The 72,089-nt window shown below is 40.2% G+C and overlaps 3 protein-coding genes across 8 annotated transcripts; all 3 read right to left on the bottom strand.

The window, feature by feature from the left end:
- Window positions 1–18,531: 18,531 nt before the first annotated feature.
- ctdspl2b (CTD (carboxy-terminal domain, RNA polymerase II, polypeptide A) small phosphatase like 2b) lies at window positions 18,532–30,707 on the bottom strand. Of its 2 annotated transcripts, none has more exons than XM_041039326.1 (13): window positions 30,549–30,707; window positions 26,903–27,113; window positions 25,783–25,921; window positions 25,536–25,685; window positions 24,890–25,138; window positions 24,624–24,720; window positions 23,665–23,776; window positions 23,447–23,533; window positions 23,112–23,174; window positions 22,943–23,022; window positions 22,583–22,709; window positions 21,912–22,007; window positions 18,532–21,772 (listed from the first exon to the last, which is right to left on the bottom strand). In XM_041039326.1, exons 2-13 carry the CDS (start codon window positions 27,068–27,070, stop codon window positions 21,707–21,709), a joined length of 1,434 nt encoding a protein of 477 aa, XP_040895260.1. In that variant the 5' UTR covers window positions 27,071–27,113; window positions 30,549–30,707; the 3' UTR covers window positions 18,532–21,706. The 2 variants fall into 2 exon arrangements, with proteins under 2 accessions (XP_040895260.1, XP_040895251.1); XM_041039317.1 differs by having other exon boundaries at window positions 30,553–30,707.
- A 399-nt stretch (window positions 30,708–31,106) lies between these two features.
- Window positions 31,107–41,751, bottom strand: golm2 (golgi membrane protein 2). 5 transcript variants are annotated; one of them, XM_041038359.1, is made up of 10 exons: window positions 40,634–41,751; window positions 38,245–38,299; window positions 37,927–38,029; window positions 37,473–37,563; window positions 37,059–37,182; window positions 36,691–36,771; window positions 35,966–36,244; window positions 35,417–35,548; window positions 33,375–33,542; window positions 31,107–32,161 (listed from the first exon to the last, which is right to left on the bottom strand). In XM_041038359.1, the coding sequence occupies exons 1-10, from the start codon at window positions 40,958–40,960 to the stop codon at window positions 32,085–32,087; spliced, it is 1,437 nt and encodes a 478-aa protein (XP_040894293.1). In that variant the 5' UTR covers window positions 40,961–41,751; the 3' UTR covers window positions 31,107–32,084. The 5 variants fall into 5 exon arrangements, with proteins under 5 accessions (XP_040894293.1, XP_040894285.1, XP_040894303.1 ...); XM_041038351.1 differs by having other exon boundaries at window positions 36,691–36,774; window positions 40,634–41,750; XM_041038369.1 differs by having other exon boundaries at window positions 33,456–33,542; window positions 36,691–36,774; window positions 40,634–41,750.
- A 1,113-nt stretch (window positions 41,752–42,864) lies between these two features.
- fam189a1 (family with sequence similarity 189 member A1) lies at window positions 42,865–59,862 on the bottom strand. Its single transcript, XM_041039072.1, has 10 exons — window positions 59,752–59,862; window positions 57,512–57,643; window positions 51,758–51,865; window positions 49,687–49,847; window positions 47,559–47,694; window positions 46,410–46,488; window positions 45,530–46,306; window positions 45,100–45,171; window positions 44,242–44,564; window positions 42,865–43,644 (listed from the first exon to the last, which is right to left on the bottom strand). The coding sequence occupies exons 1-10, from the start codon at window positions 59,848–59,850 to the stop codon at window positions 43,441–43,443; spliced, it is 2,091 nt and encodes a 696-aa protein (XP_040895006.1). The 5' UTR covers window positions 59,851–59,862; the 3' UTR covers window positions 42,865–43,440.
- Between the last annotated feature and the right edge of the window lie 12,227 nt (window positions 59,863–72,089).

Genomic DNA, 72,089 nt, shown 5'->3' with positions numbered 1-72,089 from the left:
TTCTGCTGCTTATCTGGGTCATGTTGATTTCATTAATTATATCCTTAGGAATAATTGTTATATACTTCTGGGAAGTACTGAAACTATGTTATATAATAATAAATAATTCTAGGTCATATTGTCCCTAATGGTTTTCCATTCTTTGGCCTGTTTGACTAGGTATTAAACTAGGTATTAAATTTAATTCTGTGTGGTGTTAAAGGTCTACTTGGCGAATATTGCAGAAACATTAACATAGATCGAAATATCATGAACCCCAGAGGTGAAGCTCTGAAATCCTCTTAAATCATAAAAGCTATGAATGCTTTGAATGCTGTGAATATTGAATATTGTTTTGTTGTTTTATTAAATCACGACTTACATAAAACCGTTCTGGTGGTATCATCGAGATAGCCGTAGGTGTGATTCCTTCTATTTGCTCTTTCACCAACGCTGACATGGCGAAGTCCGGGAGACCAGCTGTAAGAAGTGGGAAATGTTTCAGAGAGAGTGGAAAGGTCGCTCGAGTCAAAAACACTGGGATCCAACCAGAAGAGCGAAACACAATACATTTAGTGGGTGCTAAGAAAAAAAAAAAAATGTGAATGCCTTTAATTTGAGGTTGTGAGCACACACTGAAGCTGAGCTATATTAGGCGAAGACAGTGCATGAGCCATACCTGCCAGAACTCCGATCTCAATGAAGACATCAGTTCTCCAGGAACTTATGGGTCCAAAAGCAAGGCTGTGGGTTAGCAACCCAACAAGGGCATCCAGCTGGGCCTCTGAGCAGGACAGTGCCAGCTGACCCAGCCAGAGCACCGCCTTACTGCAGCCACCAGGGGGAGACACAGCACCAGAAGAGAGTAAATTCAGATGTCAAACATCAGTGCTCAAAAAAGGGGTCAAGAAACATATTTTTAAGTGTCTGTTGTTATTTGCACACCTGAACTCTACGGCATTAAAAGAGTTCATCTCTGTGGTTTTAGCTCCGCACACAATGTATCCCATTGCCACCAGTGTGCTGGAGTCAAGCTGGCTCGGACTCTGTTTGGTGGAGTTTAACACAGTGGCAAAAAGCGCAGCCAGCTAGGATGAAAACAAGAGTTATGGTGAAAACATGCTCCTTTAACATACACAGTTTATTAGCTACACCAAGCTAGAACTAATGTCTAATACAACAGCCCTGCAAAATGCCCTAGCTTTTCAGAGAGGGGCTGATTCCACTTTATGTTCATTTTGAAAGATCAAGTTTATTGTGCTGTTGAATTATACAGGGTTATATTAAGAGGTGTTAGAGGTCTAATATTTTGTCTGCTCTCACTGATCGAAATAGGACAAACAAAACATCAGAAAAGAAGTTTCCCTCCCTCCTGGTTGTTTTTTGCCTTCTTGTCATCCATGACATTTGTGGAACATCAGTAGTTGGGTGTTATCCCACTTGTACCATGGTCACATGTCCAAAAACAGCCACATTCAATCAAATCAAAAGTATCAGTCGTTCATTTATGTATAGGATAGACTTCTGTTAATATCAAACTGGTTAGAAATTAAATTTTGTATGGCTCACCTAGCAGCTATAAGCCTAAAGCTGAATACTGGTGCATTCATTTAGAAGGGCAAACACCTTTGAAGTAAGTTTATGTAATATGTTAAGTGCTGTGGCCAAAGCAGCTACCTGTCTGTTGTTCCAGGCACTGACAGCACCCAGAGAAGCGATGCTCCTCCGCTCAGTCAATCGGAGGCTGCTCAGCTCGTCTACTGTCAATTCCATCGCTAGCACACCCAGCTGAGAGATCACGGACGGGGAGAAGGAGGAGGCTGGGCCGTATATCTTCATGTGCAAGTCCCAGCAAAGACAGAGCAGACACAAAGTGTTAAGACCTGGACTGAGGAGGGGAAGCAAACCAGTACAGCCTTAGATTAAACACATCTGAGAGGTTGTTAAATGGACTGAAGTACACTACAAATGAATCTCACCTGTTTGACCCTCTTGAGCACCTGGCTACGCTGGTAGGATGCAAGGAACTGGTCATGACCCATCAGCTCCAGACAGTTGGAGAAGGCAGATGAGGACATGCTCGTCAGACTGCTGGAGGTCCAGGCGGCGGGGGTTATTGTATGCAGAATCTCACAGGTAGGAACCATTGGAGTCGCTGGGAAAGGACACAGACACAAATCTGATCAGAAGATGCTTCTCCCCCAACACACAACATGCAGTTTCTACACCTCAGTTTTTGTGCGGATTAAAAAAACAATTATACCATGTGATATCAAACTATTCTTTTAGAGAGAACCACTGCGGTTATTGTAGAGGTTTAAGGAACCAAAGTGATGCTCACGTGATAGAGGATTTATTTTGAGGAAGCCCAGAAAAAACTGAAGAACAAATTGCTGCTTTTGAAAAAATTCCATCCTCTCATCCTTGTTCAAACAGTAGCTCCCCACATTCCCACGTTCCCACTGACGCTGGTGCATGAACAGCTTCTCTATATGCCCCACTGTCATCAACGCCTGTGGGAACACAAACAACAACAGATGTGTGCGCATCACAAGTAGAGACACAGATACACACTGATGGTTTATGGGAAAACAGGAGCTTCACCACCTGATCCTGACACCTGCTGGAGATGTGACACCTGAGGGATTTATTTACATGCCTTTACTGGCTTGGCCTGGAATCAAGTAACAATCCCAACGCCTCACTGTAGATTTCTGGACATTGAATGAATCAGTTTTCCTCAATCAGAGTATCAAACTGTTTGGTTTCAGGAGCAATTGATCAAAATGCAACACTCAACTCACCAGGGAAATCTCCTGCAGAGTGCTGTCAGGCAGGAAGAAGAGAAAGCGGTCCACCTGAGTGAGTGTTGTTTGGTTCCAGTTCTTGACTGGGCTGAGAGGAGATAAAAGATAAACGGTAAAATATATTATACATACACCTAAATTCACAACAGAAAAAACCCACATATTTTTAATGTTTTGTATAAAAACAAAAAAACATTTAATATAAACAGAAAACCAATTATGTTATTTTCATCGACCCTATATAATTTGATTATTTGTAATATGTGCCTTTATTTGTTCTATTTAATTTTCTTGTTTGATATTTTTTAACTATGCTTTTTATCATTCAGACAGATGCTTAGGATATGTAATGACATGGTTATACTGCTTTGTTTTTTGTAACTTCATTGTTCAATAAAACACACACACAAAAAATTGCCCTTTGCTGTCCCAACAGTTAAAGCTTTCAGCTCGGGGTGACAACCTTACCCAAAGGTGGCAGGTTCTTGCAGGATACGAGCTACAATGTCCATCTTGCTCCTGCTGTAGCAGAGCCCCAGAAGAAAATCCAGGTTGTCAACGAAGAAGCTGCGGTCCACCTGAACGAAAACCTCATCCACCACAAACGGTGCCATGATGCCTAGTAAACGAAACTCTTCCTCAGTGAACACCCCTGTGTACATGCCCTGTAGAGAAAAAGTTCACAAATCACAGATCTTCTTATTGTTTCTTTTGTTTTTATTGTCTCTTATTGTTTCTTTGCCTTTCAACATTTTTAAAATAGGAGAGCGATCCATATAGCAACACAGTGTAGCTCTATTCACCATCCTCTGCACTATTTTGTCCACCAGCAGCTCCTGTTTCGTTCTAGGCAGCAAGAGAAAGTGATGAGGGTCTTCAATAATCATCTTCCTTAGAGTGTCCATCATCGATGTAGAAAACTTCTTAATAGTGCTCACCCTGCAAGTAACCAAACACACATGAACAGAATAATAAAGAATGTTTTTCATTATATAGTCAATAAAGCTATTAGTCACTATTCACTAACTGCTGCTAAAACCTCTTTAAATTATGTTGTATGTATGGCCAAATTTTGTCTTTGGACAATGAGTTAATAAATCCTTTTGCCAAGTTTGACTAATACATGTTTTATTTCCACATGGAGAAAGTGGCCCTTTTACTGATAATATATTTTTTCTTGGCAAACAGAGCGGGAGAAGGACTGTTTGGATCTTACCACTAAACCATCCCTGGGTGATTTTCTTTTTTAATAGATCAAACATGATAAGTACACAATGGTTTCTTGCCAAAGAAGTTCACACAGAGATTTTCCAGTGAACAGGTTTTGACATATAATTCTTATCTGCTCATAATGAGATGACCGTATCCCAGCAATCATTTTGAATTATCTGAAAGTTATGTGAACACGTTAACAGTGTCGTGATTAATGCTAATTTGTGACTTACGGCATGGACAGGGCAATCTCAGTGCCAAAATCTTTAAGCAGTTCGGAGAAGAACTCCAACTGATACAGCTCCTCAATCACACACTTTTTCTGTCCAGAAGAACAAAGACACACAACAATGGACATTTAGATACAGAGATATAGATATATATCACATGCATTTTACAGACATGGCTAAAAGTGTTGGAACCTTCAAAAAACACATTTTTCTCAGAAATAAGTTCAAACTGACGACCACTATTTTCTTTCCCATGTTTAACAGAGCAGAAACATTGTTTTTGACTTTTGATGTAAATCATTATTTCAAATAATACAACAAATGAAAATGGCATGTACAAAAAAATCCATCCATCCATTAGCTGTGCCACAGACACAAGACCTCCTGCACCAGATGCAGCAAAGCCATAACTGAGCCTCCTCCATGTTTCACAGTGGGTATGATGGTTGTTTATTTGAAAGCTTTTTTTTCCTTTCAAAAAGCTTGTTTTTTTTTCATCTGTCCATAGGAAATTCCCCCAGAAGCAACATGGATTTTAGTAAACTCCAGCTGGCCTTTTTTATGTTTCTTTTCCAAATGTAGGGTCTTCCTGGGTCTTCTCGAACAGGTCTAATGGTACCAACATTTTTGGGCACATCTGTAAAAAGAAAAACTGTTTCATGAAGTCAGATATCTTAAAGACAGTAGAGTGGTAAGTTTACCAGTGAGGTGTGAAGAGGACCAGGCTGCTGCCTGAGGAACGCCAGGATACTTATCACGGCAGAGGATGAGGAATTATCCTGAAAACGTTCATTTAAGATCTTGCAGGTCACACCTTGACCCAGTGATCCCAGACTCCTGATTACATAAAGAGATGAGTGTTAATTGAGTGCTAGCACATATACTGGAAAGCTGCAAAATAATGAATCAACACATTTAAAAGAGAAGGAGAAAATATAATCACCTGCCGCCAACAGTATTCAGACATTTTTTGGATACAGGAAAGGAATGAGCACATTTATCAGAGAAATTAATTGTACTTACAGAAATTTTTGTTTAATTAGGTTTGGTTTTGTATTAAGCAGCTCTCTGAAAATTGCTTTAGCCTGGGGAAGAAAACAGAAAAAAATGTTATGTAATTGCTATAACAGTTGTTGTAATCTGCTGTTTTATGCAGATTCTGAGCTGCTTTCATTCCCAGTTTTGACGATCAGAGACAAGGGCAGTCTGATATTAGGACTGCTTTTGCCCAGGTTGTTTATTCATAGGCAAGTCCATTCACAGTGTCAGTGCTGATGACGTCTTTGCTTTTGCTTCTCTACTTAATAATTTAGCAGTTAATCAAGATACTGTCATACGCACGCAGAGGAAGCACAAATTGATCATAACACAAAGTAAAAGTCACAGGGCCAGGTTTTGATCCTTTCACACTATATGCAAGTGTCTGTGAACTGACTAAAGCTGAAGGGGCAAAACATTTGTACATGTTTATTTTCTTCCTTGTTAAATACTGAACTCTTTTTAGCCCGTGAACCTGTGAAAATGACTCCTTAGATGAGCTGTTTACCACTCTGTGTGTGTGCATGTATGTGTGCTGATGCAAGATGGGGTGTGCAATACCTGCTGTGTGTTCCAGGGTTTTGTGGATGCTGTGGTGATGTTGTTCACAAGCAGAGCAGTCCTGGGCAGGACACTAAGCAGGGGTGTGCAATAGAGCAAAGGCTCCACATCATCCAACCAACTGACCACTTCCGGGAAGCCCTGGTCAGAACAGATGAAAAATAACACAAGGAACAGTGTTGCAGTTTTCCTCTATAGATGAAAAAACTCACATGATCTTTGACCGAAAGCTTAAAGGTCACATGAAATCTACAAAGAGAAACTAAAAGCTTTATTCTTTTAATTGCATTATATACAACACCTAGTGTTTGAAGTAAGTGAAATTATGACTGTAACAAGATATTCAATAATAATATAACAATAATTCAATAATATTATAATGTTTATTACGTGCTATTCAACTCCATCCTGAATTTTATCATACATTTATTATTCCAATTTTCTTTCACTTTGCTCTTTACTCTAACCCCTTCCCTCAAATTCTTCAAGTATATAATATGAATGTGTCTCCACACTCTTAGCTGTACCCATAGTTTGGTGGAGATAGCGTTGGCTTGTGGTGGGCTGAGGCCTGGTGTGTGCTGGGCCATGGCGGACAGGGATGACCGCAGCCTGTCAGAGGTGAGGGTCAATAAGGTCTCCGTCTTCATTCCCATGATGAGGGAGCCGAGCTCCTGCAGCTGGCCTGGAGCGGTCAGCTGGGCAAGGGGGAGGATGGTGTGATTGTCAGGGCGCAAAAAGGCAAAGAGTATCTCTGTACTAAATTCACACGGTGATGTGAATAAAAAATTACTCACTGTGGTACTCGAAGACAGTTTTTCTACAATTACGAAAGCCTGAAAACATACAGAATGACAGCAAATGAATGAAAATAAATTACCCTTTGAGTGATAATTTTGACGAGTATATATTCTGTATCTACTTGCTCCAGCTCTGTATCATATTTATACTAGGTGAAACATTCATATCCAAAATGCTGTCTTCACCATTACTTCACCATTTACTAGAATGTAAAATAAAGTTTGGTGGACTTTTGTCACAGAGTTGCCAAATTGTCCATAAATTTGAAGAGGCTCATTCTCTCAAGATGCTTCATGGCATATAAAAGCAAGACAACAGCTGTGAGGCTGAGGTAAAAGCAAAAGGCTCAGACGATAGCTGAGGGTGAGGTAAAGCTCAGATCTTTACCTCATGAGCCATATCACCCCAGGGGTCAGAGCACTAAGGACCAGCTGCCTGTCACCTGTTCCTCAGGAGCTACAAGCTCCACCAGCTGCCAGGAAACCCAACCATGTACAACAAATAAGGGCATGTGCAGTGAAAGGGCCTGAATAAACCCCCACTCACTGGCACCTGACATTTCATTTATACAAAAGAGTCAGTTCACCATTAAAAAAACTGTGAATGTTAATTGCAATAGAAGCTGAGCTACAGATGATGCTTGTGCTTGCCATTGTACATTACAAGTGGAGTATGGTCCTCTACCTGTGCAGGGCTGAATGAAACAGAGTGGAGGGCAGGGAGGACAGCAAGCAGCTGTGATGGTGTAAGACCCTGCAGGAAAGTCACTCCCAACAAAGGCATGAGATGGGCAAACTCTGCCAGTCGATCTGGACTGAGCGAGGAGGGGACCTTTAATTCTGTGCTGTTCAGGAGCAAACTGGAAATCTGTGCACAGAGACAGCATATACGTGTACATTATAAATACTTCTTAATTACAATTGTTAAGGAAAAGCACAAATATAAAAAACGATAAACAAAACCACTTATGAACTTTTCTGTTCCTACCAGATTGTTGGGCAGACTGAGTCCCTCACGTGTGCAGTTCAGTATGATGTCCTGGATGACACTGAAGGCCTCAGTGCCTTTGTACACAAGGAGGTCCTTTAGTTCTGCCAGGCATGAGAGTTTACCCAACCTAAAATTACATACACTGTTTTAACAACACTTACTGGGGAGCAGAAAAGAGGTTTCCTTTCAAAAGCTAAACATACATTTAATATATTTGAAAAAAATAAAAATAAAAAAAATAACTTTCCCACTTTAAAGTCACCATTAAAAATGATTCATTTTAATCATGTGCTGCCAGTGACTACCAAAACCATTGAACAATATATTTAAGGTTTCAGTCTTGTTTTTTCCTTTTTAAAATTACCATAATGACAAGAGGTCAAGACTGTATTTTATCAAGACATATATTGTATATTACATGTCCATATTCATGTAACTTAATAGAAGCACCTGAAATGTCAATAGTGTGCTACCGTCCAGCAGACAGTGAGTGGTACAAGGTTAAAAGTCAGTGTCTTTATTCAAATAAAGAATACTAACAGGGGTCAAAATCACTCAAACTAAACATCAGGGTGTTTTGACTAAGTTTACACCTACTGAGCTAATTTCTAATGAACAGTCAGAAAGGTTGGAGGTGCCTTAGTTATTCCCAACCTGGTAAAATCCTGAGCTGTCAGGTTTTTGTAGGTGTTGATGAGGCTGTGAGTGATGAATTCCTTCTTCAGAGAAGTGAGGGTGTTTCTCTGCAACACATCCAGCCCGTCCAGCAGCTGCAGACAAACATGATGAAGGAAATATTTAGAACTTTTGTCTAAATGTGTGACGTTAAATACATTTGAAAGTATCTATTAACTGAATATAGCAATGACACCGATAATATGAGACACACTACAGCTAACTTGGTGCTGGCTGTAGCTTCATATTAACTGGACAGACATGAGTGTGGTATCAATCATCTCATTTAACCCTTTTAAGGAAGTGAAGCATCATTTTCGAGTGCTGAAATACCAGTAACCAGCTATTTTGGGGTCATTGTTAATTCATATGTTCCTATCTTTACTTATTGAACATTAGTGAGCATGTGACACACATTGGTGGTGGCAGAGACAGAAAAGACTGTCTGTGCTTTCCTTTGACCAGTATGTGACAAGTAGCTGTGCTGTGCCCTGGGGCTAATCGAACTCATAGAGTCCTGGTTTCTCGGGTTTCCCAGCCAGGTGTCAGAGCTCAGAGGTGCTGTTACCTGAGCAGATGAGAGGTGTTGGAAGTTGCGGAAGGGCAGGTAGGCGATCAGGTTTCCAGTGTCCCTGATGAGTGACTGATGACCGCTGGTGATGTTGGACGGCAGCATAACTTTGCTATACCACAAGCCAAATGCGTCCCGCTGGTTCAGTTTCATGTACCCCAAGTTTCTGTTAATGGTCTCCCTCCTAGAAAAAAATAAATAACTTGTTTAAACTGAGTGAGATATACTGAAACTGTTCCTTTGTATCAATTTGATTGAATATTTTAATAAATTTGGCCTTTTACGGGTTCAAAGCAAAGCATTCAAGCAATTTAAACATAGCGGGGAAAAACTTACCATTTACTACCATAAGCAAGGAACAAGTGTGATTATTATTCACTTTCTTGTTGAGCATTAGATGAGGAGATTGATATCACTTTTATGTCTCATTGATAAATATTAATCAGTAAGACAGTCAGGATGCAATAAGCTTGCCCAATGCGTGTAGCGTAAAGACAGGAAACAGGAGGGGGGGCAGCAAGTATTGCTCCGTCTATGATAAACTAATTAAAACAGTTGCATGTGCTATCACTTTTGTTCAATCCACTCAAAAACCTAAATGAAAAATAACTTCTGGCTCTGTGGAGGTACCATCTTTATATCTTTGGACAGGCTACATATTTAGCCTGTAGATGTCATAGTGGTGTCTAACTCTCAGCAAGAAAGCAAATAAACCTTTTTTCCCAAAATGTAGTTTTTTTGTAGTATTTCTTAAAGTGAGATATGACAAGAAAGATCAGTGCCACTCTAAGTTGTATTCACAGACAGTTGTATAAGCTGATATACTGTTGTATTATTTTGCAGCATCACATGAAAGGACAAAAGTTACAAAATTACCCGGCAAAAATTACCCCATCACCAGACAAAATTACCCTTTAAGATTATTAAGTTTGACTTGATTTGTACTCTGTCATAAGCAGATAGTAAAGACCAAAAACAGAACCAGGATATGAGTGTATTTGCACTGCTTTTTGAGACAACTGTGGTTACATGCAGTACATCTGAAATACAGACTTTCTTGCTGCTCTGTTCTACATTTAAGGACTCACTCTTGTTGACTTAACATTAAATACCTATACACATTAGAAGCTCTTTCTAGATTGAAATCTAGTCAGTGAACTAGGTTCCTTTACTTGCTATGTATAATGCATGTTCCTGGCACCTTGGGGTGCAATGACACATCACTTCTCACAGAGGCCTGACATAAGACCTGTTACCAGATAGAAGCACAATATATGTTGGAAAATGAGGACTGCATGATTGTTCACCACTGAAATAAATCATGTCCACTACATATTCTTTGCAGAGAAAAACTCAGTAACCACTTTGTTTTACACACACAAATTATACAAAGTTTTTTTGGGTTTTTTTTTTTTGCTGTTAGTAGAGTTTAAACCTTTCAGAGGAATCTGGCAGAACACTGACAATGTGAACATTTTCATTCAGTTTCATCCAAAAGTTGACTTGAAAAGGCTGTTAGAATAAACTACATTGTTCGTTTGTCTAATGCAGGCGCATGCTACCGTGAATACACGCACCTTGTCAACAATGAATACTTTTAGCCAGCTTTTAGGCACAAGTTCAACCTAGAGGTTTATACTTATGATTGTCATGCCTCAGGTTCAACAGTATCTCTAAACATTTATTCTAAATATACTTAGTACAAAGTTAAACAATTTCCCACTTGGTTTAATAAAAAGCTCTCATACAACTTCTTGAAGATGAAAAGCCCAGTAACAGAAAAACAGCTAATTTAAACACATTTAAAGTATGCCCAGTAAAATATGTTCATCCACTAATAACATCATGCAAAATATGCAAACTTGAACAGAATTACAAATCTAATCATTCACATGCAAGTGCACCACAGAGACGAGTAGCTGACACCTTCACTTACACAATGATGTTGTTCTGCAATGAGGGCAAAGCTTGGATGTCAGCTGGGCTAGCTGAGGCCAGCAGGGGAGCCAGGTCAGGGAAGAGACTACCATCTTTTACCAAGTGGGTCTGGAGCAGCACTGACAACATGATGGACAGGTAAGTATCGGGCAACTGAAAAACAGAAGCAAATACCGGTTTTGTGTCAGCAAGAATGCGATACTGTGGAATGCATACTGTGTAATCAGCTAACATTAAACAGACGCCATCCGTGAAACACAGAACCAAGAACTCCAGGAAGAAACAGGAAAGTGTACATGAACGTGCGGTGGTGTGTTAATTCACCTGCAGCGTGTCCTTGTTTCTGCTATAGTACTGAAGGATCATTCTGATGGTGGTGATGTGAGCTGCACTGAGCACTGACCTCAGGCTGCTCAGTGGTAAACGGAAGTACTCCTGGAAACATAAACACATGAGAGTGTTAGTCCAAATAAACATGAAAAAAGAGACGTGTTTAACGATACAATATCTTACCTTAAGGACAGTGAACTCATCACTGGTCACACCTCTTCCTGTCTGCATCAAGCTGGTTAGTACGGTCTACAGAAGGGAAACACACATACACACAAGTGTGACAGTATTTAAAAAGGGATTAGTGGTAACATATAATCTGAGAGTCAAATCAAGTGTGAACCAGTAGGGACTACACCCAAAGGAAGAGATTCATCATGTCGATATCGATGACAGGAATGTAACAGTACACCAGCTGTAGGCTTCCTGTACACAGGGGGTCAGCTGCTATACAATGACACTAATGGTAACTGATATGAATGAATAATTAGATAAACTATAAAGTCAATGAATTGTCCTAAACAGAAACTGATTGAGCCTGTATGAATAAAAGATGAGGGAGAATCTCTATTAATCTACAGAGTAAATTTCCAAGAAAAGTGCTGAAATATTCTTCATTAGTTCTCGTTCATTCACAGATTCCTGTTCACTCTCACAGAATAAGAAGTAAAAATAATACAGCAAATATTTAAATTCCTCCACCTCGACCAGCTAAAACAGTAAAATGCTGCTCAAGCATTACTGAATAACTAATGATAACCCAGCAATATTATAGCATAAGCACCAGTCAGAAAGGGAACTATATAATTTTACTCAAGAACAGTTTTTAAGTGCAGTTTTTCAGGTTCCTGTATTTTACTTAAATATTTCCATTTTACTCCACTTTATACCACACTTTCTGCTCCTCTACATTTAGTTGACAACTTAAATCACTTGTTACTTTGCAGATTCAGACTATTAATACAACATATAATCAACTAAATAAACTGTTGTATTATTATTGATCAAGCTACTCAACAGTATGTACTTAGTAGGTCAAATTAGCAACACATTTACCGCCTGCAACAATGCATGATTATCACACATCAATGCATCCATAATTATAACACAATAATATATATTATCCTGAATTAGCCATTCCGCATAATGAGTACTTTAACTTTTGTTACTTATATAGTTTGGAATGAAAAAGTTTTTCTACACTGTGGTATGTGTACTTGTACTTATGTAAAAGATCTGAGTACTTCTTCCACCACTAATTTTAACACTCACAGGGGCAATTTTTCTGATTAATGAGAACTCTTACATTTAATAGGTCTAACACATTTTTTGAGTAATACTTTTACTAAAGAGGCATGTTCGGTGCAGGACAGTTGCAATAGAGTATTTCTGCATTGTAGTATTGCAACTTTTATTTAAGTAGATAGCAGCCTTCATTTCTTTTCAAGCAGTTACTGCACAATCAGAGTACCTACCCCAAAGCACTGCAGCAAGACCCTCTTTTTGTAAGTGCTGCTTTCTCTCTCAAGATAGCGATCTATAGTGTCTAACACACTGAGTCTTATGTTTTCTGTGACATGCAGCGAGGTGTTCTGGACCTCCTCCAGGGACAACAGGAACACCACGGTAGTACTGACTGCCTGCTCCAACACTGCAGCCTCAGGTGGTGTCAGCAGATCCACCACCCTGGACTTCAGACTCTCCACCCAGCAGCGGATCATCATCTGCAGGGCCATGTTCTGACTGGCCCCAGGCTGACAGGCAGAGGTGAAGTCAGCTGAGCAGGTCCAGTTGAACCGCTTCACCAGGTTTCTGGCCAGGCAAAAATCAGGCTCTGAGGTGGTGCTGTTGTTGTTGGTGTTGGTGGTGGTAGTGGTGTAGTTGGTGTAGGTGGTACACATACTGCTCACCCACACACTGGACGGCTCCCGGGACAGCAAAAAGAGAAGAACAGTGTTAGGACAGATAGAGGAGACAAAATTGGTCTGGTCGTGCTCCCAGCAGAGAGTCAGGAGTGCTACATCTGGAAGAGTTACAGTCCAGCTAGAGTACTGGCACTGCTCCGCAGGGTTGAATCCAGTCAGGCCACCTCCTTCTCCCCCACCACTACCGGGAGACACCCCTGGGTTTGAATGGTTGGCACAGTGCTGTGTTAACCAGGTGTTGTCCTGATTGGCCAACAGGTTCTGGAGGACAGTTTCATTGGTGCAGACTTTGGAGGTGAAGTTAAGTGGGTCAATCTCAGCACAGAGAGCTAGCTCAGTCATGTCCACGATGATGGGACGGGTCCACTCAGAGTACTTGCACACCTAAAGTACAGATTATATAAGATCAGAATACAAATTTTAAAATCACATATTAACTTGTTTTCTGTAATGGTTCACTGTTGTCCCTCTAGTGATTAATACTGTTGCCTTTAGTTCTTTTTGTGGGGACAAATGTGTGTATGTGGACACATATAGTAAAAACACTGTTTGAGTAATCATTCTGTTTTCCTTGTACTGTAGGTGTTTGATCACACCCAGGCTCTTACCACCCTTCTTCTGATTGGTCACTGTTGTTGATCCGATAACCTATTTACATCTCAGGTTGTGTTGATGATGGTCCTTTGACCAAAATGTAATTTTTTTAAATCTAATCTTTTCAGTGTCACATTTACCAAATGGAATAAATTAATTCTATTTGTATATTACCTACTTTTTTATGTATGTAAACAGTGTTCCTATGAAATAGTTAGAATATGACATCTGTCATTCTTTTTTGTGCTTCTAATTTGATTAGGCTTTGGCCACACGTCATTCAGCTAAAATACCCACCTGTGGTAACAACCCCATGTCCTCTATGTCAGTGCAGACTGATATCAACCATTTGTTCTGCGGGTTTTGTAACAGCTTTTCAAACACAGGCGCCTTGCAGCAGACATTCTTGTGAAAAGCCAGCTGATCATTCTGCCAGCAGAGGCCGACCACTGATTCGTCCACCTGCCGCTCTCCCCACGTGTGGTAGTCACACCAGTCTGCGATGTTGAAGACCTGGGTCGGCTTGGTGGTTGGAAAGCTAAGAGAAGTGTCACAGTGGTCCTCAAGCCAGGCATTTGCCTTGTTACGCAGCAGGCTATTGAGAAAAGTTTTGTTAGAGCAAACCTCTTTAGCGAAACCACTCTGATCGAGGCGGACGCATTGTAACAAAACATCGATGGTAATTTGCGTCACATCATGCCACTCTGAGTAATGACAAGAGTCCAACATTAATGAATCCGTGTCAGGGAATAGGGGTGAAGGGAGCGAGTTTGTGCAGTTAGGCACGAACTGGACATTTGTGGGGTTGGAAAATAAAAGCATGAAGAATCCGGTGTGCTCACAGATGAGTTTGGTCAGTCTGGGACCGTCCAGACTCATGCAGAACTCCAATAAGGAGGGTACCACCATGACTGTGGGCTGCTCAATCCACTGTTCATAGATGCAGAAGTGACTCACCATATACCCGGGGTCTGCAGAGGAGTTGGCACAGTATGCATACAGCCAGCTGTTGATCTGATCTGAGAGCAACTTCCTCATTAACAAAGCATTGTTGCACACCTGTTTCACAAACTCCTCACGTTCGTTATCGCTGCACAGGGTCACAAGAACAGCATCCACCACCTCGTTTTCTAACCAGCTGTTGTAGTTACAGGCGAGCTGTTTGAGGTTAGTGGCTTCTCTTGCTACTCGACGAGGCGCAAGGATCTCAGAGGGAGGGGTGACAGCTGGGGAAGGCTGTGTGTCCTCAACACTGCAGTCGGATGACCTGCTGAGGAGTGGAGACACCAGTGCTTGAATAGAATAGCACATGTTGCTCCACACCAGCTCTATCTGGTTAGGGCTGAGGGAGCTGAGCGCCTGGCAAAAGGTGAGCACAGATGCAGAGGATCCCACTCCTGAATCCGTGAGGATGTCAACGCACAGTGTGTCATTGAGCCTGGCCAGATTGTGGCGATCACACTTGAGAAGGATGTCGTGACTGTCATCTGCTGCCTCTGAGGCGCTGCGTTGGAAGGGGACGCTGGCAGGATTCTGGCACTCTGGCCCTGGATATGTGCACAGAGGCTGTTCTGAAGCCAGGAAGATTTCCAGGAGGATGTCAATGATGGAGTTAGCAAAGGACCAGCTCACATTGTTGTTTAATCCCCTAAATAAAACAGGCATTTAATAATTATTACAGATTGTATCTGTGACACTATAATATTCACAAAATACATATTTAGTAAGAGATATCCTGGCTGATGTGTATTTCACTGCTCTGAGAGGCTAATAATATTAAAAATATAATTCAAGGTGGCCCTGTTAACTTTTCTTGCAAACACACAAAACTTGCATTTACATTCAGTCTTTCTTGATAAAATACACTGTTTACCCTTGTGGTCTAACAAATGTGTTGAATGTATATATGAACAATCATATTTTTTACAAATCTGATATCCCGTGTTTTCCTTAAATGGTATCCTCAATATTACTCAACATAGAAACCCTGAACTCTTCTGGATATTGTTACAGTCCTCTAGGTTTGTGCTGTGGCAACCAGTTTGAATTATTTCAGCTCTCTTTCTGAGACATTATGCTTTGTCTATCAGTTTGGCATGGCAGACAAATCTAAACACAATACCCATGAGCTTGGCAGCTGTTGCTATGAAGAAGCCAGCAGCCTTGCATTAGAGCCCCATTGAATTATACTCTTTTTTTTTTCTCGTGTCATTATTGAATTGTATTATCCTTGACACTTTGGCAATATTCACCTGACAGCCATGCCAATACTGAATTGAAATGAATGAAATTTAATTTAAAATGCTCTTAGTTGCTAAATTCATCCAAAATTAACAAAGAATATGATAATAAACTGATTTAAGATGCAGATTGTAAAATCAGTTTTCTCAGCAGTGGAATGTGTAGCTTCAGAGTAGCTTTTATATGGATGTAAAAAGGGTGTTTTTGAAATTCAAGATTGACTTACCACATGATGAGCTGCTTAAGATCGCCTGCAAAACAAGTGGAGAAGCAATTTAATTAGCATAAAGAACTGGTAACGAACTGTGCAGTGTAAAGTACAGTTTACATAGAATAGCATGGCACTACTCAAATGTTTATACTGATGAAAAAAATTTTTTTACCTTGCTTACAGGTCTCTTCTTTGTCTAAAGTTGGTATTCTAATTCCAAACTGTAAAGCTATTTTGATGTAGTCCATGGGTACTTGAAGTAACGATGCCATGAACTTAGAGACATTTGTCACAACTGCATCCACAAGGCCACTCACACCACTCATCAAATTTCCAGAGGGAGGGATACTCGAAAGAATATTAATAAAGGTTTGCTGAAGGCCATTTAATGCTGTTGTCATTGGCTCCCCCATCCTGAGGTAGGCCATGGAGAAGCTGACTGACTCTGTGTCACTGTGCAGAGAAGTGCACGTCTGGGATCTCAGCGAGGACATAAATGTCAGTAGTGGCTTTCCTAACTCCAGAAACACGGTCTTTGTTAGCTCTGCCTCCGATCCGCAGTCCTGCCTCCCAGACAAAATACAAACTAAAATTTTGGGAAGGTCATCTATAAACCTCTCTTTCAGCAGTGGTTGGAAGACAGCATACAGGTTACTCAATACACCATAATATGCATCTAAGTAAAAACTCTTTCCTGTGGGAGAGACGATGAAGCTGCGTGTATTTTCATTTTCCCTGGACAAAGAGTGGATTTGATTAATAACTTTCTGGATGTCTGCCTCTAACTTGGTGGCCTCCTCGGGCGTCTGGTCAGTCTGTCTTTCTATTACTTTGGGTAGTGAACTCACTTGCTTGACATCACATATGATCCCTGTAAATGATGAGAAAACAAAAAACAGGAAAATATTATATAGTTCAAGAACTGTGTGACATTTATTTTATTATAATCTTTGTTTTTTTGTTTGTTTTGCAGGCTTATTAAGAAAACAAAACAGTTTGTTCTTGTGCAAAAAATAATTAACATACTAAGTAAGCTGTATTTATACCATGAGCTATTATTAAATTAATAAACATTGTCAATATTAATAAAGCTTTGTTGACAGAAATTTGCTTTATTGCATTGTTTTTATCTGACAATGCATGCTAGCCTAAAAGTTGCAAAAATCCTATTTTGTACTTACCAAACAGGATGCTCACTATGCAAGCAGTTGGTGTCGACCACATTGTAAGTCTCCTCAAATGCAAGCAGGCAGCAGCTTCAGGTAACACAAAAAAAATAAATAAATATTCCACTTCGTTTTATCCTTTTGATGGAGTACAGATATTCATCTGAGGCAGAGGAACCGGATTGAAAGCAGGCTTCATACTGGTGAACCGCACAGAGTCAATCCGCACAGAAACACGCATCTAACTAGCTGTCGCTCATCCTGCAAACTTCATCTGGGCCCATCCGACCGAGGTGATGCTCCCTCTTACATGCCACTCTGCTCTCAGAGGCTGCAGGCTCCTCACCTCCGTGACTGACTGCAACTCTACACCTGGTCTGAAAGCAGCGCAGACTAATTAAGGACACCGGTAAAGGGGGAAAAAAGGTAGGTGCGAAACGAAGGCTGTGAAACGCAGAAGGGATTTCGGTGATAAGCACGGCCATCGGCGCTGAATTATTAACCGAGTGTGTTGATTAACTCCTCCGCCTGAAACCCGAGTCCTGCCAGAGCAGCCAGAAGACACCAAGACTGAATACCGGAGGGTCCGCTCTGGTGGACAACTTCTAACTCCCATGTAGAACCTGATGTGATGGAGGCAAAAACACACGAAGCCCCACCCCAAAAAAACACAAAAACAAAACAAAACAAAAAAACCTGTAATTAAATACGATCTAATAAATGAAGGTACTTCAAGGTACTTTCCCCATTGCTGAAGGGCTTTACCAAATACAATTTACTCTTCAAAATGACAAATTCAGTGGTGGCAAACTGACAAGCAATTATCAATGCACTTCAAAGCTCATTTTAAGAAGTTAATTAAATCAGCATGAACGGGAAAAAGTTATGGGATAACAGACCACTCTCACTAACACTAGGAGGAGAAGGGATGAAAATGAAATGGCTATGTCCTCTACTGTTATTAGGTAAAGAAACTATTAATTAAAATTACACAGTGCAAAGCCTGGCGAAATGAATACTCAACAGTTAGGGCTATTTAAATTAGATTAGTAATAAGAATAAGAATAGGGCCTAAACCCCATAGGGAAAGACTCAATAAGCAAGTCTTTCCCATTTTTTTTTAGTCAGAGAAACACCTATCCCTGCACTCTTCAGCATAAATGTAAATGCAGCATTACTATGCACCATTCCATTTCTTCAATGAATAGTCCCACATCTTTAGCGTCATCTCAGACATCCGAGAGAAATAAAAACAAAGGGCATGCAAAAGGTTTTTAACTTTAAAACTTTGTTTCAGAAATTCAATGTAACTGTATATACACTTTACAATAGCATATAGCCTGACGGCTAACAAAGATGTCTTAAAACATTTTTTAAATACATCTTCAGCACAAATAGCAGTTCTTGCAAGTAAAATGGCTTAACGGATATTGAAAAAAAAAAAATAAAAAAACATTAACACGGTTGCTTTTTTTCTGCAGAAAAAGTGCCATGATTAAAATTTAATTCAGGACTTTCCCACAAAGCAAGCTGTATTCTCTACATGCTAAGTTTAACAGTTCAGTGACATAGCGCTAAACTAAACAGACAGATATTTGTAAGAAAAAAACACTCCATCTGATGTAAAGTTAAATCTTCATTAATACATTTAAAAAGTAGATATGACATGCCTTTTGAAATCAAAAATACAAAAGATTTTCCTTACTTTAAGGATTTTTTTTTTTAAACATGAAGCTGCATGTATTGTACAACAACTCAGTGTACAATAGACTGGTAATGCACATAAAAATGAGCTGGATTAAAAGTATCAAATGCCTCCCACCGATCCCTCAGAAACAAGCCACGACTGATAATCGCATATAATCACACGGCCCACTGAGGAGACGAGCAAACCTGGGCTACATCACACACTCCAGGTGAGGCTTGCATACTAAAAGATGGCAGTCAGGGTGGTGAGAGGTCATTGGGGGCAGGGAGGGGGCTACCATGGTGGGACCTCAAGACATGTTTCCTCTTCCCATGCAACACTGTTCTTGCCTCTACTTCAACATCTGAATGGCAGATGTGAACTGGCATCGCTCCTCGTCTATTTGTTCTACTTGATGAGGAAAGAACACAACAAGGAATTCGGAAAGACACTTAAAACTTCACCTCATGTACAATTTTACATTCATAGTCTGGACATGTGTACTCATAACAGAGTAAACACCATTGTGCCCTGTAACAATTTTACTTGAACACAAACAAATTCTAAATTTATGGAGAGCTACTAACCTCTGGTGAGAAAAGGCAAAGACAGGCAGGAAACCATCTCTGAACAGAACCTGTGTTGAGTGAGCAGCAGGGTTTGTTTGGGCAGGGCACAGCAGGATTCACCTGGCAAATTTACTCATGGGGAGGGAGGGGTGGGGGCTATAACTCAATGGAATCACGGTACACAACACATACTGCACGCTGGAAAAAAATAGAGGGAAGGGCAGGTGTCTCCAGGTTTCAGTATTTGCAGAGCTTTGAGGTCTGATTGTCTCTTTCCATCTAAGCATTTTGGGGATGGGAGAACAGAAAATTGGGGGTGGGGGGCAACTTGTGAGGAGAGGAATTGTATGGCACTGTACAGGCAACCCAGACATATCCAAACACTCACATTTGCTTTAACATAAAATGCACTTTGATTCAAACTGAACAAGAACCGTAAAAAGTTCAATAATGCAAGCCAAATTGTCATGGAGATTTAAGCTGACTATTGAGGGTTTGGCCGAGGACAGAAGACAGCCTTTTAGTGACTGACAGGAATTTGATCTTTCTGTCTTTACCTCGCAGGTTTAGGCTTGTAAGCATGATGCCAAAACGTCATCTACATGTCTGCCTACTGTTTGTCTCACTACTAAATAAATTAAGTTGAAACAACAGTGGAGTAAAATGTCAGTTTGGCTTAAGTGTCCAGGCAGAAACACATTCACATAGTTACCATTCTTAAACTTAACTGTGCTAAACAAAAAAAAAAAAAAAAGAAAAACAAAATAAAACAAAAGCTTGAAAGTACAAGGTAAAAAATCTGAAAAGGACAGGTAGAGGGGCAGTCAGTGAAGCTGACAGTTAAAACAGTATGTTGCTGGTGCCAGATATGGCTGGTACAGGGTCTGGCCATAAATTTCTACCATGAGTAGACTTCATGACACACTGGCAGAGATGTGCTACATTAGTCATAATGCTACTGACATAGCCATCAAATAACACATCACAACTAAAAGAAACCGAGCTCTGATTTAGCCAGAATACTTGATTAGGAGTAAAAGACAATACTGATTATAGACAAATGACAAATCAAATACTATTATTAAAGAAGGGTTAACCTTGACACATATCACTTTGAAAATGAATGCCCTCAGACCTTTACAATATGTCAGATTTACAGGTAACAAGATTCTTAATCCTAACATTTAATTAGGGAGCCATGTTATGTCCACAGTGAAGCCAACACACTGACTTAAACCTCTATTTGTTAAAACGAGAACAAACTATATTTAAAGTCCTGGATTAATTCCATTTCATCTGACTATGCAGTGGACTCCTTAATATGCAACCATGTTCTCCTAATAGGAAAAAGGCTTACAACAAAACTTACATGACCCCGTTTAAAATATCGTATCTTACAAAAAGAAGTAAAACATTTTGAAATGTTACCTTTTTTTCAAAAACAATGAAACACCAGTTTTACCAGAAAAAAACTGCAACCAACAATAGAAACTTGACTCAGCTACGGAGGAATGCATATGATTTTAAAGGCTACAGATTGTAGGTTTGCCAAACACCAAATCAGTGAGTGTGTGTGTGTGTGTGGCTAGGAGTAAACATACACACATGCACAGATTGATTTACAGGCCAGTCATTCCTGCTGAAAATGGTCTGTAGCCACAGAGTGTCGTTATTCATCAGTGTCAACAGCGTGAGCACCAGGGGTTGGTTTGGGTTCAGGGACTCAGTTGGGGTGGAGTTCCTCTTAACCAGGTGGCATTTTCATATCCACTAAACCAGCACCAAGACTTCAGAATTTAGTGTGGAGCCGATACCCGGCTCCACAGCTGGAGAGTCAGTCAAAAAGAGGAGTCTACCTGGGCTTGTTCATAGTGTGTGTAATTTAATCTATACATTTAGATATTTAGAAAATGTCACCCAGATCTTTAAAAATGTTTTTCTTTTGAAGTTTTTTTTAAAAAGCAATGGTGGCTTTAAAAACAAACAAAAAAAAAAAAAACAAAACAAACAAAACAAAACAAAACCAAAGGGAAAAAAAAGAAAAACCCCAAAAAAAGGAAAAAGGCTAAAATTTTAACAGTAATGGCAATGTTGTAGTTTGTAATCCAAAGAGGGGCTTTTTACACGCATGTTGCTTTCAGTCTTTTCATGTTGTCCCGTTCTGAGAGACTGTGGTCGACTTCAATCAGGGGGCAACAGGTCATGAAGCCGGAACCGCTCCCGAACATGCGGCCGCACATCCTCATTCTGTCACATTCAGCAGGGAAGGAGAACCATGACAGGAGGAGATCAAAAGCGAATTAGATTACTTTTACTGAAGTGGTAAAACATTATTAAGATAGAGCCAATGTAATAGGTCCTACAATAACTACTGAAGACATCTTACCATCTCAACCAACTTCTCCAGGAAGGGCACCAGCTTCAGCAGCTCATTGTCATTCTTGTCCATGAACCAGCTCTCTATGGGAATCCCATTGGACAACTGCCCAAGAAATGATTAGTTTAATGAAATATAATATTAAGCTTCAGGGAAAACAAGCTGAGGAGCTGTATCACACAGAAAATGCCACATATCTAATGAGTCAGGGCGTTAAAGAGTCATCTGGTAAGTAACTTGATCACAAGATGTAATGTGTCAGTATCTGCCTGATTCATGATTAATCATCATTCAATGTTTGCTTTGTGGTAAGCAATCAGAAGAGAGCGTGACCATGTCAGGCAAAAAGAAATCGCTGGGAAAATTTGGGCCTTTTACAGTTTGGGAAAAGTAGAGCCAAACAGCTGAGAACTTCTTCTGTTAGTTTGATAATCACCAGCTGGGCAAACATTTTATCCAACAAAAATCTGCCCTAAGTAGGAGTAAGTTTTAATTTTCTTGTATTTAAAAAAAACAAAAACAAAAAGAGTTCTGTGACATCCTGCAGCCAAAATCTATATTTCCAGGGTAAAACCCTGAGTCCAGACATGGTCAAACAAATTTTGTTCCACATTACCAACAGCTGTTGTTAGCCAGAAAACACAAAACCTCCGGTGTTATGTTCTCATTTAGGTGTTCACCTGATATGCAAAGGCTTGTGGTGAATTGTCGATGATGATGGTCTTTGACAGATCTCTGCCTAAGATGTTGAGGTCCTTGATGTAGTTTCCCTGGACACAGACACAATGCTCACGAAACAACCTGTGTCTACAGTGTCAGTAGGGAATGAAAGGAAAGAGGCAGGAGAAGAAAAAAAAAATCAATCAGTGACAAGGTCAGTGCAATCAATAATTCAGAAAAACCACAACACTGACACCTCAGCAGCAGCCGAAGCAGCACATGCCAATGCCGGGGCTTTACACGGTGCTTTGTGGAGCTCTATGCATCAGCTTTTGAGTTTGCTGTTTAATTATAAAAGACTGACACAAAGCACACCATACCTCACTAGCTGCTTTTTAGGATCCAAGATGTTGAGCAGTTTGTCTGCATACACCTTTTTAGAGGCTGTAAAAAGGATGATCTAGAAAAGGAAGAATAATGGTAAAAAAAAATGTTTCTAGTCTGATGCAAATGAGGATTTATTAACATGCGTAGCCAGGTTATATTTACCTCGTAAATTTGAGACATGCGTTCCAGAAACTCTCTGAAGAACGGCCTCAGGCGCACATACACCTGCACAGGACAAAAGATCACAAATAAGTAAACATTTCTGATCAATAGGGTCAGGTCACCACCATGAGAGACTAGAAGTAAATCTAGGGCTATAACCTTTTAATCTCATCACAAAAATATTAGTTTCATATCTGTTAATTCGACAGTTCTCCACCTGTGTGACACGTTTGTCTGCATTTGCTAGTACACGTTTCTCAACATGAGGCTTTTTACAAGCACAACTTTAGCTCCCTCTGTTGGCATCATGGCGAAAACTATGAGGCAGCACTTACCTGGTAAATGACATCCTGAAAGAGAACTGGGAAGGTAAGTGCTGCATCTTCCAGCTCATTTAAACTGCAGTGAACCAATGTTTCATCCTGCAGAACAAAACAGAGAAAATACAAGGAAACTTTAGAAATTTCTACAGAGCTTCAATAATAATAATAATTCTGGAAAAAATAAAGAAATAAATTAACACACAAATAATATGCTGTATACTATAACTGACCAGGTCTAGGACCAGAGAGAATTCAGGTGTGCTGCGTGTCTTCAGTGGTAAGGCTGGCTTACGGGTGAGCTGCTCTTCTGTCAGTGGAGGGACGTGCTTGATGAAGAAATACCTAGAAAATCAAAACATCACACGTACTTTGCGTCAATTAAAACATCGACTGAAACCATGATTTTCAAACAGTGAAATACTGACAAGTTTCACAGAAATGGATTTGATGGTTAACTTAAAGCACATTGTGTAGAACTGTCACATTTGGATCAATGACTAACCAATTAAAACATCCTGATATGAAAATGAGTACATTAGCAGTTAACACAGGCACTAGTTGTTCTCACCGTGAAAACAACCAAACGGATATGTCAGCTGTTATGCAAGAATGGCCAAAACCATTTAACCAGAATGTTTTAGCTTTTATCTTTTTCTATTTAATCATAATAATATTAGTTTAGACTTTCTGTACCAAATACAGTTCTGTACAGGTAACCCAATCATAAAACAATAAGTGACCATAGATATTCACATGAGAAATGTTATTTTTAATTCACCCAAAACCATGATAACTGGTGTCACTGGATTCTGCCCGCAATTAATAGCCTGCCAAATGTCCTGTTTATATTTTTTCAAACAAGAAAATTTAATAGACGGGTCAAACCTGTTGCATTATTGTAGATTTCAGGTTGATGGTCTGGATATTGTTTGCCTAAATTTTAGCTTTTATTTTAGCTTTACTTGGTGGAATCAAATGTTTCACTGTACTACAAACAATGACCCCATTTACAGAAAGTAACCCAGCTTTCAACTTTTGTCCAATCCATTGCTTCTGCCACAAGCTTAGTTAAGCTATCCCACTATCCTCCGCTTTCCAAATATCCTCATTCAGGTTTCATTGTAAATTCTGTCCAAAGGGGTCTGGTTATAGGACAAAGCATTTTATGGTGATGCAATGTTTAACTCACGGGTCAAAGACTTCCCAGTCTTCCTCGTAGGATGCCTCTGGTGGTACCGCGGTGGGAGGAGAGTCCACATATGCCATATCTGGACTGGAACCTGGAGCTTGGACCACAAGAAAAACAAGATGTTAAAAGAAACAAAACAAGGAGAAACACGAACACAAAAAAGAAAGATATGTCAAAGCCAGCAGTTATCACTTACTTTATTGTTCCCTCAACATGAAGTAAAACTCAATGATTTAGAATTGCATTTTCTTAGCTGTAGTGCCTACCTGTTAGGGGTGGAAGGTCAGCATCAGCATCAAGCTCTCCCTCCTCCACTGTGGGACAAGTCTCAGAGATGTGGGGAGGTCGCAGAGGAGGCAGCTGTGATACACTAGAGTAGAAGTTAGTGGTGGCACACAGTTCCTGCGTGGATGTGGCTGTGCTGGTGGGTGTCTCCACAGCTTGCTCCATGTCCAGCTGCTTGACTATCTCCTCAGCCTCCAATGCCTGGTCTGGAGAGTCCGAGCCAGAAGAGGCTGAAATACCAATAAAACAAAGAGGTGTTTAAGCTGCACAGCACACTATATAATACAAAGGAAGATGGTCAACATGTTAGTATGAACATGATCAAGTCTCAACTGCTGTTGCTATTGTCACATTATTATATGACTACAGTCAAATTATTCATAATTCATTATTAGTAATTTTAACTTTATTTGGTGTTAAAGACAGTAAAAGAGTGTGCATAATGAAAAGGAAACAGTGGGGAGAACATTAGGGCTTTATACGTACAGCAGTCTTTCACTAATACACTTTATATTGTGACTCGCAGAAATTTAGCCAATCATAGTGCACATACACAAAAGGATTGACCATGGTCTCTTTTTACGATGCTAGCTTTGAATTAAATGGGCTACACAAGGGTCTGCTCACCATTTTTAGCTGGTGAGAAGAAGTTGAAAACAGGGGAGAAGATGGTCCCAAGAAGGGTGGTTCTTGGAGGGCTGGTGGTCACCTCAACGGCTGTCGTCTCTTCCATACTGCCATTGGGCTTCTCCTTACTCCTGTCATGATTGGTTGCCTCTGCAGAGAAGAAGTGACAGGTTTAAGAGAGTTAACAGAGACGAGTAGACAACAGAGCAGCATTTAGTCTTTTTTTTTTTTCCTGAGTGCCACTCACCTCCATTGACGGAGCCTCTCCTGCCAACCCTGCTGATAGTCCTGCGGGGGGTGTTGGTGTTCGGGGGAATAGAGGTGATCAGATTGTTGTCCACATCACAGTGGAGACGTGTCTTCTTGGCTGGACTTTCCTGCTCCACCTGCAGAAGACAAGAAATAATAAAGTAAACTGTTGTAATTAATAACTAAAAACAATTAAATCACACTGCAAAACATCTACCAATGGCTGACTAAAAACTCTGGTTCCCAGAGACAGGCTGTGTCAAAACTCTGATGGAGATTGAAATTTGGGGACCTATGACTACAAATCAAAAAATCAGAAGATGGTGTGAGCACAAGTGTTTTCTTCCTGTTTAAGTCCTAGCACTACAACTGACCAAACATTAATCACACAACCTGACCCACTAATATTGCGCAGTTTGGCACAGACTGAGACTACAGACTTGATTACATCCTTCTTGCACAGCACAACATGTAATGAACGTGCATGAATACTGTTATTCCACAGTCTACAGCAGCCTTTAGATCAATGGCAGAAGACTAGTAAAAAAGTAAAAGATTTTTTCCCCGCCCAGCTTGTTGGGGAATTAAACAATAGCTACAAATAGTCAGTAAAAACAAGAGTATGCTACAAGTCTTAATTTAAGACTTAAAATGCAAGGACGACCATGAAATAACAATATTGTGTAAAAACATCAAAAATCCCCCATGTCTTTCCAGAGGAAAAGTTCCTTTTAGCCAAGTTGACTTTTCCACTTGTTACTACCTCCTGTCCCTGCACACCAACTCTGTGAGCCAGAAGCTAAAATTAGACCCAAGTCCGAGTTCTCAGACAAGCTGCTGCATTCCTCCAGACATTTCTTGGGAAACATGACACTCTGCACCAAGAAACACTGTATTTAACTCAAGAGACCTGGAGAGCACAAACTAAATACAGTTTTAAAAAGGAGAAGTGACAAAAAGCTTCTGTAACACTGTTAAACAAAACACACTGACACGAGAGGCACATCATCTTCTTCAGTTACAATATTTGAATTGCTCCAGAAGGGGCACCACACTCATATTTGCACTGAACTCCATTAAAAAGCAAGGTAATTTGATGTGATCAATGAGGTAATTACCTTAACAGCATTTCCTCTGATGAACTTTTTGATGGTGGAGAACAAGCTCCTCCTTCCACTTGTAGGAGTGTCCTCTTCTACTTCTGAATGCCTCCGCTTGGCCCGGGACGGGCGGCTTGCCACACTGGGGTTCGGCTGCTGAGACGCCTTTCGCATTCTCAGCCTCATTGTTTTAGCAGTCACATGTAAGGCTGTTTTAGAAAATCAGACACTGGGAGAGACGGCAAATACAGGAAGAGAGAGGGGAAATCAATACAACTGTACACAGTCAAGGAAACAAAATTAAGGCAATACTCAAGTGCTACGGTTGACAAACAGGTTGTTCTGAAAGTCTCAACTGTTTTAAAATGGTTAAGTCTGTGGGATGTGTCTGTGGGATGTATCTGTGTGTACTGGGGTAGTACTGGTGTGTTTTCTGCCAACATCTGGATGCATTCAAGATCCCATTTCACTTACATCACAGTGGATCACAGCAGCCACAGCTGGCTTTACTTCATCCGTACAGTAAAAAAAAAAAAAAAAGGCCCAGGATCTGACTATACATACACTCTACAAACACTCCCTACTACTAGTTACATGCATGCAAAAGCAATGTTTAAGTCAAAATACAGAAACAGAAATAATTATTGGCACTAACAAAAATTTAAAAACATGACTAATCTCAACTTAACTTATCCTAAGGAAATACACTACTTATTATTCTCCATAGTTGAGGGATTTAATTGGTAAGCATTGTCCTATGTACAGGGAAAACTAAAAACTATTCACAGTCAACACAAATTGTCAGCCAAGCATGCCAGCCCCTTGCGCTTATGTAACAGCAGCTGGCTGAAAAATGTGTCCGGACATATCCACAACCTGTCAGGAACCCTAAATACAAAATAGCACCATCTCAATACATACTGTACTTCTCACATACTGTAAATGTCCTTTGCTACATCTGCTTTACATTTACACTCGGGGTGTGTCCGATTCATCGATTCATAGATTATTCATAGATGCATTGATAATCTGTGAATCGTCGAATCGTAGCACTGTGAATCGCAATCGAATCGAATCGTGAGGTGACTTAGATGGCACACACCTAATTTACACAGGGGTGTATCCATGAACACACCAGTGTGTTCGCCCTGTTGCTCAATCAGATGGACACAAAAATACAAACAAGCGTTTTAACAGCATCAGAGTACATGGTAACATTAAAGAAACAGGCAAGGAGGAAAAGTGGAACAAGCCTGAAAGCTGCAAGTGCAAGACAGCAAATTTACATGAATGTCAGTGTCAAAGACCAACTACACGAGAACCTATGAGAAGAGATTCAACAATACAGCCCTTAAGTTGAAAATCCAATTTCTCGAGATTTAATAGTCAGCAGTTAGCAAACAGTGCGTGTGTACTTTTGAGAGATAAAAAGCTGACTGAAGCATGCCACTGATCTCTGATCCACCTGGAAATGCCTTGGGTTTTCTACATTTCTTGGAGATCAGATTTAGACAAACTGTCAGTGCCTGAATGGAAAGCCACCGATCATCATGTTAAGACAACTCCTATAATAAAGGATATTTCTTTTCCATTGCACTAATGCCCATAGAGGAGGAAATAATAAATAATAACAATTTCCACTTTGGACATGGACATTGCAGCACTGACAGTGTCCTTAATAAATTAATTAATTGTATTTGTAATAAGTAACTTTGGCAAGATCACATTACTAAACATTACAAATCCCCCATATCCCACAGGTTGGCCTAAATCAGTATTGCTGATAGTCTCCTTCTGACAACTGTTTGACACTGTTTTTATGTATTTGGAAAAGCTCCATTAAAATATCTCCATAAATTCTAACACTTTCCCCTTATCACATTAGTTATTTTAACTGTTGCAACAATGGTTCAAACTGTAACTATGTGGTCTCTAGTGCCAGTTAAAAGTCCCTGATACCTAATAAGAAAAACTGACAGATACTGCAAACTGGCATTTTTCCTGACTGTATGAGACAGTGTCTGTAATGTATTTAACTAAAGTCTATAATATATAAACATTTTACATGTACTGTTCTTAAAGAGATTAAACCATTCACTTGCACTTTATGCCATTATTGCAGTCTTTCCACTCTTTCTGTCTTTCCTTTCATGCTCAAACATACAAAACATCTGGGTTTTCTTGATGCTCCAACATAAAAATCAAAGCTCAGTGGCGGTCAAATTTAGATACTATGTAATCAGAGCTCGTCAACGCTCGCAAGACAGCAACACCATAGCTGCTAAACATCCATCTTTCAGGGCAATCACCCACTCACCAAGGATCATGCACATAGCTAGGTACGAGCAAGTGAGCGGGAAATAAGAACATGCATGCAACTGAGACTGTATGAGCCAGCTAGCAGACTGAGTGGAGAAACAAGTGAGGCCCTTCCCATAGCACGTCCACTCTGCAAAAGCTACCTCAGAGGATAAGGATAGCTAACTGACTTAAGAAGTGTCTACAACATATATCGTAGTGAAATAAAATAGAATTTAAGCACATGGCACGTTTGATCCAGCTGCCTCAATAAATACCGAATCGACGCTCGTAAAAGTTCCACTAAATAAACACGACTACCAAGCGTCGCAGCTAATCGAGAAGCTAGCTCGATTAAGCTAACGCTGCCTAAACGAACTACCTGAGGTCGTTTACGTGTACAAAGTACAGTTTCTTTTAACGCTATCGGGTTTTACAAGTGGCACCTAATAGTAACGTTTCACTGTTAATTCAACACAACCCGGTACTCGGTAACGCTAGCGTTTCGGCAAGGAGAGCTCAAACAGGCTAGCTTACCGTTAGCGAACCCGTGCAGCCTAAGTTGAGCGAAATAAAGTAAAAACAATGAGCTACAGTGAGGAACATTGGTTAAATAACTCTTGTGAAGTTCCCTGCCCGGTCTGACTCGACTGTCTCCACGAATTACGTACAGCATTAACGTTTGAGCTGTTTTGACAGTGAAACTCGTCAGACATCGTTAATCACAACAGCTACCTGACATGGCAATGTTCAAATCACTCAAATCAAATGCTCTGTTGATCCAGTCAGCGTTATCTTTAGCGAACAATGCAGTTGATGTGATTTCAATCACCAACTGTGGCATACAATCATGTACAGCTCAGCTCACTTTGGAAGGATATTAAATGGAGAAGACGGCGTTAGCGGGCTAATGTAAAGCTAGCAAGGTTCAGCTGTGGAATGCCAGTTTGGACGACGTTAGCTTCAATCCAAGCTAGAGGACTTTACCTGGCGCTAGTTTATGTTACTGTTCATTACTTAATAAACTGTAAAGGGATTCACATTACATGGTCAATATTCTAGCAAGCGTGCACTGAATGGCTTAGTTACAACGAACAGAAGGAACACAACATTAGCAAAGCTATCGAGTCGACCAGGAATTAGCCATGTCCGAGGTAGGCCGTGTTTTAGCTGACTTCGCTATGCGACTTAGCTTAGCACAGCTAGCTTAGCGTTAACCCAACCTAGCTTTCTAGAATAACTGCTTCGGGCTAACAGATGTGCACAGGCAAGGAAGGAAAATATTTATCCTGTCGTTAGCCAACATTACACAAACCGCAAGCCAAAGAAGACAAATGCACGACCAGGCTTGGAAAACGTTACCTACTTACTTTACAGTGATCCGCAGTATCTGGAGATGACGATTCAAGACCGTTTAAACATCACAACGGATGCAGTGGTTGTTTTCGTGATCTGATCCGACTTTTCTGTGTATCTACTCAAGGGCCGTCTCCGAAATGACACACCGTTGTGTTACCAGGCGCCATTTCCCGCCTCTGCTCAGTCTCTCCGAGGTAGATACCCGTATGGGACACAGACACACCCCCTTACCTCTCAAAAACACCCGTCTGCAGCGAGGACCATCACTAGCCTTTTCTTCTCCCAGCGCAGATGAAGGTGGGCTGATCGTCTTTGTGGTTCTTCTTTTACAAACAAGTATTGAATTACTTAATATTTTAAAGGTCAACGATCGATCGTACATCTATGAAATCCGTGCGGTATAGACTCAACAGATGTCTTATCATTACTGAAAATACTGAAAAGAAAAACACTGGACATATTTGTGAACTACAGGTTTTCTGGTTATATACACCTATGTCTTCACAGTAATCCACTCGCTTCTATCGTTTTTACATCTACATGGACTCCAAAGCATTATCACAACTGACAAATGACATGAAGCATCACCTTTAATAAAATTAAATTACATTCAGTCTGCCTTTCCATGAGAAAACAATTTTCCTGGCTGCACAAACAGAGCTGATTTCATGTTCACGGATTTCCCTAAAAGTGAGGAATTAGGTTTCCTCAGTACAAATGGTTCAACGGTTCAACTACATTATGTACATTAAGAGACCTCATTAATGGAAGCATGTGTACAGTATGTCAGTTCCATATGTGCTCAGTTAGTCTTTGCACACTGTGGAGGATACTAACATTGCTCTAAGTATTGCTTAAGCATCAGTATTTTGCTCAATTTGATTATCAATAAAAATTTTAAATGCATGCAATGGCATCATTAAGAAAAAACAATGAGGAGCACTTTTGAGTGTCTGTCACAAAGAAAAGAAATTGATTTAATAGGCCATAAGAAGAGTCCTTGGCATTTGTAATGTATTCCCATTCCTGTAAACGAAAAAAAAAATCTTCCATATAAGAGTCCCAAAATTACGTTAGAAAGGCAGAATGCCAAATTAGTCTCTTTGATAAACATCTCAGGTGCAGTTTGTTTATATGAAGCAACAGCAACCTGTAAAGAAAAGTAGCAAAAACAAAACACAGTCTGACCTTGAAGTTCAGATGTGAGTCAACAGGGCTCATTTAGACCACTCTGTGACAAACCGAGGCAGTTATCAAATAACAAAACTCAACAGTCAATGTACAGTATATCATCTCTACTGTCTTAGAACCACTAGCAAATCAAGAGCAGCTCAGGACAATGCCATGATTTTTTTTCTTTGTATTATGTTACGTTATTCAGAATTAATTCATTAGTTGAAATGTCTGTTCAGTCCATGACACTGAGGATGCACCCTATAAATTCATAAACATACTGATGTTCAAACTATTTTGTGAAGAGAGACCTTGGTTGTAGAAGAAGGTCCGAATATTTTTAATGAGTTACAGCTGTACGAGTTCTCATTCAAAGAATGTCAATGGCTTGATGTCTTTTCCCATAATCCACAGCCCGATCTCCCTGCATGTCCCGATCATCGTCATCTGGAAAAAAGAAAGCAACACAAACATTAGAGGTTAAGTAACAGACAATACACTTAATGAAGTGCTGTAAACAGACTCTATCATCACTTAACATAAAATATATATTTTTGAATATAGTGACTGCATAAGAATTATCTTAACTATGCCAATGACATCAGCCCAATCACATCAGTGGCTTCGTTCCAATATGTGACAGTGTACAGCCAGAATCTAAACGGTTGCTTACTGTCCAGTAAGAAAGGATCAGAATTTATGTTTTTTCCATTGCTTTAGATATACTTCTGCATAACTGGATTTAAAATGAAGCAATGACTCCAGGTTAAAGTGCTGAAGTTCAGCTTTAGGGGTGTTTGAGGGTGTTCACATCCAGCTTGTGTGAACAGCCCTTTTTGTACACAGTTCCCCTCATTTAACAACAATGTATTAACCTGGAAAAAAACTGAGCAGATATGTGTAATTTTGTGAGGCTGGTCATTATAAGTACAAGACACAGATAAGCAAAAATGACAAATCATAGCCATACTCTAATCACCAGGCAAACATGACTCAAATAGTTTTTGTGGGGTTTTTTTAAGATGGATGAAAACAGAAATAGTTTTCTCCAAATGCAGCGTTACAATCAAATTCTAATCTAATTCTAAATTCTAATCTAAAGATAATCAGAAATTTGTGGCAGGAAACAATCACAGTAAAGAAAAAAGAAAACATGGGCATGCATTTCAATATTTCAAGGAGAACACAGACACATTCACGAACACAGTGAGCTATATTTATCTACTGGTCTAGATGTGGGTCAGATGTTTGGTGGGTACAGACAGGTGGTATAGCTAAAAAGAAGCACAGGCAGGAGTGAAAATACTAGATGGCAACTGAATTACTCTCACAGAACCGTAAGTTCCTGGGTCACATTTTCCCTATACAGGAGAAAACTGGGTACCAAGATTGTTTCTGTGCCTATACAATAAAAAATGCATAACAAAATTAATTTACTGCATAAATAGCAGTTCTGCTTCGACCCTGAAGGTGTTCGTCATAATTCTTAAATATCTACTCTTTATAATCAATTCAAGAACCAAACTCAGGGTACTGTGAGCTACTCCAACTGTTGGGACAAATGCAGGGGGCAGCAGCAGGACAGGGGTGGAGGGAAGAACAAGGGAGGAATGGTGGATACACATCTGAACAGGCAGTCCAGTCCCCCGGCCTGGCTCACCTTGAACGTCTTCCTCCCCACCATCACCATCCTCTTCCTCATTGTAGGCCAGCTCGGCCTGCTTGTCGGCCTCATACTCACCCACGTTCCCATCATCCCCATTGTAGTCCGCTAGCTTAGAGCCGTGTTGCGGATCTACTGGGGACTCGTTCTCATCAAAGAACCGGCCTGCAGGAGGCAGAGAAGGGCCTCATCAGGAAGGGAGGGAAGCGGATGCAGTTGAAGGGAGACAGGGAGGAATGGGTGAAATACTGCATAATGAATGCATGAAGTAATAAGTGATCGCGTGAAGAGTATGATGAAAGATAGGGAAGATGAGATGAATGGATACACGGTGGTAGATTTTAAATAGAAGACAAGTGTTTCTGAAGAGTTAAGGAAACTTAATCATGGACTTGAAAGCAGAGAGCCAGTGGAAACAAAGGGGGTTCCCTTGTAATGAGGTAGTGTTGACAGTCTGGAAAGCACTGAGCACTAACTGAGCAACCAATTTAATCATCTGTACAATGCAATCTTTCGATCAAATACAATAGCCCTGAAGTAAATCCTATCATATATTCACCTTTTGTTGATACTGTGAGAATCGTTGATTCAACTCAGGGGCTATTTTTACACTTAAAGTTCTGTTTTACTGATTTGCATTATATACAAAAATAGTTTCAAACATGTTGTGCACCTCTGTTAATACAGTGTATGTGAGGGGGACAGATTATTACAAACACTTCAGTTGAATGAAGCCTCAGGTACAGAGGCCTGTTTGGAATGGCCATTTTAACTTTAAATGCTGGAAGAGAGTAACAGCTGTTCTATATGCAATAAACCAAAAGCTGATATGTATTAAAATATATTTTTAAAAAAACAAGAATGCTCTTTTTACTGGATATTGTGTGATATGAACAAGTCAAAGTGGAACAATGATATATTTTCTAACTAATAATCTCCGGTATTGTTCAGTCTTTTAATATTTAATATTGCTGTAATATTAAACAGTGGGCATTTCATTATTATAGGTGGCCAGAATAGAGACAAATGCACAAACTGAACAAGCACCAAAAGGGCAATTCAAAATGACTTGATCAGATTTTTCTAAAATTGCCAATAAGTAAAAACTGATCATAAAATATGTACGAATAAATTTCACTCAAATTGTATCTTTACTGCCTATCCATAATCTATAATGGCTGCCCAGCATCTATCACACAAGCATCTGAGGCAGTTTATGTTCCTATGTAGCCCCACACAGATTTGAGATGGCACTGTTGATCGTGACAGGACTGGGTGGGACTTGAGAGGCACTGAGCCAGGCAGTATCTTCAGGCTGCTCGTGTCTGGTAAGTACCAGACACTGCCAAAAACAAGACATCTGGTGGGTGTTGGGTGTTAATTCCCCATAATAGGATGCAAGTATAAAGACATCAGAGGCAGAAGATTAGAAGAAAAACAAAATGAAGACGTGAACTGAATACAATGAGTTTTTTAAAGCAGCAGGGCTGCAGAGAGTGAGATGGATGTGTAAGGGAGATGAAAGAACAGAACATTTGAAAACAGGGAGAAAATGCAGCAGAGCAGAAGCCAGGCAGCAGGAAAGGATCATCTGGGAGCCAGGTGTGTGTCATTTGTCTCCTCTCCTCTGAGCCCCCTCTCTACTCCTTGACAGTGTTCCTTACCCATATTCAGTCAAGGCTTACATTCACACTGATACTCAGACAGAAATTCTAACTTTCGTGGAAATGTATTATGTAGAAGCAGGGGTGTAAACCAGTTAGCAATGGGCAAAATTCACACAGCTGGCACAACACCAAATTGTGTTTCACTCTCTGCGCTGACACACATCACAGAGAGCTTGGAGGCAGCAGCTAAGCACAAAGGCAGAGCTAACAAACTGTGATTTTACTTCTTTTTAATGTGTACTGTTATTTTCTCCATCCCGTCAGAAACAATCAACATTCAATGAATTAATAAAGCAAATGTACTCCTTCCAACCACTACCTCACTTGCCAATTACAGTATTCCCTTTTTCAGAGTGTGATGTAGGAACTCACTTTGGCGGTGGTGTACTGGCTCTGCTGGGTCTTTGGCGTGGTGAGGCTGGATGGGGTTGGGCACCTGGGCAGGGTTGGGAGGCAGAGGAATCCCCTTCAAGTGTTCGCTGTCACCCTTGACATTATCTGGAGCTGTCAATAGCAAAGAGACTTAGGTGCTGTTATATGTACGACATAAATAATATATAAAAAGGCCCAAAGCATTTTTTGTTATACCTCAGTAAAGTGGAAGAAAATGCAGACTCTGCTATGTCTAAATCTCCTGAGGTACAACATTACGACTTCACAGTCAAAGGCAAATTAATGCCTTTTAAACATTACAAATTATTATCTCTTATTCACAAACCACACTGTGGTAAACCTACTACATTTGTGTTCTTTAATGCAGCACCTGACGTTTTGAAAGATGTTACACATGACTGAGAAAGCTCATTAAAAATGTAGAAAAAAGATAACAGAAGCCTGAGAACAAATGATTCTATGCCTAAAGGCTCAAAACACAGACTATTATAATTAATAACAATTATAGGGATGTGGTGCATACTGTACCTCGAAGCTGCCTTTGCTGTTCTCCCAGCTCGTCTGCCTTGATACCTGCCTTGTTGTCTTCTTCAAACACTATCGGTTTGTCTGCCTGTTTGATGATGCCTGGGGGTGCAACCACTGCTGCTCGCCCGTCCACTCTATCCTGCTGCAGTCTGGGCTGGTCCAGGGACAGACCCTGGCCCCCAGGGCCATCAGCTGCCCCAACCCCAGGTCCTGCACCAGCTCCCACAACCACATCAGGGGCTTCATCATGCTTCTGAGTGATGGCTGGTTTCTTCAAGGCTGTAAATAAATGGAGTGGCAAAGTGAGAAGGCCTGTTTTACTTGCCATAAAGACAGGAACAGAGTAGTGATTTGGAGCCACAACCCCAGAAAAGCTCCTTCTTTTTAAATCATCACATTCAGTGACATACAAGGGTCCCTGACACAGCTCTAAGCACAGTAGTAATTGATTGTGAGTCACATCTATAATCCATTGGTCAGTTATTTTCCTCTGGTGTTGGTAGAGGCTGAGTTCGCTTCTCTCACCCATGGCTGTTTGTAATCCTCTCAACAAGTCGAAAGTTCAAAATCATTAGGCAGCAGAACCGCATGTCTATATTTAAAATCTAATTGGTCTTTACAGTGGCATTGAGATTGTTGTTTAACTTGACTTTGCTCTGCCCATACTGCCTTTGGATTTGTCAACCTAACAAAAATGTTCTTGAAAGTTTAGGTCCACTGCTTACCAAATTGAACGTCATCGATTTTTCCCACCTCACTGTCTTCAATACCAGGCATGCCAGCATCACTGCCAGGTTTACCCATCTCTTCTGTAACAGAGCAAAGGGAATGTGACTTAATGGATAGGTTGACATTAAAATAGTCTGACAAGTTCCTAGTTACACAGCTACATAAACAGGAACATACACGGGAAACTAACAGAGGGGGATTACCATACAAATGAAATTTATGCAAGATTTATATCCAGTATTTGGTGCATGTGTATTTTCTCATGTCAATCAAATACTGTATTTACTGTGTAAGCATAAAGAAACAGAAGGAAGAACAGGCAGGACAGTATAAGCCTTGGCTGACTCTATCACATCCACTGTACCTTTTAAATCTGTGCTGTCATGCTGGTGAGTGGCCACTGTGTGGCGCTCTCCAACCATCTCCACACCAGGTCCTCCATCTGCATGTCTGCTTGCCACTGCACCCTTTTGACTGTCCATTACACTCTGAAGAATGATCGAAAATGAATCACACAAAGAAGCATATGAAAAATGGGAGAAAGGAAGACAGTGTAGTGAAGAGGGGAACTTTAACATGAATAGAGACACAGGGGAGAATTTAGCTGCTACTATGACCACGTGTGTTTAAAATCTGAGAGTAGTGAATAAATGCAGTGCTGAAAAAATACATTTTGTACCAGAGGACATGGGGCACCTCAGCCACAGCCTTTCACCATTCACTAAAGAGACAAGAGAATGATCATCATTGTGTCTGTCAGGATTTTAGCAATACTAACCTGTCTTAGCTTTAATGCTTCATCCTCCAGGGTCTTTTTTGATTCTTCATACTCGTCTTTCAGTTGTGCAATCTGACGTCCACACTGTAAACTAATTGACACATATTCCTCCTAAGTTCCACCCACATTATCTTGGATTTTTTTTAACACTATAAAATTGACTTGCAAATAAAAAAAAAAAAAAATACATAAAAAAAACACCTAACATAAGTGAAATATCAGAGATTAGGTCAGACAAAGAAAAAAAGGGATAAAGATAACCAGTGTCTTAATATCACCTTCATAGTCAACAATCAACTGAAAAACCAATAACTGTCATTATAATGGTTCATTTAAGAAGCAGAAATTCAAACACTGAGAAGTGACTCAGACACCCTGTCACAGCTCTGTGAAGAGGGAAAATCCCCAGGGACAGTCATTAGTACTGACAAGAAGTAGTAAAGATTTAACGTACCTCTCGTACTCCAGTTTTCTCTCCAAAGTGGTGCTATTTTTCTTCACTTCTCTTAGCTGCTCCTCCTGTTTCATGAACTCCTGCTTCAACTCCTTTAGCTGCTCTGTTTACCGCAACACAAACACGTACCCACACACACACACAAACATATTATAATGCAATAATATGGAGATGTTTAGTTCTTGTCTGTTAAATACACTACATTTAACTACCCGAGAAGAGAGAGACCTTCTATGATTACAAATTCTCTATTGAGAGTTTCTGCTCTCAATAGAGGTGTCTGAGAGTGCTCTCTGCTGGCGAAGGCTGAAGTCCTACCTTTCAGCCTCTGGATTTCTGTCATTTGGGCTGTGACATCACCCTGCAGCTTCATCTGTACAGAAGAGAGAAAAACAAGGGTCAGGAATCAAGAGGGAGAGCTTCACAAATATTAACTCTTCTACTCTTGAACGGTTTCAGTAATCAGAGAGATGACTAAACAGTTCGACAGGTTCTCTAAATAGAAAACTGCATCACCACTGACACCAGGAATTCTGCAGGGAACAGGTTTGTCTTGTTTACTTGTGTAAGGATGCTCAACGGCACAAATAAGTGTCACCCAGTGTGACATTTTAGTTAGTTACTGCTAGAAGTTAAGCCAATGGCGGATCACTGATATCATGCTGAGAAATGTTTTAGGATTCATAAAGGTGATTGAGAAATTATCCCACAGAAGGAGTTTGAGAGATTTCTATGAATATACTTGTTTCTTTTCCCAAAAACTGGTGGTTAATGGCTTTCCCCTGCAACCTGTTGAAACTGGCTCTACAGACAACAACCTGGCAAGTCTTTTTAAAGACTATGAAGAACTATAAGCTTGCATGATTCATTCTTGCACCTAATTGGTTCAAGACTATATATACTGTACTGTCTGGAAACCATTTAAGACTCAACTGTCACTATTTTCTCTGCATTGCAGGCCTCTCACTGTATGCACTTCTGTTGAAACAGGGTTGGGCTGTTGACAAAAAGAAAGGACTGGAACAACTGCTATTCCACACCAACCTTCATCTTGATTATGGAAACAAGGAGCCGGATACTGGAATTACAACCAAGACATCAGGGAGCTTAGAGTCTTCTTTATTTCACACTTTACCATCCATACTTGCCTAAAAAAATTTTAATCTCTATGTTTTTCTACATTTTTCTCAACGACAAACAATTTAGCTGCCGAGAGGGATTTTAGTGTCAAAATGATTAATACACACATGGAAAAAAATACAATAAATATCTAGGTTTGTACAAGATTAGAAAGTGCTAGCATAGCAAGCAACTAAACAGCAGGCAAAATGTTACAGGGTTTGTTTTGCTATGATTTGATTTGGTCGCAGAATGTGGGATTTAGCTCACAGCTCATGAGACGTCATATCTAATGTGTTCCAGTTTAGTTATACTGGCTGGACGCTAGAGACCATCAGTCGTTTAACAATGACACTAAGTTAACCAAATTTATGCCTGTCCATGAGAAATAAGCGAGTCAGACTGGATGCAAATTGCATGTCTAAATGTCTGCCAGGGCAGCTGGACATGCACCAATCAATGTTCAGAGGGTGCTGTGACACAAAAGACAGTGAATTGCTGGCTGGGCCACTGCACAGGACAAAAGGTGGGAACAGCCTTGTGGGGCATACAGACGGGCCACTCACACTGAATACATAAGGTCCCAAAGATATGTAAAAATGTACTAAAAAAATTAATCGATAAAATATCAATATAGCATAAGAAAGATGAGCTACTTTTGCTCTTATTTGCAGATGCAATCATATCTTTGTGTGGATGAATTAGGTGCTGGCCATGAGTTGCAGAGTTGCATATATCTTCTGCCACTCGGTACCATGGACTACTCAAAACAAACCATTGCCTTCCTCATAATGAATCTATTAGCTTTCTTCTTTAAAGTAGATAAATGAGTTAAAACCCTCAATTTATCATGAGTTACCCATGTTTTCGAAGCACAGGCCCCATTTGATATACAGTAGGGAGATTACAACAATATAATGACGATACCGTGATGAGACTTGACATGATGTAATGATTTAGTTACTGTAATATTTGATGTAATGGAAACATTGTCTTTTCCTAACTGCATTACAGTTACGTGATACTTATCTAAAAGTTCCTGACTAGCTTAGTGACATGAACAATGAACCTCCTTTCCCATCATATCCCAAAACCTATTTTGCTGAGAACATGTCCCCCACCCCTAGATTAAATATTGTATGAGAGTATCACGGATTTCCTGTGGGGCTCACTAAGTTAAACTGAGGACCTTTAAAAACATTTTAATACCACATAGAATGAAATTTAAAAAATGTTTTTAAAAAAATATTATTTCTCATAGTTTTCATGCACTTAGTAAGTAACTGTACTTACCAAGAACTTTTTTTTTTTTTGAGAAAACTGAAATTGGTGTTTTTGAGACCTGCAGATAGCCTGCGTTAGCAGTCACACTCAAAATACAGACACACAATTGAATCAAAAAACTATTATGATAGACTTCGTTACAGTATCTTCGCCTGGGAACGGTCATGTCAAATAGCTTATCCCAGTCTGTGAACACTTCGGTTACATGCTTCTACGTGTATTTCAGTAAACACTGTACTAATGACATTAAACTCCACTATATTCAGGGTGGATATAGTGGATACATCGCCTTTTTTTTTTTTACCTTTTCATCAGTGCACTTTTTGATGACCGCCTCTCGGGCCTGCAGCTTGCTCTCCAGGACGTTGTAGTCCCCATCCTTCTGGTCGATCTGCTTCCTGTGCGTGTCCACCTGCACCATCAGCTCCGAGTTCCGCTTCTCCAGCCGGCTCCGTGCCGCGTCCGTGCGCTTCACCTGCGTCTGTACCTCCGCCAGCTCATCCAGCAAGCGGCCGTGCTTGTTGGACACTGTCCAGTAGTTGAAAGACAGTATGGCAATGATCACCATCAGGAAGATGAGGATGAAGGACGGGAGGCGGCCTCCCCGCCGGTTTGCACCAAACCCGACCATGTCCACAACAAAAGTAAAGCGTTACTTGGTGTTGTTACCGCAGCTTACAGAGCTCAGTGAGAGTATTCTCCCGGTGTAAAACACATCCGTCTACGTGACATGCCGTGTATATGCGGCAACCGCTCCGAAATGCAAACCCTACGCGGATTAACAGTCATGAATGTTCAAGACTTTTCACATTTCTACTGATCTTTACTCCCCTGCCTCCTTCCGCACACAAGGCATCGTCTCTGCAGTTCGTCCTGTGTCAGTAGATGAAATAAGCCCGCAGGGACGTGGCCTAGCTCAGCTGGCAACGTTAAACACAGCAGACGAGACTAGACGTGGACAGCCACACGGCTCCGTGGCACCGAGGAGTGCAAATACAAATCACACAGCTAGCTATATAACGCTGGCCTTCAGCTACCTCTCTTCTTTCAGTGGCGCCCTGTGGGTCCTGCAGGACACTGTTTATACTGACGCTTGGAGACCATTTAATCACAGAACACCTGTAAAAAGAACAAGACCAGTGATGATTTTCGATTCCGACCTGATGTAAATGTTAGCTCCCACTAACGTTAATATGTCCAGCTAACCACTTCTCACTAGCTAGCGACGGTAGATGCGAGAACACAATCAGCTACTGTCAGACAAAAAAAGTGTCGTCTCTTCTTGCGTAGGACAGGTGTAATCCCTGTGATATAACTAACCAAATACTAAAAAACACTAAGGTGCAGGTTATGTATCATAATCTCCACGAACCACCGCACACCAGACGTGCTTTCTGCGCTGGGTGAAGCTAGCTGCAAGCAGTCTGCGCCATCTCCGCTACCGAAGCTAAACTAGATTTCAAAATAAAAGTACAAATTTAGCTTTTAGCAGCACAAAGGCAACATGGCTTTGGTTTCTTGTTTCTAACTTTGGTTGACCTCTGTGAGCCATTAGACTTAAGGTCCACACTTATGCCTTAAATGATGGACGAAAGTATCAGCCTCACAGTGAAAGAAATAAAACCTTATGGAAACATAACAACGTTGAAATAGCGAGTAGTGCCCATAGACAGGAAGGACATGCCTGACTGGAAGAATACTTTACAATTATAATGAAATAAGGTTTCAGATTTAATTATTCATTCATATTCTGGATATTAAGCAAGTGTTCCGCGTTAGTCTTGAGATCAAAGGCCTATATATGAGTTATTATATCGGTAACTCGTTCAAATCTGGTGCACACACTTTACGTCTCATTAGCAGGTTACCCTTATGTTGCAATAAAAGAAATAATGTCATTTGAAATGAAAAAGCAGCACTAGGAAGCCTTTTGGCGCCTATGATACAATTCCGAAGCTACGCCTATCTTCGTGCAATCTTATGCTAGCCTTAAGGCATTTTCTCCATTGACCAACTGGTGTTCAATACCAGTGCCAGGTATGCACCAAGTAAATCAGTTAAGGACTACCTGGATTCTTTCCATTTCTGTAAGCTGCTTATAAACTTACCTGACTGGAATGCTGACAAAGATCTGTTGATGCTCGCATACTGGTGCAAATTATATCAATTTTGAGTTAACTAACTTAATATTATGTACTAATATTATGTGCCTTTGTAACTTTGGTCAAGTTGAGGAAAAAATACCAATGCAGTAGTTGCAAGTATTGCAGATGTAGGTAATTCTGCAATGAGTTGTCACAAGTAGGCTACAGACTAAAAGAAACATCACTGGGTATTTAATTAAACAGTACTACCAACTAGCCTTCAACACTGATGTATTGTCCAGTGTTTTGGTTATTTCCAACAGCCTTAGATGAGGTGAGCAGATGTTGCAGCAGATGCTAAGGCCTGCACACATGATCCAGAAACATTAATTGAAATGAGAATACAAACCACAAAATACAAACTCAGATTTTATTGTAACACTGATAAGAATTGTAACACAATGAGGTAAGTTAAATAATCCACATCTGTGATGTTTTTGAACCAGCAACACCACAAAATATTCACCACCATATGAGTAACAGTTCCACAAAGTCTGCAAACAATGGCTAGTAATGCCCAGTCGGTTCAGTTCTCTCTGTTTCTTATGAGGACAAGAGGAATACTGAAAACAAAATCTCCTTTGTCTTTCAGTCACAGATTCAAATTGTTGTATATTTTGTTTCCTTTTAAGAGATGAAACTCAGTAGAAAAGATCCCCTGAGGGAGAAACATTCTTTTGTTTTTCTGATGAGAAAGAAGCCACTACAGACACTGGCAGGCTCAGTTTGAGTTTGCTACCATTTCTGCTGATGACTTGGCACGGTCTCACAGGGCACTAGGAGATACAGCATGAGAGCATTTCAGCTTGCCTGTGCTCCAGTCACACTGTACAAATAAATGATCTCACAGTGTCCGAAGAGTTATTAATTACTCTACAGACATCTGCTGCACAGCACAGCGTGTCTGCAACTCCAGCGCCCTGAAATGCCCTCGGAGTTTTGACCCAAGTCCTTGCTGGGAGAGTGGTCAGAGAATAGTTTCTCTGCACTCAAGGCTTTGTTCAGAGGAGGGGGAGTCCAGTGGGTTGGTGGAGGCGCTGGTTGTTTGTGGGAGGTGTTTTGGACGGCGCATGGAAGGGGACGGGGATGAACTCAAAGCGCCGCAGCTCTGGAGGTGAAGATCCTCGTGGTTTCGCTTCCGGGGACTGCCTATGATGCGCTGGGTCATCACCTATGCAGGACAGAAGTGCCAAGAATCAAAGTCATTTGTTCATATCAGCTAAAATACTGCATGGGCCAATACAACTCCACACAAATATCAGCAGCACTGATATGCAAAAGAGTTAAATGTATTTAGTTATTACATGTGCCACACTTTATTGTAGAATGATAGATCTAAAGAACAGTGAAATATATCTCACAATCAATTTACATTACAGTGAAAGAATAGTAAATACTATCGTGTTTTCTACTGCTACTGTAGTTTTGATGCCATTCTTGTTAATACAGTGCTGCCATGCTGTTTTATTTTCCATAAAATACACTGAATATACTATGAATTTCCCAAACATACAAATCTAAAGGTGCACATCATCACCACCCTAAGCATAAGGTTTAGTTATTAACAGCAATGTCATCCAATAATTGTGTAACATTCTTGTTAGCCTGTTATTGTAGGCATATTACTCAGATCAAAGCACACCATGTTTAGACACCTGAAAGCTGAGTCAAGTCTGACAATGCAAGCATCAAAACCAGAAGAAGGCCCACAGTTTTCTAATCTGCACTAAACTATCATGGACTGCTTTATACCGTCTAATCCAGTTACCTGATCTATGACATTGGCACTAAAGATGGCCTCCTCCATGTGTTTCTCATCCGACTTGATGACACACTTGATGTTGTTGACAACCTGCTGGACTTCAGGAGGTAGACTGCAGCTTGAATGCTCCAGAAACTTGGCCACCAATATTTTGGTGTCTTTGTACATCTTAAGGTCAGCCAGGGAGTGTGGGCGTTCATGGGAGGAGTGTGTGTGCAGGGATCGGGGTTTAAGTTGGATATCAATTTTCCTGTCCTCTTTCTGCTGCTTTCTGACACATGTGTGACTGGGTTTAGCTCCACCTACCTCTGCTGACATGTCTCTTGGTTCTGGAGATAAAACAGAGAAAAATGTCAAATCTTTGAATAAATGTTGAATGAAATCACATGCAATTCTTATAATCAAGGCTACTGCCAGTGGAGTTAGTGCTTTGGGCAAAGGGCATTCACAGATTTCTGTGTCACTAATGTAACACATTTTCATTATTTATTATTCATCATTGCTTTTCATAAGTTAAGAAATACAAACTTGTTTTCAGCTTTGTGACCATGCATTTTTTTTAGATAACCCAATGGGCCCAGTGGGATTTTTAATGGTTTCTTTAGCTTGTGAAGTACAAGAATTTTGCTTATTAATCCCTTATCCAAAGATCAAAAATGTTTAGTGATGATAGATGACAACTGTTTAAGTAAACTTAAATAGTAAATTAGCATGTTATATTGCAAGATGAATGATTTGTCCTTCAAGTTTAATTTTCTGTCAAACTAGGATGTCAGTGCTGTTTAGTGACAGATGTGCAAGTCATGGATGTCTGATTACCCCACTCCCCCCAATCCCATGTATTCAGAATTTATATGTTCATACCTTGTTCTGGTGATGTATGAGCTGAAGCTTCATCAGCAGGGTTATTTGCAGAGGCGGAGCCACTATTTTCTCCTGTAGAGGGAGACAAAAAATTGGTTACTGGTTAGTGATCCATCATTGCTTGTTGACAACGAAAGACTGTAGGGCTGCCACTGATGATTAATTTCAATCAGTTATTTTCTTGACTGATCAACTCTTTGTTTGGTCCATAAAATGTCAGAAAAAAGCTAAAGTTTTCCGTCACGTTTCCAGTGTCTCAGGTGATGTCTTCCCGTTCCATGTTGTCTGATCAACAGTCAAAAACCCAGTGATAGTCAGTTGAAAATAATATAAAACTGAGTAAAGCAGCAAATCCGCACATTGGAGAATCTGGAACCTGGAGAATTTAAGCTGTAATACAAAACTTGTGTAACATTCTTGTCACACTTACCTCCTATTGTTGAGGAGCAGGAGATAGGGTCGCTGGTGGAGCGGACAATGCGTGCCAGCTTGCGGTACCTCCTGGCTGCTCGGAGCCCCCGAGGCCTCTCTGAGGGCGAGAGGCCACTTTGGACTGAGGTAGAGGGGGGTTGTGATGTAGAGGAAGCTGACCAAACACTAAAACACAACCTGGGGCCGCGTGGCCTGCTAGGAGGGGAAGGTGAAGGAGCCAGTGGGCTAATGGCTGAAGTTCCACCAGAGGAGGCCACAGAGGTGGGGGAACAAGGCTGAGGTGGTGGGGGGATAGTGACAGGGAGCGTGAGCTTCCGGCTCATCATTCGTGCTTTAATGAGGGTATGCGTCGATGCTTTAGGTGGCTCCTCTGGTAAATGTTTGGCCGACGCAAGCTCATCACATATGTGCATTGCAGCCCTGAGTTCCTCACATGGATGTGTGTTTTCTGTGGAATCCTCCTGGTCCAGATTGCTAAAGTTTTCTGAGGACCAGTCTGGAGAGCGTTCCAGAGACTCCTGGGTGTGTGAGGACTCACTGTATCCGGTATCACTGGGGCGGGTATCCGTGTTACGCAGGCCACGACGGCACCGTGACGAGTCACGTGTGCAAAGTTCCAGGCTGGTGCAGCTTCCATCAGTGGGGGCAGTGTGGAGTGTGCCATAAGGAGAAGAGTCAGAGCCCTGGACCTCCAGGGAGCACAAGTCCTCTGAAGAGCAGGTCTGGTCCTGATCGGCCACCTCTGACACCATCAGTGATGCACTGTCCACTGAGGCTGAAAATAGAGGGGAGAAAAGCATCATCAGCAAAACTGCTAGCTGACAAAAACATTGGACAAACCCCTGCAATGTCCACTGCAGTGTTCTGACTGACTTTACCCTGAGTGCTGAGACCTGCAGTGGTGTTTCTCTCACACAAACTGGACTCAGTAGCCTGTTGCTCTATGCTGGTGGTGACCTGTAAAGGAGAAATCATTAGTGGAGATGAAGGTAACAGAGCTGTTTGAATAAAATGTTCTGAGCAGATAAATAAGATGGAGAGAAGTTCAGTTCATGTTGGATGTTCTGTATGCACTGTATTGCGTAATAACAACAGAGGCACAGAACCTTCAATACCTCTTTTTGGTCTGTAGAGGGCTCTGTAAGACCACAACACATTAAGAGAACTTTCTTAGTTTAAAGAGCAGGTGTACCAGGGGAAAAACTACTCCATTATGTAGAGTAAAATAAGAAGCTTTAATTAGCTTCACTAATGTGCTTTTCAAGGTGCGGTTTATTACATATATATATGTTCATATAACTTGGTTTGCCAAATCCTGTGGGGTCTTTAGCGTGAACTCATCTGTTTCTTCTGCTTTCTGACTGTTCTCACACAATCGATCACTGCCTGCTTCCATTAGTTATTTACAGCAGCCATTGCTAATCTATTGCAGGTGAGAAAATCCTCTGCTGATTCCTTTTTGCAGGACACTGTTCAAAGTGGATGTGAATAGAACTAGGAATTTGACATGTACAATATAATGAAAGTAAGGGATTAAAAGCTATTAAATGATGCTGACAATATATCAGAAGATAAAAGGATTTGCTTGCACATTAGACAGTTATTTTTAACTATGAACAATGAGGTGCAGCGAAGCCTCAGTCTGTAAAAAGCTCTGATCGGTTTAACATGACAGTCAAGTAGTAAATCTGAAACAGCAGATGATCCTCAGATTAAAATTTCTTTGTTTTTTAACTTACAGACTTGACAGGCAACATGGCAAAATGCAGACACTAAATGAAAAAAAAAATCTTCAAAAATGACAAAACAGTTTTTTTAAACCAATCTTTAAAGAATATTTAATCACAGGAAAACCTGTTTCCAAGCAGGTGTACTTAACGTTTTATTGCTCCTGCTCATATGTAAATGTGTGTATAGTTAAAATTGGAACAGAGCTTCGTATTTTATATATTTTCCTTGGAAACAAAGGAATTAATGTGCCTTGTTGACTGTTGTTTTAAGGACAAAGTAATTTGATTTTCCCTCACCTGGCTGGCAGGGGTCTGCCCCACCACTGACTCATACGGAGGCGGCAGGTCAGTTGGGTACAGGGTCCCTGGGCTGTTGATGGGCACCCCATAAATGGCACTGAAGGGAGAATGGGGAAAGTCCAGGTGCAGGCCTCTGCCAAATAGACACAGAGGCAGAGTTTCAACTTAACGATAAACACAAAAAAACCCCTAAAAATCCAAATCATATCTCAAACAAATGGAATACAAAGCATGGAGACAATAGCAAGTCTGAATAAAAATCCTACCTGAGTCAAAAATACAGAATATTGTCTATTAAAAACATAAAGAAAAAAAGGATGAAAAATATCTTCTTGCCCCCAACACTCCAGTCTAAATTATGTATGCTGGTAATATATTATTCTATGTGCGCCACCACAGTTTCATATGGTGCCAATTAAGAATATGCAGCCATGCTCGCAGTAATATCTTTTAATTACAACCCTATTCTCTTCTAAAGTGGCAGAGCATGAAATACAACCTGAGAGCTTCCACCAATCATTCGAGGCATGATGATGTCATGACACATCGCTGGCCCTGGGCAGGGACACCATAAATGCTTCCCCTTGCCTTGTTTATATTTATGGCATAATTGACAAACAGATGTGGCTTCCTGCCAAATGGCTACATCAGCAGCACGCTCTCTGGCCAAGACTGAGAAAATGGAGGGTGCGATGAGGGAGGGGTCAACCGATCTTCCACAACAGCTGAGAATCACAGATGTCACAGCTGCTTAACGGAGGGAAACGCTCCGAGCTGGCCATGTATGATAATACCACATGTGACGGTCACAGTCAGATAGTAAACAGACACATGCCATTGCTGCTTAATATGATGGATTTGGATTTGTCTCTGAATGCAAATGTTGCTTTTGGCATCTGTATGTTCACCTTCTTGTAGGAAATTCGTTAGGGTGGTTTACATTAGATAAAAAATGTTAAAGAATTTAAAAACAGATACTGTACCATATCATCAAGAAGATGTAATAGACCTCATCCTTTCAGCTCCTACCAACCTAAACATCTCATCTCTTTTCTTTGGTGTGTCCTCTTGAGGGGTTTGCGACTACAAAAACTTTCCTCCAGTGACTGACCCCTCAGCCACTTAATCAATTTTTCTAATAACTTTCCAAAAAGTTAAGCCTAAATAATGCTAAATGTGTATTATGTGTGATATTGTGGCACTCGGCCAAGTACAGTATCCTGAACTACTGATCACTTGCAGCAACCTGCAGAATTCTAGTTTCAGTGCTTATTGCAGGAAAGTTTGAGATAAGTTTCTTTGGCAATTGTATGCTGGATTTTTCAATAAGTTCCCCAAATGTATTTTATTCCCACCACAATCAGTAACCTGACCACAATGAACCTGTAGTTTTGATTCCACTTAATATAACAAATATTATATTTATCTGGATTGCACCGCACTTTCCAAATAATTTATGACTGATAGTCATTTGGTTGGGCACATAGATCTAATGTCACAAATGTTTTATGGGATGCTATTGTGTGCTAATGTGTTAATTTCTTCCATAGTGGACAATAAAACTGATTTGTAATGTTTTGTTTTGTACTGTAATAAGCAGCAGCAACTTAAGTTTTGTAGTAAATGAAATGAGACTGTGTGTTATACAGATGTCAAGATTTAAGAATAAGAGGAGTGCCAAAGTATTTTGGGCTATAAGACATTTATAAGTTTACGTTTATACTTTATTGATCCCTCTTGGGGAAATTACTCTGCATTTTACCCACACAAAGTGAACGAAACACACACACAAGCATGCACATGCACTAGAGACGCTGTGGCAGGGGGCTTCCCTAGAAGGAGCCGGGGGAAGGGGGGGGTTGCGCGTCACCTTAACCACCACCCATATCCATTGTGCGTATTCATTGTGCTTGGTCGAGGAATCGAACCGTAAATGTTTAGAGGGGATGTCTGATTTATAAGTAGACTATTGTGTATAATTACATTGTCTTGTAACAGTTGGATTTGTTGGGAAATTTTCAAATCAGAATTTTTATTGTGTATTCCTCATTTCCCATGAGATACATTAGCACCATTGTTTGGGGAACTAATATATGATGCTGATGAGTAATACTTTGCCTCTCACCTCTGTCCATCCATTGAGGGGGTGCAGGTGTACTCAGGGGGATAATATGGTGGAGGGGGAATGGGGGGGATAAACTCATCAAAGTCCAGTGTTTGGTGGAGGATGGTTCCATGGGGGGTCATGCAGTCAGCGTTTAGGGCTCGCGCTCTGTGCGGCATAAACTGAAACACAGCATAAAAAGAACCATTAGGGTCTTTATTACACATAGTTGTTTATTAATTATTTTGAATATAATTTTTCAAGTGGCAAATGACTGAGCAAATGTGATCTTGTTATACAAACAGTTACACATATTCACATCTGTGCTGCTGGTCACTGAACAAGCTTCACAAGTCAAGCGGCTTCCTCAGGAGCAACTCCACAGCAGTTTTTAAAGAGCTGCACATTCACTCTCCTCACTCAGACTTTCCTAAGTGGGACAACTTTCCAGTCACAGCCAGCCTGCTTTTCTAATCTCCAGGCTGCCACTGCCGATATTGACTTGGCTAAATTTACTGAGCTAAATAAAAGGTTAACACCTCTTGGCAAATGGGAAACAAGGCCACTAGCTAAGACGGTTAGAGATAAGACACAGTGCTTTTATCCCTTACGTCTCGGTGAATCAATAGTTGGATGCCACCATGTTCAGCCGCGTCAGCTTATAGAAGTCCTCCTGTGGTGTGTATGTCTGCTTTGGTGATTGCTTTTATCAAATACTGTAATTTTCTAATTTCACCTAGTTTTCTAGTGTCTGCACGGCATGTCTGATGGTATGTATGCTCTGCTTTACATAAAATAATGAGCAAAAAATGTTCCTGATTCATTGATCATTGGAAAATATTGACAGAAGTCAACACATTAACACTAAAATGTATTTATACTTACAGGTCTCCACAGTAAGGATAATCAGAATGATCTGGGTACTGAAGCAGGGACTACTGCGAATTGAGGCCTTATGTCAAGATGATAATGACTTCCATTTCCATTTTTAATTGCTGTGTAATTCATGCAGCTTCTGGTGGATTCATCTCCCTTCATAGGAATAGATTTTGTTTTAAAGAGTATTAATACGAAATGGTCTGTTTTATTTCTATGACCATTCCCCAGGATTCAAGAAAGTTATTATCTAGCAGTCTATCCCAGTTTAAAGAATAACAGAACATTACTATTATCAGGATTATAAATAGCTGCTTAATATGTTCATTCCGAGTTGCAATCAGGTTTAATCATGTTTTTTTGCATTGATGCCTCCAGCTGGCTCAAACATTACAGATTTTGCAAAACTCAAAATTCATCAGTTAGCAGCAGTAATGTAAAACTATAAATCTTCACCGATGTGTGACTCACAGGGAGATGAAACTAATAGAATATGTTGTACTCTAAGTTTAACTTAGTTTATCTTAATGGATAATACATAGCTGAGATCATTGCTGGTTTTCCATCTCTTCAAGCATAACATTAAGCCCCGAGCACCAGTTTTAATATCCGCACTCATTTCAACATGCACAAAAATTACAGCACAGTTCAGAAAATGTGTAAAATGTTCTTGCATCACAAATTACTGCAAAGGTCTTTCATATCTGGTGTGACGCTGGCAGCATTGCTCTACCTTTTCAGTTGTTGATGTGTTTGGAGGCATGTTCGTGTGAAACACAAAGGGAGAGTGGCCATGCTAATTTCCCTCATGACTGAAAGGGTTTAGCTGTTGGTAATAGTTTCATTGTTCCACATAAAATGACAAAAGAGAGTCATACTGAAGACAATATGCCTTTGAGGAAAAAAGTACAGAGAGAGGTTAAGCTGCTTTCTTTGAATCCAACATATTTTTGAGATGCAGGAGGACACTGAGGGAGGTCCTGTGGTAACTGACCTACACTATGTGTGTTTACATTAAGCTGTATTTACCAAGCAGAATGATTCTACCAAAAATTCAGACATTACTCTTCACCATCTCAAAACAGATAAAGACTGGCACATCATTCCTGAGCTGCATGTGTTTACCTAACCTGATGATAGTGATCTTCAGACTTCAGGGTGGTCACTGAAAAGAAAATAGAGTCAGCTCTTGTTGTCGTCGTCCCTTCACACTCACCATCTGCAGCACATCAGTTGAGACCATTTGCATACAGCACATGGCAGTGGCTAGAGCGCACACAATGGTGGAGATGACATTAAGGGCACATACGCTGAACAGCAGCTCCTAAAGTAGAGTGGGGAGAGGAGGAGAATGTTAGAGAACCAGGGAACAAAAGAAGAGGAGGAAGAGTGTGAAAAATAAGAGAAACGACAAGGGTGTAAGAGAGAAGGTGAGGAGAGAAGAGAGGAAGAGAAGACAGTCAACAATATAAACACCAGACAATATTAGAGAAGTGAATATGTGAATACAAGGAAAAAACACAGAAAGGAATTGAAGGTGACTCAAATGGCACTGACGTCATCAGTAAGGTAACCAAGTTTAGAAAAGCACAGCAGGGTGGCACTGCAGTGAGAGAACACTTCTACAAAAATCTGGGTTAGTAAGACAACCACGCAGCACTAAAAAGAGTCTAATCAGTGCTGTTAACGTATATAATATGAATTTTAAAAGATTTAAGGCCGATAATAACAAATGATGTCTGTGTCTATGATAGCCCTTGCAAACAAATTCAATTCAAAACAACCTCATAAACACCCAAGGTTAAGCACGAGCATGTACACATTCACACTCTGGCAATGCAGTGAACAGGAAGGGGACAAACCAGCATTGAATCTGTCAGCAAAAATAAATGTGCATGCTGGTGAAATACTAGCCCAGCACCCTGAAACAGAGAAAAGTCTTGTGACTGCAGTCCCATTATGCTGCTTTTTGTGCTATTTGTCTAAAAGGTAGAAAATTATCTTTAAGTGGCTCCATTTTTTAAACAATATCGACTTTTGAATGTCCTAACAAAGGAAGCTATAATAACTGTACTATATGAATTAAGGTCCCGAAGAAGAGCACAGGAACAACAATACCACTTGCCAGGCAATTGGCTGTAGGAGCAGCATCTGTCTGGCACACAGACAGTTGTCCTAGGTGATCTGGAGTCCTCTTAAATGTTTGAATACTGCCCTCTCCTGTGATTTCAGTGCTTCCTTTATTTTGAAGTCACTTATCTTTTGGGTCTATGGTTGTTTTACTTCCTGCTGTTGTGTGTTTCCCCTCTCAGTGACTGCCTGCCCCGCCCGGTTATTTTCACCTGCTGCCACTTACCCTTGCCTCCCTTGTGTATTTAGTCTCTGTGTTGCCCTCACTCTTTGTCAGTTCGTATGAGTTTGTTCCTGAGTGTTTCCGTGTGCATCTGCTACCTGCTTTTGTTTCCTTGTGTTTTTCCTTTGTGCTGGTTACAAGAGTTTTTGTTTCTTGTTGCCTGTTCCTGCCCAGCTGCTCACCGGCCTGTTCACTCACCTGTCTGCCTGTAAGCCTCTTTTCATTCTACTAAAGCATCTTCACTGTCTGCATTTGGGCCCACCCTGACTTTGTGATTTTTTAATTTAAATATCTAGCAGAAAAACGAGAGGGAGTAAATCTAATCACCTTGGAACTTCTCCAGCTCATACACCTACAGCTACAAATTTACTGTGCACAATACACAGGTGCACAAAAAAACACACTATTGAACACAGCGACTCCAGAATACCTATTAACGTAACAATATTATTCCTTAAACACAAGAACAAAGGAGACTTTCAGCACTGGCATTAAAATTTCACTACATTTTTTTGTGGACACCACAGAAGGTGTATTCCAGGCTGTCGTGCAGATTATTCACTAGATTTAGGAGGAGCATAATTATCAGTGACATTAAAAATACCAACTTGTATTAGACTTCTCACAAACTGCAGAGGACTGTCGTCTCCCCCAGCTGAGATCTATGCAAGGTAGTGGTTTGTTTTCAGGATGCAGGTACCTTGGCCTAAAATAGATTCCAAGCAGATCCCATGATTCACTTTCCTTCCCTTTTAAAGTACTTGATGTCAAATGGATCAAGTTGGCAACTGAAAAATTCAGAGTTATCTGCCCTGCAACTGTTGTTCAAACGTGTCTGATATCCAGTAACTAGATGCCAAAGATCAAGTGTGTGTATTAGCTGGACATTAAAACAGAGATGATGCCAGTTGGAACCAGTGAGGTTGAAGTTGCGCAGACCTAACTATAAATTACAACTAATTCATTTTTGTCTTGGAAGCCAACATTTTTGTGGTGGTGTAACATTAAAGGTTCATACCACAATTTGTGCATATTTTACCCCATTTACTCCAAATTACGTAAACTTTACATGGCTGCCTACATTTTTCCAAATAAGTCAAAGTGTTTTAGACTTTCGAATGTGTGTCTCACATGAGTGAAAGTGAAGATTTAACCTTTTTTACATATTGAGGCTTCAAGATTCAACATATTGAAAATTAACTTGTAGATAGGCCAACTTGATCCGCAAAGTTCTTTAACAGTAAACATCATAAATCAGTCTGCGCCTACAAATGCAGTGCTGCACAATTCTGTTTTTGATTTATGATTACAATAAAAGAGCCATGATGTTAAATAAAAGAAGTTTAAATTGTCATTGTAATGAATTACCCAAACCAAAACAAGTCCCAGACCTCTACAGGTCAATTTTTATGCCATAATGAAGTGAATGGAAAACTTTCTGCCCTAAGGAGATAAGCACATTTATGTCAAATATATGGGACCTGTAGAAGCCAAAACATGAAAAAACGCTATAGGGTCATTTGATTCCACTTTGACTGTAAGACCTGTAGTAAGACAACTAATACTAACCCCACGCAAGAGTGGTGCCTGCTGCCTAGTCTGCCTACAACCTTATGGTGGCAGACTGCATAGCACCCTGGTTCTTACAGTGGGCTTAATTGGTTTTTCACATCACTGACACCCAACTGTTATCTCTTGAACCATGACGTTCTTGACCAGAAACAAGATGCAAATATGCCTTCAGTAGCTGCTCGGTTTAGCTACCTCAAAGCAAAGGGCAGCAGCCTGCTTTTCTTCAGTCATCGTGGAGTCTCTGTTCATAGTCTCAGTGCAGGTCACAGTACTGACCCCTGCTTTCCTTAGCATCCCCAAGCACCTCTTTACAGCGTCTGACAGAAAACCCAGGACTTCCCCCAGGAAGCCCGATAGCAATTTTAGGGAGGGCAGTCCAGTCTGTTGGCAAAGCCCTTCAGAGATTTTCTTCCAATGGCAGGAAGCAGCAGATAGGCATTTTTTTTTTCTCACCGACTTGATGTGAAACATCAACTCTGTACGTTCACCGTATTCGCCTGAGATTACTGTACAGCAGTACACGTGAACCAACCTGTGTAAAACCGTGTCCTTGTATGTTCTAATGGTTTATTACAGTAAATGTAGTTCTTTTTTCCAAACAATTCTCTAACGGCAAAGGTGGAGATCACAAATTCAGACTGCAAGTATCTTGTAAAACAAGAAATATTTATGATGGCTCAGAACTAATTTTTGTTATGGTAATGTATCTGCCTTGCAGATGTGAGACAGTGCATTTCTGTGATTTCCCTTGTGACCACAGTGAACATAGTGACATAATAAATCCTGCCAGGCAAATGTAATAACACCTCTACAGAAACTGCTAAACATGCCTGCTCACCAGATATTTAACCTCTAAAAGATACCTTGCCCCAAGCCAATCAGTTACACAGCAAGGTCACATATCCACCCCCTCACAGGAAATCACAAATTATCTCAATACTCTCTCACACTGATTATTTACAGCTCCAGGCAGTGTAACAAGAAAAAAAAAAAGAACAGGGAAATTAAAAGTGCCAAAAAGGGTGAATGACACATATCAGCAGCAGTGTTGTTAGTACTGATTGCTTTTTATGAATAAAACTTTTACATGTAGAAGAGCTACCAACTAAAGGTGGTCTGCTACTTAGTCTACCTGCTGTGATATGCCGTGTATTTTCATGTCAAAGAAATTATATGGCAGCTGCATCATGAGTTCATTAGGATCAGTGCAAACCTATTAGCCAACTGAAATGGCCAAAGACTCTGAGGACTTGGGCATGACAGCTTCCTCTCAGACATAACTCAACACATCTGACTTCATTGGCACTTAATAAAGGTTTATAGCACAAGTCCCATATCTCTTTTAATGAACTATGATCACAGTGACAAATGTACTTGATCTTTCCTCTTTTCATAAGCATGCCTCATCCTAAGAAGTCTTTTATTTGGTTATCGATGTTTTATCATCAATCAGGGGCATAAAATTAATGGATATGATTGTCATTATCCAATAAAGGCACAGTAACACATACAGTATATCATTCTTGCAGACATTCTGAGCCAAGATAATCAACCAAGATCATGCATTCGCAAACTACAGCCAGCCCCAGCTAGATACACACTGCATATTAAAAGGTCTGCCTCTTGGGGAAAGACAAATGCTGTTGCCATTCTCCACTTCCTGCCCAATTAATCTGAGACTGAACTCTTGCATTGTTTTGTATTTTACATCATTTGACTGTTCTCACATGGGATAGTTTACACAGGGAGAGAGGAAATGTGGAGACATCAGTTTACATTCAATGATTTTAAAAATTTAAAGACAACTACTTTCAAATACTGACTGTTACTCAGGTTAATGATATTATTCTGATTGGAGAGGTAACCAGAGGAGAGGTCATGCTAGTGGCTCTGTGAGGCTGTACTAAGGCGCACCGCTGATTTGAGCAAAATACTAATGTCAGCATGCTATCATTCTCACAACTGCAATTCTGCTATGATGAAGTTTAGCAGGTGCAATGTTAACCATCACAGTTTTGTGCCTTAGCATGCTAACATTTGCTAATTAGCACTATAAGCATATAAACAAAAAGATTAGACAAATAAAGATTTTTTTGAAGATGAAATTCATCCTGAGGAGGACATGAATGTCTCAACCAAATTTCATGGCAATCCACCCAATGCTTGTTGAGATATTTCACTAAAAACAACAAGTAAACCTGCTGGTGGTGCTACTGGAAAAGTCAATAGATCACCAAAATTGGTAAGATTCATCCTCTGGGGCCTATGAATGTCTTTACAAAAATTCATGGCAATCCATCCAGTAGTTGTTGAGCTGTTTTGGTCTGGACCTTAGTGGTGCACTAACTAACTGACTGACATACTGACATTGCCATCCCTGGAGCCAAGCTGCTAGGTAACATCTGCAAATACAAAAAAAAAAAAACAAGCAGCCTGAGGCATCTGATGGGCCCAAATATATTTTCCCCCACACAATCTCTGACTTCAATCAGATTTCATTTTTCAACTCTGGATTGGAAAAATATAAGTAAGTGAGTGTCAGTGTTCACGGAATGTAAGACGAATGTTGATGGGGTACATTGAGCCTTGCAAAACATGGAGCTGATCTTAATGGATTTTGTTGTCGTTGTGAGTTAGGTGTTCTTCTTTTCTTCGTTTTTAGTCTTTATTTCATTTCATCCAATCCAGAGTGCAACTTAAACACATCTATATCAACGCGTACCATTCTTAACAGGTGCAATGAATGAGTTAGGACAGTGACATAATGTGAAAAACAAGAGAACAACACTGAAAAACTCACTCACCACTGTTCAGTATACATATGATACAGTATATTGTTACCATAGCTACCAGTGCAGACAGGTTGGATCCCTCTACATAAATCCAACATCTAGTTTCATTTGCAAAATAGTAATTTAAAGACCTGATTTGGGAAGTTAATCCGATTTCGCTGCAGTCTAAACAGTCTAAAGTACACACACTGTTTTTTACATGAGAAAGCCCTCACATTCAGCACTATACAAACACATGCTGTCTCTCACCCACCTTGAGACGTAGGCGAATGGTATTGCAATCCCTTAGTGGATTGAGTTTCAGAGTCTCTCCCAGGTTGTTGCAGCTCGAACTCTGCTGCTGTAGCTCGCAGCAAACACACACTCCATCGCTGTCAAACTTGAGCTGGTGGGGAGGAGGGGGGAACACACATCCACACTCATGCATGCACGCAACATACACAAAAAAATACATGCACACACACACACATACACACACACGCACACACACACAAACATGCACGCACAGATCAGACCTGAGCTTGGTGTTCTGAAGTAATTTGTCCAAAAAATAACATTGTGGAGGATATATTTACCCCCGAAATGAGTTATATTTACAATGAACATATATGTAGTCAAAAAGACTAAAAACCCAAGCTACAGAATAACAATATAGTGTTACAGTGAAAGGCAGCTGCACATCATAAGTGTACAATAAGACAAAGACTGAGATATGAGGAGCTACCCACGCAGGGAGGGATCGAGGTAGAGCATACCTCTGCTATGTGTCCCAGATTGAGAGAAAGCAGGACATGAACCCAACAAGTATGGGTTAATTACATTGGGGAGAGGAGATGAGGAACGTTAATATTTCAGTCACGACTGGGGTGCGGCCTCTGGGGAGCCACATAAAGCAGAGAAGTTGGTCTACTTGGATCACGTAAGGAGAAAAGCTGCTGCTAATGTGGAAGTGGCTGGGTTAGTGTGCTGGGTGCTGGATGAATCACGAGGGGCTTCTTCAGTCATGAAAAAGATCGGAAACTCTGGTGCTGTAAATTCGGCTTAAAAAATCAGCTTTGCATCTCATTATGAAAATGTGAAGACTGAATGTTCTGTGTCCAACTACTTCTGATCACCAGCTGCAAGGAGAAAAAGCTTAATAAGCCTATTTTGAAGTGCTCTGGATTCTCCTGTTTTCTATGGTGTTAACACCACTGTTGACAACACCAGACAGTAGAGCATCTGGCTAAAACCTCTTCTGAAAAGCATTTCACTTTCAGTTAAAGGTAAATTCCACCAGCTTTATGCATGAACCTCAGTTTACTAGTCACAGGGAGCACTACTCAGCCTGTGGAAACAGTTATGTGTCTTCTGTGGCTCTGGAGTCAGAGTAAATAACCCAGATGATGTTATCAGGGGTTATCTCTACTTTGGCTTGGTGACAAACACATATATTTACAGAGTGTTACACCTTATCAAATTTTGTACTCATCACTGCTCACTGGATCAGAAAGTTGGTTGGACTTCCTAAGCTTCCAAACTACCTCACATCTTTCATATTTTTATGACTCTTGTAATTGTTTTTATTCACTCTATTTGCTGCTTGGTTGTAGTTGCCTGGCCTTATATGCTGTTTATGTGGTTGTTTGGCTATAAATGTTTCTTGGTCTTATGTTTCTCTTGAAAAAGATATCCCAATCTCAGTGAGACTACCTGATTAAAAAATGTTTGAGGCCTGGAGTTTGGAATACTGGGGCATTCACCACAGTCTAACAAAAAGATGCTGCTAGTTGCATTTTTGGAAGTGTGTGATCCAATGTTTTGGAGCATCTCATGTTATGAACTAAAGCCACATTTACATATACAAACTCAAACACTGGAGATCAAAGACAGGATGTCATTCATTATGAACTGAATCTCAAAAACGCCAAAGCTGTTAAGTGTTACAATGTGGGGAAGCTGAGAAAGATTTAACTTTGTGTATAGGTCAGCCACACTTAGTGTACTGGTATATCTGAACTGTATGTGTGAATGCACTGTTTAAGTCCAGAAGAAATGACCTATGTTGTTTTGGTTTTGACCACTTTTTAAAAATTGTCTCTTTTGAGTCTAACAGCTTTATGCGGGTGCAGTACCAAAGGGCTTTCAGAGTTGTTTTTCTGTATTTTAGTTAGCTTCAGTTCTGGCGAAGATGGATGTGATAATAACTAGCCATTAGTCACCAACAGACAAATAGTTCAGTTCACTTTTGGTGCTGACTCAGTTCTACAGCTTGCTGAGCACAGGAGCTCAGCCTGTCAGTCTGCCATGTGTTGACATTCATGTAAATGAGGACTCGCATGCAGACAACAATGAACACATGCCTATTACTCACTGACTTCAATTACTGGTTTGACATAGGCCCACTGCAAAATACTAAAATGACTCATTAAGATGGACATCTGTTTGTCCACACTTTTTGAGCGTGGAGGACAAAGTTGGAGCGTGCATGAGTTAATGTCCAGTTGGTCTCACCAGCTGACAGTCTTCCAGGGAGTTGACCAGCTGAGCATTCTGGCAGGAGAGGATGGAGCCCGCCAGGTTGAGCATCACACACACTGCTGACAGCAGCATGAAGAATGTGATCTGTGACAGAGGAAGAGGAGACAGAGAGATAGAGAGACATGGAGAAAGAGAAGGACAACATAATGTCAAAATGTTGCAGCTTATTAACACTGATTCAATACAACAAAATTCTGATTCTGCGTTTGACAGCAAATGTAATACCAGAGGCACACTTTGCTAATCAATTGTCACAGTGATTTCAACAGATCACCAAAGAGGAAATAAGCACTGAGAAATCAAAGACCTGCTTTTCCTCAGACCGCAAGAGTCTGAAGACGAGAGAAATCATAATTAGAGAAAAGCTTTTCACCTAATGACACAAGAAACAACTGGACTTATGGAAATTCTCCACCTACAGTCAGTCTAAGACACATACCCACATGCATACACAGTAACACCAAACTCAACAGAGCCAATACTTCTCTACACTCCAAGCTGATAGAGCTGGCAGTTTAGGTCTAATGTACTTTCACTCCAAATGTCCTCTTGGCCCCCCATTCCTCAGGGTAAAGGTTTCTTTTTATTTCCTTGCGTGGATGTCAGTCCTGTTTGCAGATATATGGCTATCATTTCTGGAACTTTAAATTACAGGTCAAGCGTAACGGAACGAGCTCTAAAACTGGCAACAGACAACCAGCCCTCTCTGTCTGGGAAATTGTAAACCAGTCACCAGCATTTTCTGAACAGACGGCACAGCTCTTGGTTTTGCAGGAACACAGGGTTTCACAAGCTCGTAATTGGTCATTTTTATTAAAAATCACAATAACAGCCTATTTAGTGTTGGTGGAGGGCATAAAGGGCACTAGCAGGAGGAGTCTGACAGATGCAAAGGTTGTTGAGAACACACATACACAGATGGAGAGGAGGAGAGAGGCACAAGGGGGCGGAGCAGAGAAGGAACTGGAGGTGGCATGTAATAAACAGATGGAGTGATAAGTTTAAGTGCTTTTCACCATGGCAGAAAATTGAAAGATCGAGAGGTTGATGGATGAGTTTGAGGAGAGCCTCTTTGGATGGTGGGAAGGAAAATCAGAAGAAGCGAAAAGAGTGAAGGAAAGTGCAAAGAATACGAGAAAAAAAAAGAAATGAGACCAACATTGATTGAGAGTGACAGGGACATGCAGGAATGGAGACAGACAGAACAAGACTCTGTAGTCCCATGGTGCACTGGTGGTGATGATGTGTAGATCTGATTAATTAGCATTTCATTTGAATGTGATATCAGCTGTCTGGTTCTCTGGTTGATTAGAATGAAATCAATCCTCCAGGAACAGCACTGAGCTCTGCAGTGATTTGGTAACTGCAGGTCACGCGAGGCAATGTGGCTCTGACAGACTCTTTGTAATCATGCACAATATTATAACATAACAAAATGTCAGACAATGCTTTATTTTATAGGTGTGTTATTTCCTAATATTTTCTTGAAATTTTCCTGGATAAAAAAAAAACATGTAGTTTGGTTCTAATTACAGGAAAAATAGTTCTGTTTTGAGACTGTTTCTGCTAAACCATGGCATCATGGCAACTTCGGGACCTGAACGTAGTGTGCAACGTTTACTGTGATAAAATTATGTCTTATTCACTGACAACCAAGATAACAATTATGTGTGACACTGTCCGTCACTGTCCAAGTAAGCTTCAGTTAAGACATTAAAGGGGAAAATGGCATGTCTTTCTTTCTCTTTGAAGATGTTTACTTGCAAAATCACAAAAGACAAAAATATTTTTGTATATACAGACATTAACATAAAGCTTCCAGCAATAGCTTTATTATAAAACATCAGACCGTGCTGACTGATAGCTAAAAATAATGACATTTAGCTACATATCCACAGCATATTGCCAACATTGTTGTACCATTTGTGTCATTTTCTGCCAAGTGAATTTAATTTGCATATGAAAACAGATTCAAATTATCACCTTGACAGCACATTAATTTCTTCCATTAGATGCTGCTGTAAATAACAGATATGACAGATCTTTTCTATACTGTGATGAAGATCGACAGTGTCTGCATGTACAGGACTGAAGTTTCTCACCCAGACTGATGGGATCTGCTTGTTACTGTGGAAAACCCTAGCAGAGATGGAGCCATTTAAATTAATGAACAGTGTTTCTATTCATTCATAGTGATGAGTGTTTTAGAAACCACACAATTTATATTTGTAAAAAAAAAACCCATATATATCACTAAGATATGAAATATCATAAAGCAAAGGTGGCTATACATTTTAAAATATGCAAACAAGTCTCTACTGCCAACTAGGATTTATTTCTTTTTTTGCAGGACACAACCAGTAAATCTTACTGCTCTTCAATGTAAAATTTAGTTTTGTGTTGCAGAGGAATATTGCAACCACTGATGCTATAATATCCAGAGACAGACAGTTTTGTCATAACATTCATACTTGCTCATATAATATTGATTACAGAGTGTGACAGTTATAATTAACATTTTCCGATTGCTGTCCTGCCGAAGTGAACGACGAACACAAAGCAACTTCATTGGTTCACTTAGGAGTGAAGGAGCGTTTAACTTGAATGATGCCATGACAATAACTATCATGACAAGGATATTGCAATGCACAATAGCAGTGACACTAAAAGCTCCTTCCCAGACACACAGGGCCATAAGTTGTTTTTTAATGAAACCTCTCTGGGTTTGTGTTGTTGCCAGCTGAGCCAGGCAGATAGAACGCTGTGCCTCAGACAATAACCAGCTGCAGTTTCAACTGAGGAGAAAACAATATCTCTTTATGAAAGCTCCGCTGCTGGAGTGTGCTGCCATAATATCACGTTGCTTTAAAAGGATATTTAATTTTTTTGTTGTGTGCTTTTGCATAACTGGTTTTTGAATCTGACAGATCTTACAATTACCCTTTATTGTAATCTACAGCTACAATAAGAAGCCCACAATCATGAAACAACGAAGTCTATGCCACCAAACGTATTGCTTTTGAATCACCACACATCAAGCAAATTGTGACTTTATACAACAATGGTGAAAAGTCCCACAGTAAATCCCTTTGATTTGTCCTCTCCGGGCCTGAGTGTCGCCTGTGTGTTCCCCATGCTTTTTCTCTGCTGAGCTGATTGTCACGCCTGGCCCCACACCAATGCCTTCTCATTACCATGTAGGATCACATAGCACCATTTAGCTGCTACTCATTAATTACTGCTGTGCTGCCCTCTGCATGCCAAAGAGGAAAGAAACACACACACACACACACACACAAAGCCACGCACACGCCACTCTGTCGCTGTAGCAGCCGAAGCAGATTTACGCCGCGTGTCATCATCACATCGTTTAGCACTCACTGCAGAGGACAATACACCACAATACAATCACCATTCATCTCCATGACACACACTCATAGATTACAATATAAGACCCAGGGTTCAGGTGTATCAGTGTAATTCTCCATAACTGTCACTGAGGTGAAAATCATTTGCCTTTAGCTTCGCCTCTTCCTATCCTTCATTCAGCTGCATTAGTTCTTCAAACAGAGAGAAAAGGGATGAACCTTAGAACTCTTGTGTGCATTTACAAGGGTAACTGTGGAGTTTCTAACCACTACTAGTGCTATGGAACAATAATTTTGTGTGGGCACTTGTTTTGTTTGTTCTCATGCAAGCATACAGATGGCGAATGGTTTTACAGTATTCCACAGTTTTACCTGATCCACAGGTGGTGGTAATGCACCAAGAACTGCAGCAATGTGTCAGAAAAGGGAGGAAGAGGACTGCTAGTTAGTAAACATGGATGTAAACAATGCAGTATACAAACAAGATATAATTGGTAAGCTTTGGTATATTTTGTGACCCTTGGACAGAGCAGACTAGCTGTTTCCAGTCTTTGTGCTAAGCTAAGCTAAGCTAAGCTGCTGACTGTAGCTTTATGTTTAATGGACAGACATAAGAGTGGTATTGATCTTCTAATCTGTCTGCCAGAAATGTCCAAAATGTCAAACTCTTTCTTTGAGGTGGGTGTCAACGTATTTGAAAAAGCTTCGTAAAAAAAAAAAAAAGAAAAAAGAAAAAAGTAATTTCAAACATTTGCACAAACTCTTAACACCAGCATTTGCAGTTTACCTTAAAAAAATCTAGTGAAAAGATGCCTGCAAGCCTGTCCTTCCAACGCATCCCGTCTTTCTATTCTAAAGCTCCCCTCACCTGTCTGTGCTGCCACCACCACCAACAACAAAACAAACTCATTCATCACCTCTGCTTATTTGAAGAAGCACGATTCAGAGATAAGATAAGCATCTCAGTGAGGAAACTGGACTGATGCCGCAGCAAACAGTAATAGGCTTTCATTGGTTCAATATAAACCAACCAGCAAGAAATACAAAGATATTTCACAGAAATAAGAACAGAGGAAATTGGGGGTCATATATCATCAACTGACAACTTCAGCAGTATTTCAAGCAGAAATGTATGAATATTTTATTAGAAATGTGTGGCCTAAAGCTGAAAAACAGTAGGTTAAAATAAGACATTATGCACATTTCATGTATATCAGGTGCAGAATGGACGCATTCAGCTATATGCATTACTGCAGCTGCTGCAGTTGTTCAGGTTGTCACACCTCAGCTGGAGGCGTCATATGTGGAGCAATTCTGTGCAAGGTGCATGTGTAATGATGTCTGCTTCTATTATAATGATGATATATTTGTGGATGACATAGCACATGGTGTGTGTAGGTGCAGAGAAAAGCTGAAAAGTTTTTTGCAATTGAGTCCATGCGGTCAACTGCAAATAAATTGTGCCTCTCGTTGTACATAATAACCTTCGTGTGTAGTAGTTCCACAGATAATCTGCTTTTGCTTTATGGCGTAAGGCAGATGATGAAACCAAAAGACTGTATTCTTATTCTTATCCAAAATCGAGGATCAAAGGACAGGAGTTGTGTGCTGTTCAGATCGTAAGGCTATATTGTTTGTTGATGCTGTTTTCTGGTCTGACAAAACAGGGCATTGAAGGCATTGCTTGAGCTCTGGGGATGCATTGAGAATTTTATCCATCTGGAGTTCAGTTTAATTTTGATTCATATTTGCTGATTTTCTACGCCCTCATTTTAGACTTTGTTTTGAATCTGTGAAACTAGCACAGGCAGAAATTCGCAAATATTTAGTCAGAATTATTCTAAACATTACCATGGAGCAGTTCAAGGTTACAACAAATATTCTTTCACTATTTAGACAAACAAATACAGCAGAAAATGTAAGAAATAAAACAAAAATACAGTCTTTATGGCGTGTCAACATTTAAATAAGCCTCTTTGAAAAGACAGCATTTGGTAACCAAAGTAACCAAAGATTGGGCAGTTTCGACCAGATAGGAATTGTAAAAGAAAAAGGAGAATCTGAAACAGTGCTAGAATCCTCTGACTGCAGCACAAATTAGTATTTAGTCTGCAGCAGTACTGCGACACAACGCTATTTATTTTCAATTATCCCAGAGCCACAAGAGATGGAAGTAATGTTGTTTTGTTTTTGCTGCTGCTCAGCAGATCACAAACGCTCTGTTTCAGCTTCCCTCAGATACTGTATATCAATCCTCAGGCCCCTACAGAGCTCAGAAACATCTGCGAACAAAAGACACTTTAAGGACAGTAGGAGATTATTAATGAATATCCATCAAGGGAAAACAATACGATATTTTGGCATTAGAAGCTTCCGGATCTGGTAAACTGTTCTGCTACTTAAATTAATAAAAATGTATGCTGAAATACACACAACCTGGGGGTTAAACCACAATCAGTAAAGAATACAAAGTGTTTCTTCTGGTGCCCTCCTCCTGACTTTATAAACACACAAAAAAAGCAAATCCAGGGCTGCAACAGCTGGTTCTCATTGGCTCCCACTGCTAACTGAGGTCACTTTCTACCTTTCGGCTCCCTCCTCCAACCGAGGGCCGTGATGTATATTTAAGTATGCACATGTGCGTATGGGTGTGTGTGTGTGTTCCAACCTCATCATCAGGATTAGTTGTGATAGGCGTTAACTGACCCTGAGTTCAGTGCCGGTCCAAATAAACAGTGGAGGTGTTGATTCTAACTCTCAGCAGCAGAACCCAGGGGACACCCCTCTAAACCAGAGGTAACGACTTCCACAGACCTATAATCCTGCTGAGGAATAGCTTCATCACAGCCACACACTGCCCTCCTTCATGTGTGGGTATGTGTTTAGGGACACACGCAGACTCATTTGCAGAAACCATAAAAACACTGATGAGTATCTGAGGATTTGCCAGTGAGCACAATGACCAGAAAAGCAAATTTAGTTAAAATGTAAACACTGTTGAATGCAGCAAACAAATGTACATATTCTCAGTACAGTAAGATGTTGTTTACGTGACAGCAGAATGATCGCATAAAGATTACATTCACAGAATGTGTTTTAAGAACATCTTGCTTCTGTAAGTTGAAGGGGACAAAAAAAAAATTACACCAAATATTTCCTCAGTAAGACAATGAAAGTGAAATAGTTGGTTCCTGCACACTGACAGCACTAAGAAGTGATGTTTCAGCTTGTTTCAGACATACAGCTCAATATATTAATGTTTTCACAGAGATCACAGCATGAAAACAAGCCATAATGTTCTCTTTTTTATTTTCCTGCTGGCTATATCTAATATTCTAGGTAGTCAGGTAAGAACACCAGATGTGGGGGGGCCTCTTTACTTTGATGTGTAGTCATGTTGACAGAATGTCAGACTGCATCTCCACAGGATGTGATGGATTAGTTCCTGTGGTTAGAGACATCATGCGAAAGTTGCAGTCCAACACCTTTTATTGGCAGATGAGACATGAATCCTGTTGCAGTACTTCTGGAATTTAGCCTTCTGACTTTCTAATAATGTGTATTCGCACTTTAAGCATAGTCCTCTACCTCCAAATGTCCCCACGAGGAGAGAATAGACAATAGGTAGTCAGACAGGCAGTACTTAGGCATGTAAGGGAAGTGAGAGTGCACTGTGTAAGGAGGTAGAGGAGTTCATCTCTATGCCAGTGCTCACACTTATTGATTAAAACAGACCATGAAAGACAGTATCACCCTGAGGGTCAGTAGCTGATTAACCTCCACTTCTCAACATTTTAATCAACCACTGACCTCTAAAGAGCTGAAACAAGGAGGCTCTACCTTCTCTGCCCCCCCTCCCCCAGCCTCTTGGTGGGGGGCTGCTGTAATGAGACAGGCCTATAATGAACCTGGTCCCAGCAGACACTCACACCTCACAGAAGTACAGCAGGAACTTTGTAAAAGATGCTCCTTGCCTGTAGTGGTTCATCGGAAATCAAGGCTGACGTCTCCATTAGTGAGTAATATGATGTAAAACACTCTGAAATGTGTTACACACAAGGAACAGTGCAGGCTGTGATATGTGATTATAAACTGTCAGATCTTGGTTTAAAGGGACAAACTATGAAATATATTCAGTTTATTTGTTGTGGTTCCTTTGACAAAACTTAAGAAAATGTCGCTGTGAAAAAATATAAAATGTAAATGAACTATTTGTCCACTACTTTGGTTTAAAACCTATAAAACTTTGTACTTTGTGTTTAGTGTTAATAATAAATGTCAGCATTCTAAAACACTAAACTAATATGGTGTACATGGTAAAAAAAAAATACACCTATTTCACATCAGCAGGTCAAGTGTAAAGCATCTCTTTAGGTGAAGTATAGCTTTACAGAGATGCTGCCATGACAGTAGCGATTAGTCTTATTTAGTGATACAGACCTTTAGTGAAGGGTGATAAAATGTATTAATAATCATCAGCCAGTGTTATATCAGTGCTCGGAGTTGTGGCACCAGTATACATTAGCCGCCTGCTCTCTGTCAGTGGTATTTCTTGTGCTGCTCCTCACCTTTCAACATGTCAAGATGCAAATAAACTTGCCAGTACTGCAAAATATCAATTAAAATGTCAAAGACCCCCTGAGACACCCCATATTTCGCACATTGTTTTGAATGTTTTGAACATTTCCAATGAAACTCGCACTGACAGATACCTCTAATGATGTCTTGGGCTTTTTTTTTTTTTTTTTTTTGTTATGTACTTGTGTCCTTCCACATAAATATGATGACTCTATCTGTTAAAAACTAAAGCATGATAAACTGAGCTAAAAAGCGTTATCCAACCACTCTTTCACATTTTATTTTAGACTGAAGGAGAGCAACGTGACCTGAGCTCTAACTATTTGCTGAAACACCTCTGCTGCTGCTGCCTGGATCATGCTGCTCTCGCTCATATGAGCCATCAGATAAGGGGGTCTATCTAATTCATATTCTAATTAATATGGAGCTGCACTTCCTGTTTCTCAGGGCCTTAGGGGAGGACATCATTCATCAGGCATTATCTTGAGCCGAAAGGTTCCTGTTCACCCAGCCAACTGTGCTCTTTCACACTCTGTGCTGGCTTTCTTTCACACACTGCTCATCCCTTTGTCCGATCCCCTTACCTGTCACTTCCTGTCATTTTACACACAATAAGAGCATGTGGAAGATGGTTACTGTAGGTGTGTGTGTGTCTGTGTATGGTTTTATATGCAAAGAGAAACAATACGGCAAACATGGGAGAGGAACTGAGAGAAAGGAGGCAGCAGGATTCAGGAAGCTTTTGAAAATTGTGTGAAGGGAGACGTCTTTTAGTCTATGTGGGAAACAGAAGAGTGGTTCATTTGCTTTTTTCACTATATGGAGCCAACCACATCTCATATCTGTCTCACTTTGTTGAAATACAATTCAGTTCCTTTAATGTTGTTGTGTAAGTAGACAGAAGTTAGGTTTGCAGCAGCTTGGGTTTAATGTATAATTAAAGCTTAGCTGTACAGTAGATATGGCTTCCTTTTTGAAAACCGTTGACAAAAACCAATTCAAATTAGTCAATCTGTGTGATATTATTATATGTCATACCTGGAATAAATTGGCTACAATCATTGGGCATAAATAGCCATCTGGAGTATTCTTTCTTTTCCTTTTATGCCATTTGCGGTTATTATTTTCATTCATATACTCAGGCTTTTTAGGAAAGAAAAGGCCTGTATGTCTGGAGAACATTCACATGTAGGGTCAGAGGGTTTAGGGGTTGGTTTTAAGTTATACCATGCTATGCCCCTTGCAGTTAAACCTACTTACACCCACTCATCTAAGAGTCTTATTTCTGGGAAATATAATGCTACAAAAGAGGTAACAATGTAGATTCAGAGATGTGGTCTATAATACAAAATATGCTAATCTGAATGGAAATTGGTCTCTGTAAGTAAGCTGAGAAAGAAAATCCATAAATATAAGTAATAATGTGACTTGTGATATTTGCATAGTAAATGAATGTAAATGAGACAAAGTGGAATGAACTGTGAAAACTAAGTAATGCAAATTTAGGAAGGATTACAGAAATGTGGAAAAAAAAAACCCAAAGTGAACTACTACTTAAACCTTAACAAAATTCTCCTTTGAGTAATCCTAAAGGAAAACACTGCCAAGGACAAAGGCTGAGAGACACAAGATGTATGGTTTAGCCTCCATTACAAGTAAAAGTCTCTCTTTCTAAATTGTACTTCAGTATAGCAACATTCACTTCAGTTATAATGTAGAAGTATCTCTTTTCAGGCAAAATGGCCAATGCTGTTATATATTGAACAACTGGGTAGTTATTACTGATGCATTTATATGTAAACTGTATTTTATTGTTGGTTGAGGTGGAGCTAATTCTATGTATTTTATATATTGCCAGGTAGTTAAATTATTACATTTATTGTATATGTTCAACATAGCTTTCATTAGTGGCTACAGCTGTCAGATAAATGTAGAGGAGCAAAAAGTTCAATAATCCCTCTGAAATACAAAGAACCATAACATTTAAATACTAGAAGAATTGTACTAAAGTACAGAATTTGTGTAAATGTACCTAGTTACCTTCCACCATTGATTTGACCAGCTGTGTAAACATCCCGCATTAGTTAACGTGTGCCATGTGATTCTTTAAGCATAATAATAATTGAATTAATAATGCATCTGCCATAACTGCAACTCCTTCAGTATATATGCACATGTACAATGAAGCGGAACCGTGAGATGGTAAACCAAGTTATGTAGCAATATAGCACCACGTGAATGCAGTGCTTGCTGTATGTACATTTTATTGCTGAGTGGGGTGATGTGAGCACACTCCTCTGGGCTTGAATCTCTGCTCCAAAGAAGCTTCTTTAATCACTCTCTTCTTCTTTCTTTTAGCTGTTAAGAGTGAAGTTGGTTTGTAGAGCAAAGATGCTCTGACTCTTGCTCTAATTTGAATTTATTCTTGGCAGATTCACAGTATGTGCGAAGAGAGGAGGTGATCTGAGGAGCAGTGGGAGACGGAGAGTGGCAGTGCTAATGCAAACTGACCAGAGGTGACAGGCAAACTGTGACCAGAGGGAAAACACTCCTGAAGCACACACACTCATACACACTAGTGTCTCTGCACTCTTTCATTCAGTTTGGCTGGTGCATAAAGAAAGAACACACACACTCTTTATTCAGGTTGGCAGCGAGGTGCCTTTAGAGAGGCCACTTTTCAACAGGAGTACTCAGGGTGAGGCCTCCATGTTGGCAGACATCCACCCTGCTTAAGGATCCCTGAGCAAGACACTTCAACTGTGTGCAGCAGGTTAACAGAGCTCACATTAACAGCTACTGTTCATGGTTAATTATACAACATTTAATGCTGATTCTGCATTGTGATTGGACAGGAGATGCTTTATAAGACTTAACAATCACATAATAGCACTTGTACCTGACTACTTGAGCTATGTCTCTTTGCTTTTGCTTTTGTTACATTTAATTAACCAAACAGCAATGGCACTCACTAGACAGCTTTCATTTCAAGAAACAAAATGGTCATGGACAAGATATTTCAACTTTTAACATTTCTGTTACTAGAAACACAACAGAGTCAGAACGGGAGTTAGATAAACTTGAACACGCTTAGATAAACATCCACACTGAGCCAAAATGAACTTTAAGATTTAACAAAGGAGGCTGGAGGGATGCAAAAGGAAGTTGCCTAGCAACGGGAAAATATTTTTTTCCTGGCTGGGAACCAAAGAAAATTTATCAAAACAAACCTAAAGCTTCTGTCTGCCTTTGTCCTTGTGCCTACAGTCACATCACAGCAGTGCTTCTATCTCTTGGTATAAATCTTCTTCTCATATGTTACTGTTTATTTTTCCTAAACCATTTAAAATGTGACAGGAGCAGAGATAAATGAAAGTGCCTGAAACACCAAATCGCACAGTTCTGGGTGGGCCTGCTGCTGAAACTTGAGAAAAAGAGTTTTATATAGAAGGAAGGGAGTGTGAAGTTTTTACGACAGTAACTCATTTCACAGTGATGTTGCTTAAATTAACTGAAATGTGCTGTCTTCCAGTTTTATGCTTATGATCAAAAGATTTGAGTAAAAGAAAAATCAAATGAATAAATACTGAAAACTTCAATTAGGGATGATAATTTCAATAAACATTAAACTTAAAAACCATTTCCCCTATTGGTTGTATAATTGCATCTGATATGGGTGAAAGTCTTATGTATTTCATATAAAAAATTACACATCTCTCATTGTGTACACTACATTTATTTACTATTTCTGCAGATACAGCACCTTCACTGTCGCTGCACAGCTTTAACCAGTCAGTATGGACTGCCAGCTGGATTTAAGATTTTGAAAAGCTAATGATCAACAAAATGAGTCATTCCATCACTGAAAGTTATCATTCAACTCTGTAGCTCTCTAGAGCATTTTAGCTCATTGTTTTTATTTTTTTCTATATCACATAAAAAGAACTTGACAAGCTGGAGAGAGATATGGTGGTGGCTGTTTTTTAGTCAGTGTGCTTGGATTGTATTCTGCCCCTGAAAATGTGTGCTCGCCTGAAATGACCAATATTGTGCAACAAACCATCTAATGAAAACTGCATGTACTGTTATCTTTAATTTGATAGTCTTGTTTTTTCACACCTGTCCAAACTGTGCAACACTGTTAGATTGTACATAGGATAATTTTTTTGTAAGATAAACACAATGTTTATCACAGTAGGGACTAAGTAAAAGAACAGTGTTTGCATCCAATCCACCAAAGTGAGTCTTTAAAAGCTAAATTGATAAATAGGTAAAAGAGGTGGGTAGCTCCTTTTCTCAGTTTTTATGTTCCCATTTCAATTCAGTAGAACCCTGCACCTTAAATGAAAGAAGCAAGCTCCTATC

Source organism: Toxotes jaculatrix, chromosome 1 (assembly GCF_017976425.1).
Source record: "Toxotes jaculatrix isolate fToxJac2 chromosome 1, fToxJac2.pri, whole genome shotgun sequence".
In the NCBI taxonomy this organism is placed as follows: Eukaryota; Metazoa; Chordata; class Actinopteri; family Toxotidae; genus Toxotes; species Toxotes jaculatrix.
Note: the sequence above shows the minus strand (reverse complement) of the source record. Positions and strands in the feature narration are given on the sequence as shown.

What these genes read in the sequence shown, in the direction of transcription:
- ctdspl2b (XM_041039326.1), bottom strand. Translation starts at nt 27,070, where the DNA reads ATGAGGCTGAGAATGCGAAAGGCGTCTCAGCAGCCGAACCCCAGTGTG. An exon ending in GACTGGGAAGTCTTTGACCC is followed by an intron (nt 23,777 to 24,623) that starts GTGAGTTAAACA and finishes TTGATTTTCTAG; the next exon opens with GTATTTCTTCATCAAGCACG. An exon ending in TTCAGGATGTCATTTACCAG is followed by an intron (nt 23,175 to 23,446) that starts GTAAGTGCTGCC and finishes TGTCCTGTGCAG; the next exon opens with GTGTATGTGCGCCTGAGGCC.
- golm2 (XM_041038351.1), bottom strand. Translation starts at nt 40,960, where the DNA reads ATGGTCGGGTTTGGTGCAAACCGGCGGGGAGGCCGCCTCCCGTCCTTC. An exon ending in ACAGCAAAGGCAGCTTCGAG is followed by an intron (nt 35,549 to 35,965) that starts GTACAGTATGCA and finishes TGCTATTGACAG; the next exon opens with CTCCAGATAATGTCAAGGGT. An exon ending in GCCAGTACACCACCGCCAAA is followed by an intron (nt 33,543 to 35,416) that starts GTGAGTTCCTAC and finishes TGCCTCCTGCAG; the next exon opens with GCCGGTTCTTTGATGAGAAC.
- fam189a1 (XM_041039072.1), bottom strand. Translation starts at nt 59,850, where the DNA reads ATGCTGCTGTCAGCAGTGTGTGTGATGCTCAACCTGGCGGGCTCCATC. An exon ending in CCATTCGCCTACGTCTCAAG is followed by an intron (nt 51,866 to 57,511) that starts GTGGGTGAGAGA and finishes ACTCTACTTTAG; the next exon opens with GAGCTGCTGTTCAGCGTATG. An exon ending in TGCAGGTCTCAGCACTCAGG is followed by an intron (nt 46,307 to 46,409) that starts GTAAAGTCAGTC and finishes CTCTATTTTCAG; the next exon opens with CCTCAGTGGACAGTGCATCA.